Source organism: Diaphorina citri, unplaced genomic scaffold (assembly GCF_000475195.1).
Source record: "Diaphorina citri unplaced genomic scaffold, Diaci psyllid genome assembly version 1.1 scaffold1642, whole genome shotgun sequence".
Lineage (NCBI taxonomy): Eukaryota > Metazoa > Arthropoda > Insecta > Hemiptera > Psyllidae > Diaphorina > Diaphorina citri.
Window position 1 is genome coordinate 5,528 of NW_007379068.1, and position 51,071 is coordinate 56,598.

General features: G+C 41.0%; 3 protein-coding genes across 3 annotated transcripts; 1 reads left to right on the forward strand and 2 right to left on the reverse strand.

Annotated features, from left to right (window-relative positions):
* Positions 1-7,493: 7,493 nt before the first annotated feature.
* LOC103516682 (ankyrin repeat and SAM domain-containing protein 4B-like) lies at positions 7,494-11,068 on the forward strand. The gene is made up of 2 exons (XM_026829007.1): positions 7,494-7,624; positions 10,712-11,068. The coding sequence occupies exon 2, from the start codon at positions 10,747-10,749 to the stop codon at positions 10,957-10,959; it is 213 nt and encodes a 70-aa protein (XP_026684808.1). The 5' UTR covers positions 7,494-7,624; positions 10,712-10,746; the 3' UTR covers positions 10,960-11,068.
* Positions 11,069-11,128: 60 nt separating this feature from the next.
* Positions 11,129-33,718, reverse strand: LOC103516683 (myc box-dependent-interacting protein 1). Its single transcript, XM_026829008.1, has 6 exons — positions 33,538-33,718; positions 29,159-29,349; positions 15,261-15,539; positions 13,916-13,943; positions 12,532-12,674; positions 11,129-11,332 (listed from the first exon to the last, which is right to left on the reverse strand). The coding sequence occupies exons 1-6, from the start codon at positions 33,701-33,703 to the stop codon at positions 11,252-11,254; spliced, it is 888 nt and encodes a 295-aa protein (XP_026684809.1). The 5' UTR covers positions 33,704-33,718; the 3' UTR covers positions 11,129-11,251.
* Positions 33,719-43,166: 9,448 nt separating this feature from the next.
* On the reverse strand, positions 43,167-48,638 carry LOC103516684 (Usher syndrome type-1G protein homolog). The gene is made up of 9 exons (XM_008481665.3): positions 48,602-48,638; positions 48,277-48,406; positions 47,496-47,720; positions 46,953-47,126; positions 46,339-46,525; positions 45,664-45,739; positions 45,083-45,239; positions 44,506-44,642; positions 43,167-43,900 (listed from the first exon to the last, which is right to left on the reverse strand). The coding sequence occupies exons 1-9, from the start codon at positions 48,636-48,638 to the stop codon at positions 43,653-43,655; spliced, it is 1,371 nt and encodes a 456-aa protein (XP_008479887.1). The 3' UTR covers positions 43,167-43,652.
* Positions 48,639-51,071: the final 2,433 nt, after the last annotated feature.

Sequence of the window (51,071 nt, forward strand, 5' to 3'; positions counted from 1 at the left end):
TTTTTTTTGTAAATTTGGGGTTTTTTTTTTTTTTTTTTTTTTTTTTTTTTTTTTTTTTCACATTTTCTCACACAAAATAATGAGCTCTGATCTTGAAATTTGTCGCGACGACCTATGAACTCAAAGCGAGAAAGTTTTAGATAACACTTCAGTCGATCATTTAAGACCGGTTTTAGCGTTACCTATGTTAAGCTACGCCGAGCAAGGCCAATAAATGGATGGGTGACTTAAACATTTTATTGGGAATAAAGGGAGAACGGGCTCTAGTCTTGATTTTAAATCATTACGTGAAAGTAAAATCAAAAAATCAAATCAAGAATGATAATAAACTGAATATTAAACAAATTAGGTAGGTACAAAGGTAATCTTTAACCATGATCGAATAAACCACGGGCTAAAAAATTCCCGGAGGGACGGACCCAGCTTGTTTTCAGTGTACCTAGGTACATGTACAAAAAGCTTCATCTGATAATAGGTTGTTTATTCGTAGGTATTGTATTCATATCCAATGACTTTTCAAGATAGCTTTCTTGGGAAAATTCACTTCGATTTGTATCTATACTTACTATCTATCTATGATCTCTTTCAAATCGATCTTATTCGACAGAGAATCTAAATCTGATATCTGAAATCTGTGACGTTAACTTTAGATAACTTTCCTCTATTTTCAAGGTTCAAAGCACTTTGAAAGTAACCTATAACTTATCTTACACTAACCTTAGATACTTACCCTAACTTTGAAAGTAACTTATCAATACCTGGATAGAATTTAGCAGAAAAGAACCATTCATAATGGAAATCACCTCATGGTTCTTTTCTGCCTAACGCTGTCCAACTTACTAACCTTTGACCTTACTTACCGTTGCATTCACCTAATTAGGTTATCTGAAAATCTTATCTTTTGAGATCGAACACAAGCGTGTGAATTGATTATGGAGTGCTCGATCGATCGATTTATTAGACGTTTTGCATATCTATAGGTACATATTGTATTTTGCTTAATCTTTGACTTTTTGCTTATCGAGTTATATCTTAGATATTTACCTACCTTGCTAAGACATTGATTGGGGTGACGTACGAGTAGGTACCTAATACTTATCTATACTTAAGTTGCTTGTTAGTTCAATGGACATAAGCCTCGTAATCAGCAGGTCACGGTCTCAAATCCCAGTCAAGGCATAGATTTACTTTTTCGCTAAATCATTAGCTACTTACCTATACCAATTGGTACCTACTTATTCATTAGCTAACTATTTACCAAATTGGTCCATCTACAATCTAGGTATCTCTCATTACATGGTACAGCTACAGTTTCCATTGTAGCAATTTAGCCGAAAACAGACATTCTCTAATCATTAGAGTCTAATGTCTAATCTGTGTGTAGTGTACCTAACTTGGACAATCCCAAATAATCCCAATCTATTTATCTACCTACCTATACAAACATGTACAATTGAATCGTTCCCAAGAAGAACGGCCTATGTGAAAATTTTCGATTTTTTTTTTTATTTTTTAGTTGGGGCCTCTGTGATCTCCTTGTTAGTAGGACATTTAGTCAGCTCCCATGGCGTAGTGGTCACTGCACTCGCCTTGCACGCGGGAGACCCGGGTTCGATTCCCGGCGGGGCAACAAGTATGAACCTTGATGAGAGAGTCACGTTATTGCCACCCCTGTTCTATAGGATATGTACCTATACCTACTAAAACAATCGCTCTTTTCATTATGTAGGTATACATTGGCAATACTATCAATCAATAGGAATAGGTGTCGGTATTAGGTGCTATGTACATTGTACAGTATGATAGTAGGTACGCACGTAGTACCTACTTCGATAGCAGAAAACAATCACTTTGTAATATGCTTGACAAGTTAGCAATCAGAATTTCCGCGTTATCACACAAATCCCCCCCATACACCTCATCAGTTCTCTATTTTGTGTTTTAATTCTCTCACTTTCATTCTCGACCCATTGTTTTATAGATTCTGTACACCTCTTCGGAGTGCAGACTCCGAATCGGGTGAGGATGGATCGTTTTGAATCGGACAAACGAAACGGTTTGGGAATAAAGTAGGGCTAAAGTAGTCAGCCTAGTTAATAGCTTGGAGTGTAGCGCGTCTACTTATAGCCCCCAAATCCGAATACCTAGGGTAAGTGTACAAACGAAACGGTTTGGGAATAAAGTAGGGCTAAAGTAGTCAGCCTAGTTAGCTTGGAGTGTAGCGCGTCTACTTATAGCTCCCAAATCCGAATATCTATTAGGTACACTCTTTAGTGGAAGAGTTGAAGGTAACCACCCGGCGAGTTTAACACCGGAGGCGTTCTTTACCACGATCTGTAAGAACGGAGGTCTATAGAATAATCTCTGTCAAGTACCTACTTAGGTACCTATTTTTCTTGAGGTTTTCCCAGAGATCATTGCTCATAGGATCTTGTTAGATAGAGTTTGTATATATCTATAGAATAATCTCTGTCAAGTACCCACTTAGGTACCTATTTTTCTTGAGGTTTTCCCAGAGATCATTGCTCATAGGATCTTGTTAGATAGAGTTTTATCATTGAAATCAATACCGTACCTATTTGATCCGTAGATATATGAGTACCTTAGTTCTTAACTACCTACACCTAACAATGGATAAGCAGGTATACCTTACCCACGTTTCCCTGTAAAACCTCATAACACTTTCGCCAATTTGTGGGGAAATCAATCAACCACTTAACTAGTAAAAGTGTATACCTAATCTGTTTCTTCTTCTTCTTCTTCTTCTTCTTCTTCTTCTTCTTCTTCTTTTTCTTCACCTTTTCCCGTGTACAGACGGGGTCGGCAACTAGTATCTACCTACCTATAATCGCTTGTAGCTATAAATCTCGATAAAAAAAAGCCTAGAGCTGAGATCAGTTTAGACTTTTGCGGGTAGGTTTAGGTACCTACCTAAGTTATTTACCCAGTTGTGTAAATCTTAAAATTACTACGCACCCAAAGGTCCCGAACTCGCGACCCAATAGTTTTAATTCGCCCAAACACTATAAACTAATGAAAAAGTAGGCAAAAAGTACGCGAATGGTAAAAAAGATCTGGGTATTTCAGAGTTATGAGTGAACTTACGGCTTGAGTGGTTGTGAGGAATTTTTAGAACGGATCGTGATGTATTGCTATAAAGTGCTCAGATTCAGGGCCGGGATTAGGGACTTTCAAGGGGAAATAAAATAAATAATGGACTGCAAAAAGGAGATTTCGATGTAAAAAAATCTGGTGTGAACATCACACGACTTTCTATTACATTTGCGAATACCTACTAAAAGAAAGAAAACACAGGGAGTATCGAACCCGCAACTTCTCAATCGTAAGTCATACAGTTCTAGAAGTAGCACCATTCGATTCGGCGTGAAAAATCACATGGGTTTGACTATTCACATGCTTACTTGGTAACGATTCACGAATACCTTACCCACGTTTCCCTGTAAAACCTCATAGCACTTTCGCCAATTTGTGGGGAAATCAATCAACCACTTAACTAGTAAAAGTGTATACCTAATCTTCTTCTTCTTCTTCTTCTTCTTCTTCTTCTTCTTCTTCTTCTTTTTCACATTTTCCCGTGTACAGACGGGGTCGGCGTTTTTCGTCAGCCTCTCAATCAGCCCTAACCCAGGGTGATCGCTTTGGGCTGACATTTGGTTTTAGCTACAAATTTTACGAGTGGATGCCCTTCCCTTTTAATCTTTGCTATTTCTTTTGCAAGGAAATTCAGGCTGGTATACTCCCTGTTTATAGTCCCCCAGCGAGACTAAGCTGGTCTACTCCCTGTTTAACATCCCCCAGCCAGACAATGTGATTTATATGAATCTTCTTTGATAGAGGTTTAAAGTCACGGTATGACTGCTGAGGTGTTTAGTAATCGGGGTTTTACCTACCTACCTACCTACCTGCTACCTGCCCAACTAATTATAATCGCTTGTAGCTATAAATCTCGATAAAAAAAAAGCCTAGAGCTGAGGTCAGTTTAGACTTTTGCAGGTAGGTTTAGGTACCTACCTAAGTTATTTACCCAGTTGTGTAAATCTTAAAATTACTACGCTCCCAAAGGTCTCGAACTCGCGACCCAATAGTTTTAATTCGCCCAAACACTATAAACTAATGAAAAAGTAGGCAAAAAGTACGCGAATGGTAAAAAAGATCTGGGTATTTCAGAGTTATGAGTGAACTTACGGCTTGAGTGGTTGTGAGGAATTTTTAGAACGGATCGTGATGTATTGCTATGAAAAAGTGCTCAGATTCAGGGCCGGGATTAGGGACTTTCAAGGGGAAATATAATGAATAATGGCCTGTAAAAAGCAGATTTTGATGTAAAAAAAAAGCCAACCTACATAGCTTGGAAGGTAAAACACCTGTCCGGGCTGTATTCGAACCCGCGACCTAGTTCTTACAAGGCAGACGCGCTACCCTCCCAAGCTAACTAGGCTGGCAGATTCGAACTTTATCCTAAACAGATAAGGTTCGTTCTCGGAACGGCTTGTTTTCTCCTATCCTGTCTTCCTCTCTTCGATTTTGGGACGATAAAACCTCCGTTGTTTACGCTGTCAAACCTCCTTCAAAGCCAGCCTGGTTAGCTTAACGTTGGTAGTGCGCTGCCTTGTAACCGCTAGGTGGCGGTCGATTCCGCCCGGGGCGGATTTTATCCTGAATGGTATTATTTCCTTCTCGGAAGCGGCTTGGCTTTCTCCTTATCCTGTCTCCTTGTCCTCTTCGATTTCGGGACGATAAAAACAGCAAAAGAGAATGATTTTTCCTATATTTTTAAAAATAAAAAAAAACTGATAAAAAAAAAAAAAAAAAAAAAAAAAAAAAAAAAAAAAATGATCATAGACCTGGCTGTAAGTGGTTCATTCAGAACAGTAATGGAAAATATCGAAGTGGTACCTAATAGCGGACCTGTCTCCCTATACATCTCACTTGACTTCTGCTAACCTTCCACAATTATTACCCGATTCTTGCGTTCTTGTAACCGTTCTTATAACAGCAAACCAAGAGATGAAATATTGAACCCAGTTTTGTTACAGCAAGGGTATAATTAAGAAACAATTAATATACTGCCTGACTGCCCGTTTTCTGGGCAATATGGTGTACCAAACAATAGAATAGAATATAGAATTATAGATGAATAGAATGTAGGTTGTGTTATTGTTATTAAATCTTATTATTTAGAAACACCAATTATTTATTTCGTGGCTTTAAATCCAAAGATCATTTCAGGCATACAAGTACGGTAATATCCACCTAAGTCCAGCCACTATCAGCTGTTAATAGAATGTAGGTTGTGTTATTGTTATTAAATCTTATTATTTAGAAACACTAATTATTTATTTCGTGGCTTTAAATCCAAAGATCGTTTCAGGCATACAAGTACGGTAATATCCACCTAAGTCCAGCCACTATAAGGTAGACCTGACAGGCGGACCTTTTCAGCCGTACCCGTCAGTTCCACCTAATGAGCACACACACTACCAGGGTGACCTGACAGGGAATCCGAGTGAGCGATGGTAAGAAAACCCGAACAAACCCGATCATATCTTACGAGACAATTATTTTATTAATTATTATTATTTTACGAAGTTTGAAAGAGGGAACTGTATCAATGGAGGTCTTATCGTCCCGAAAGAGAAGAGAGAAGGAAGACAGGATAGGAGAAAGCCAGCCGGTCCGAGATCGAACAGTATCCGTTCAGGATAAAATCCGCCCCGGGCGGGAATCGAACCCGGGTAAGTAATTTGAGTGGCTAGGGCTAGAAGTATAAATTTAATTAAATTGTATTTTATACATATACCTATTTTTATTAAACTAGTAATTTGAGTGGCTAGGGCTAGAAGTATAAATTTAATTAAATTGTATTTTATACATATACCTATTTTTATTAAACTTGACTGGTAGACATAAAGGTTGTACCTATCTACTTATCTATCAATTTGAATCAAGATTAACTAGGTACCTAAGTATGACCTCTATATTATTTTGCTCATTTTAAAATCTCAGAGACCTTGCAAAATACTGACTTAGCTAAAGTATTTTGCAAGGTAAGTAGAGAAGACCTAGGTATTATCTATTTGTAGCTGATCAGAATCTATGTACTTGTAGCTACTTACATGGACACAAATCTTCTTTCAGGTTTTTTGTTGTAGTAAATAGCTAGGTAAGTAGTTTGAGATAATTGGAGATAATTTTCATAGTTAGGACATTTAAGCCAGCTCCCATGGCGTAGTGGTCACTGCACTCGCCTTGCACGCGGGAGACCCGGGTTCGATTCCCGGCGGGGTCAAGAATTGGCGTAGTGGTCACTGCACTCGCCTTGCACGCGGGAGACCCGGGTTCGATTCCCGGCGGGGTCAAGAAATTTGTATCGAGCAAATGATTGACTCCGTGATTGGATGTTGCGGGGCCCACTCAGCCTCGTGAGGAAAATGAGTAGCTATGACATATAAATGCGCATAGCGACCGGTGCCAGCATGGTAGGTAACTGAATCCTTACACCTGGTATCTATTCTATATTTCTGTACTACAGTGAGTCATTTCCAGTCATTTGATCACCTGCCTAGCCAGTAGGAAATGGTATACCTACAACCTACTCTGATACTAATACCTATTAACTATATGATATGTGGTATACGATTACCAGTATTTGAGGAAATGGCATGATATATTAACAATGTTTCGTACTTGGGGGTAAGTGGTACAATATTGCTGATACCTATTAACTATATGGTATGTGGTATACGATTACAAGTATTTGAGGAAATGGCATGATATATTAACAATGTTTCGTACTTGGGGGTAAGTGGTACAATATTGCTGTTACGGAAGGGTGGCATCAACAATGATAGGAAGGTAATTCACAGTAAATTGTTCATGGGTAAAGTGAGCACTGCAAGATCCTATATGCCATGGACTCAGGAGACCCTAAAACGGATACACATTTGCAGCTATTTCCCAATTTTGAACATTTGGACAGATTGCAATACTTTCTCATCAGAATCAGTTTTAATGAACTGCCTCTCACACATCCCAAAATTTTTTGATTTAGATTTATTATAGTACATCCCAAAATTATACCTACAGGAAAAATTTTCAAAAATCCATCGAGTTAAAACATAGCAAGCCAGCCTAGTTAGCTTGGTTGGTATTGGTGCTTAGGTCCTATTGATGCTCATATCCAAGCACTGGTCTGGGCAATTCCCCTTTGAAAATCTTACCACGCATCACTGATTAATTTAATAACTTTTTCATTGTTATTTCAGTGTGAATGCAACACTGAATGGTATTCCAGTATCTCGGACAGAGGAGGATAGTAGCATTGGTAGTGCGGGGAGTCTGGTCAAGAGAAACACACCTAGTCATTTGTCCTGGGAAAACGAGGAAATCCCGCCTGGGCAATTCCCCTTTGAAAATATTACCACGCACCACTGATTAATCTAATAACTTTTTCATTGTTATTTCAGTGTGAACGCAACGCTGAACGGTATTCCTGTGTCACGGACAGAGGAGGATAGTAGCATTGGTAGTGCGGGGAGTCTGGTTAAGAGGAACACACCTAGTCATTTGTCCTGGGAAAACGAGGATATCCGAGTGAGCGATGGTAAGAAAACCCGAACAAACCCGATGATAGGATAGTAGCATTGGTAAGAAAATCCGAACACACCCGATGATAGGATAGTAGCATTGGTAAGAAAATCCGAACACACCCGATGATAGGATAGTAGCATTGGTAAGAAAATCCGAACACACCCGATGATAGGATAGTAGCATTGGTAAGAAAATCCGAACACACCCGATGATAGGATAGTAGCATTGGTAAGAAAATCCGAACACACCCGATGATAGGATAGTAGCATTGGTAAGAAAATCCGAACACACCCGATGATAGGATAGTAGCATTGGTAAGAAAATCCGAACACACCCGATGATAGGATAGTAGCATTGGTAAGAAAATCCGAACACACCCGATGATAGGATAGTAGCATTGGTAAGAAAATCCGAACACACCCGATGATAGGATAGTAGCATCGGTAAGAAAATCCGAACACACCCGATCGTAGGATAATAGCATTGGTAGTACGGGGAGTCTGGTCAAGAGAAACACACCCAGTCATTTGTCCTGGGAAAACGAGGATATCCGAGTGAGCGATGGTAAGAAAACCCGAACACACCCGATGATAGGATAGTAGCATTGGTAAGAAAATCCGAACACACCCGATGATAGGATAGTAGCATCGGTAAGAAAATCCGAACACACCCGATCGTAGGATAATAGCATTGGTAGTACGGGGAGTCTGGTCAAGAGAAACACACCCAGTCATTTGTCCTGGGAAAACGAGGATATCCGAGTGAGCGATGGTAAGAAAACCCGAACACACCCGATGATAGGATAGTAGCATTGGTAAGAAAATCCGAACACACCCGATGATAGGATAGTAGAAGCAACCAATTCAGTATTAAACAAAAGTACGAGTAACTTCTCATATTGAGGAATCTCTTGTTATTTTAGGCTAGGACTGCGTTCCTGAAAAGAACTCTTCGCATTTCAGAATATTTTGTTGTCACTAATAGGAATAGTAGGTGTTATTTTGATGACATCGCGAGATGTCCAAGTTATGTAGGTATGTATTTTGATGACATCGCGAGATGTCTAAGTTATGTAGGTATGTATTTTGATGACATCGCGAGATGTCTAAGTTATGTATGTATTTTGATTTTGACATCGCGAGTAAGTATTAATTTCTTGTTGGTTATAATGTGGTTAGGGAATGTTCAAGTTCTTCTTGTATTCTAACGTCCTAATCCTAACTTCTGTAACTTGGTTCCTGGAACGCGAGTCTGTCTTTGTCTAGGTCCTAGGTTATTATTAATTATTATTTTAAGGTAATTAATCAATGTATACTTACTTCTTATGTTTTTGTATGTGCCTGTTTGGTTCAACCTTGTGAAAATAAATGATATGATGAACATTGTCAGTAAACTTCAACCGAAGCGACCCCCAGTGGACATTGCGTTCAGCGACCTCACCTATACCGTGAGCGAGGGAGGAGCGAAGAAACGTGAGTAGAACCTTTGATTTTCGTCTTCTTTTTCTGCCAGTCACTCACTATCAGGAAGACCTGACAGATACGGCTGATCAGGTCCGGCTGTCAGGTCTACCTCATATCTGATGAGCACACACACACACACATACTATCAGGTAGACCTGTTAGGTACGGCTGAATAGGTCCATCTGTCAAGTCTACCTGTTACGTGATGAGCACATTCACTATCAGGTAGACCTGACAGGTACACCTGATGAGGTCCGCCTCTTAAGTCTACCTGATACCTGATGAGCACACACACAATCAGGTAGACCTGACAGGTACGGCTGATCAGTTCCGTCTGTCAGGTCTACCTGGTACCTGATGAGCACACTCACTATCAGGTGTACCTGTCAGATCTACCTGATAGTGAGTGGCTGGCCTAAGCTTGAGCCAAGTGTCAGTGAGTGGCTGGCCTAAGCTTGAGCCAAGTGTCAATTGGTAAACAAAAAAAAAAAAAAAAAATGCTTTCCCGTGTCTTCTTTGAGTGCCTATCGGTTCCGAATGTTGGCGATCATCATGGCTATTCTGATCTTGTTGGTGACAATCCGTGCTTATGGTCCTCAGGCTAATTCTTCTTGTTTGCTTCTCCCCCCCAGGGCGGCCCAAGACGGCATGCTAGACATTCTACGTGAGGCCACCAAACGAGACTGCAATGCCAAAGATGAAGACGGGATGAGTGCTCTTCTTTGAGTGCCTATATCGGTTCCGAATGTTGGCGATCATCATGGCTATTCTGGTCTTGTTGGTGACAAACCGTGCTTATGGTCCTCAGGCTAATTCTTCTTATTTGCTTCTTCCCCCCAGGGCGGCCCAAGACGGCATGCTAGACATTCTACGTGAGGCCACCAAACGAGACTGCAATGCCAAAGATGAAGACGGGATGACTCCCACCTTGTGGGCAGCCTTCCAGGGCAACCTGGAAGCCCTGAGACTTCTTGTGGGGAGAGGGTAAGTCGAAAAATCACTTAGGCCAGCCACTCACTATCAGATAGACCTGACAGGTACACCTGAACAGGTCTGCCTGTCAGGTCATGGTGCCTGATACCTGATGAGCACAAACACTAAGCCCGAAGGCCTATCTACACACAGGCTGACAGGCTTATCTAAAAGGGGGAAGAACACATGTGGCTAAGTCAGACAATGCTTTTGACAACTGGGCTTTTTTGGCCCAGTTGTCATAGATACTTTTTTTTTCATCCAAGATTGTCAAGGTCCGGTAAAAGTGACTTGAGAGTTGACCCAAACTCCCTGACATATGTGATATCTTAAATGCTTAAATCTCAATATCTTTCTTAATGTCTGAGACCCCATTTTACCCTGTCCACCTAATCTTCCATTTTCAGAGGTGACCCCGAGAAGGCCCCAGAACCCAGTCAGTCGATTGGTCTTCCGACACTTCATTTTTCTCAGGCTATGAAACAGGCTTCTTTTACCTAATCAGGTCCGCCGGCCAGGTCTACCTGATAGTGTGTGCTCATCAGGTATCAGGTAAATCTGACAGGCGGACCTTTTTAGCCGTACCTGTCAGGTCTACCTGATAGTGAGTGGCTGGCCTTAGTGGGCCTATCACACCCCGTTCTCTCGTCCTCTCTCTGTTACAGAAGAGAACTCTCAGTTGGACACCAAGTGGCTCGCCATGAAGAGGTTCCTAGTTGTGGCAGGCGTGGAAGAGTACACTTCCCAATTCCTATGTCAACGTATAGACCTGGACGCGTTGCTTATCCTGAGTGATGAGGACTTCAAGGAGTTGGGCATCCCGATGGGGCCCCGCAAGAAGCTGAGGAGAGCCCTGGATGAGCGGCGCCGAGATTTGGCCTGCCCCGGGGACTTTGTGGATAGCAAACTGTAGGGGGGATTGAGGCGAAAGGTAACAGGTACCCCCTTTCAATCACCCACCAGGAATGGGGGCAAACTATTATTCTAGGTCTCGGTTTTGATGTTAGAACACTTCCTCTATTTTGTCAACGTTTTGTTTTCCAAAGAGGAAGCAAAACAAGCACATAATTTTATAATTAAGGGAAGCACATCGCTATGAGCACAACTCTTCCGCCTTTGTTCGCTTACACAATTATAAAAACAACAAACATAACAATGAAGGGGGCGTTGTTAGGGAGCAAGGGGCTGTTGGTGGCGCGGTGGTTTCACAAGGGCCGAGTGAAGTTGGCTGGGAACATGCCCTTCTCGCCCGTGCTTTCCTTGATGCCCATCAACCAGCCTTCCTCCTGTAGGGGAAGAAAAAGAGATGGGATCAGACTAATTAAAAAAAATATATAGAACAATTATAGCAAAAACAAACAAGAATCATAGAAAAAAATTGAAGATTTCTAATGACCATAAAAAAATTGACTTTGAAAAAGCATTTGATTCGGTTCCTGCAAAATTTGGTTCCAACGCTTTCAAAAATCAAACGCAGTAGTCGTTTTTAGTGAAACTTTCAGTGAAGGTGATATTGTAAATCCTAAAGGTTTTAATAAACTGGACACAACTAGTGATATAATTCAATATTGAAAGAGGGGTGCCACAAGGTGGACTCTTTTTTCCCTGGACTTTTCTTCAAACTCAAAAACGGTTTTTTTTTTTCCCCTAAACATGTCCAACACTATTTACTTATTTAGGGGCTTTTTCCCGAACCACGACTCATCTTGATGTGTGTCAAATTTGGGGATTCAAAGCCCTAAGTGTGAAGAGGTGCCGGACATGTCACATTCTGAATTTAATAGATCCATATCTGATTGATTGATTGACCGACCTACCGACTAATCGATTGATCAACTGACTGATTGAGCGATAGATTGATTGATTGATTTGTTTATTTATTTTAGTAGAAATATATATTATTTGATTCTATTCTAACTATTTTCCATCTCTATTCTATTACCTGTTCTTCTGGATCATCATATTCTACCACTCGAATGATCTCGCCCACGTCTTCTATTTATATTCTACTGTATTCTATTCTATTCATATTCTACTGTATTTAATTCATATTCTATTCTATTACCTGTTCCTCTGGATCATCATATTCTACTACTCGAATGATCTCGCCCACGTCAAATGAAAGCTCGTCCACGTCTGTTAATAGATCCATATCTGATTGATTGATTGATTGACCGACCTACCGACTAATCCATTGACCAACTGACTGATTGAGCGATAGATTGATTGATTTGTTTATTTATTTTAGTAGAAACATATATTATTTGATTCAATTCTAACTATTTTCTATCTCTATTCTATTACCTGTTCTTCTGGATCATCATATTCTACTACTCGAATGATCTCGCCCACGTCAAATGAAAGCTCGTCCACGTCTTCTATTAATATTCTACTGTATTCTATTCTATTCTATTCATATTCTACTGTATTTAATTCATATTCTATTCTATTCATATTCTATTCTATTCATATTTTATTCTATTACCTGTTCCTCTGGATCATCATATTCTACTACTCGAATGATCTCGCCCACGTCAAATGAAAGCTCGTCCACATCTTCCCGGGTGTACTTGTAAGTGGCCTTGACACGATAGAGAACTCCGGCCGGTAGATTGTCCGTGGTGGCACCTGGAGAGACGAGAATAATAAATGTCACTTTTTTCGATAAGGCACTTTAACATGTTAATAACTGTCGTTCGCACCGTGCCACTTTTTTATATAAAGACTGTGTAGCCTAGACCATTAGGATTTTGATATGAAAAGTATAGTGCATTTCCCTATCCAGTTTTATAAGCAAATGTCATAAGGTGGTATGAAGTATATTCGTAAAAACTATATTGAGATTTGAGGAACCTTCAAGGCTTACTCGCTGGAGGACCGAGGTTCAATTTTGCGGAGGGGTCGAAGTTTTATCGATTGTGTTGTGAAAAAGAAAAGTTGAAAAACAAATTTTTAGTGTTAAATGGTTAGATAAAACGGATTAATAAAAACCACTGATATGTAACGTGCATTACTTACCTGCATATTCAGGCCTTCAGCCTAGACCATTAGGATTTTGATATGAAAAGTATAGTGCATTTCCCTATCCAATTTTATAAGCAAATGTCATAAGGTGGTATGAAGTATATTCGTAAAAACTATATTAAGAAGATTTGAGGAACCTTCAAGGCTTACTCGCTGGAGGACCCAGGTTCAATTTTGCGGAGGGGTCGAAGTTTTATTGATTGTGTTGTAAAAAAAAAGTTGAAAAACAATTTTTTAGTGTTAAATGGTTAGATAAAACGGATTAATAAAAACCACTGATATGTAACGTGCATTACTTACCTGCATATTCAGGCCTTCATGACAAAATATTACCACTTGGTTAGAGATTAGAGTCCAAGATCAATCCAACTTTTCGTTCAGTCGAGCAAACTTATAGCCCATAGTTTCCAAACCTTTGAAATTTTTTGACCTCTAAAATTTGGCTAAATATTTTTCCCACTCTTATTCACCTCTTGTGAGGTGACTACTAACTATATTTTCCTTTCCTTGGTCATTCTTCTGAATACAAACCTGATGGTTACTTACAGCCCATAGTTTCCAATCCTTTGAAATTTTTTGACCTCTAAAATTTGGCTAATTATTTTTCCCACTCTTATTCACCTCCTCTTGTGAGGTGACAACTGAATATATTCTCCTTTTCTCGGTCATTCTTCTGAATACAAACCTTTTTTTTATTATTTATTTTTTTTTTTACATTTTCCCATTTCCCAATCATCCCACGACCTACATTTAAGACATTGTTGACAATGAACAGAGCATTCACTTTTTTTTTTCTTTTTTAAGGAAAGGGAACCAACTCTAGCCACCCACCCACAAATACCTACCGGACGGAATATCGTAAATCTGCTCAAATAGGAAGTAGGTAGCGTATTATTTTCCCGAGTTTATTTGATAAATCAACTTTTTAAGAAGTTTCTGAAATTGAAAAGAGGAGGCCAGGATAAGGGCGGCCACTTGCGCACCGACCGTCTGACATGTCTGTTCCATCTGGGCTCGAGTGGCCGACCTAAGAGAAAACAAGGCCTTTCCGAGGATACAATTCGCTTTGGGCGGGAATCGACCCCGCGACCTAGCGCTTACAAGACAGGTGCGCTGCCAACCAAGCTGACTAGGCTGTCCTGAAAATCTCGTAACTATACTTTACTTTGCCTAACCAATACTTACTTTCTCTTGGAGGGTTTCAGCAGTCATCTTATATATAAGTTCTGTGGGTCAACTTGATAAGGAGAACCAAAAGGCAGATATATTTTGAAGTTCTGCAAAATATATCTGCCTTTTTGGTTCTCCTTATCAAATACTTACTTTGCCCTACCAATACTTACTTTGCCTAACCAATACTTACTTTGCCTAACCAATACTTACTTTGCCTAACCAATACTTACTTTGCCTAACCAATACTTACTTTGCCTAACCAATACTTACTTTGGCGGTCTAATACTTACTTTGGCGGTCTAATACTTACTTTGTCTAACCTCTAACCAATACTTTACTTTGCCTAACCAATACTTACTTTGGCGGTCTCGGCATGGAACAGCTGCTCGGCGGAGCACAGTGGCGGTCTAATAGAAAGTTAGGACAAGAGAATCATAACTCATAAGTGGAATAAAATGACCCATACATTTTCGTCTTGATTTTGTAGTTCGATTGCCTATTCTATTTGCGGACACAAATCTATTGAAATGCTCCACACATGGTTTTCTTGATCTAAGCTCACAACGTTTTGTCCTTCATTTTCTACACTAGCTAGAAGTCATATTTGTTTCCACAATTTTTACCCCCACTCCGAACGTCGATGCCACATAGGAAAGAAAATCAGGCGTCTGACTAACGAAATTGGAAATCACTGAAGACAATAATCCGTTCAACGTATACCAATTAAAATACATAACTAGAGAAGTCATATAACGATCACAGCACCCTACCTTCTTTTTCCTTCCTAAAAGAAAACTGTTTAAAAGTCTCGAACTATCCGCTACCACCTCTTTCGTTTTACCAATCAAATACTTACTTTGCCCTACCAATACTTACTTTGCCTAACCAATACTTACTTTGGCGGTCTAATACTTACTTTGGCGGTCTAATACTTACTTTGTCTAACCAATACTTTACTTTGCCTAACCAATACTTACTTTGGCGGTCTAATACTTACTTTGTCTAACCAATACTTACTTTGGCGGTCTCGGCATGGAACAGCTGCTCGGCAGAACACAGTGTCTGCAGATTGTTCACCAGGAAGAGGACCCGAGACTCGTGCAGAGCGGGTAGCTCATCGTGCAACTCCGTGTTCAACTGGTCGTACGTCCGCTTGGCCTCGTCCAGCTGCTCTTTGGCGCGAATGATCTTCGCCTCGTCCTTCTTCTTGAGCGACGCGTTGCTCTGCAGGGCCTGCAGGTTGTGGCGACAGTTGTCGAAGTCGACCAGCTTCCGGCCGCGCTTGTCGATCTTTTTCTGCGGGGAGAGATGGAGAGGCGAGGGTTTAATAGGGAAATGAAATGTGACTAATGTGAGATAGATACCTAGAGTAGAAAAAAATTGTTTTTTTTTTTTTAATCAAAGACGAGAGGGATAAGGTTCTTTTCCATCAGGCGCTTTAACACTTGCGTGTCGTTCGCGCCGATCCCTCCCGGGTTAGATCTTTGTGTAAAGGCCTATGGTTTTTAGGTAAGACAAGCTATCATCAATGTTTAAAGAGTCATTGATTAGGGTCGGGACTATTGATAGGGATGAGCGGGATTGGTTGTATGATGGGCAAGAAAGGTTTGATTCCCTGAATGAACAAAAAAATTTACGTGTGCTTTTCGAGAGCAAAATGTTACTTTCAGGATCGCATTTTTCCAACGGGTTCCTTTCTGGTGTGGACCCAGCACCTAAATAGGAAGTTGTATCCCTTCTCGGCTAATAAAGTCGACGGTAAATTAACTTTCTACACACTCTTATTTAAGATTTAACAAATGTATTTGTTTAGCTTGTTTATTATACTATGCTTACAGCATTGAAAAGTCTTGCAACTACAGTCCGATTCACTTTTATTGGACCGATTGACTTGGAACTTGGTACACTTGTGTATCTTGGATGACAATAGGTTATTCAATCCTTTTTCACCCCCTTTCTACACACTCTTATTTAAGATTTAACACATGTATTTGTTTAGCTTGTTTATTATACTATGCTTACAGCATTGAAAAGTCTTGCAACTAAAGTTCGATTCACTTTTATTGGACCGATTGACTTGGAACTTGGTACACTTGTGTATCTTGGATGACAATAGGTTATTCAATCCTTTTTCACCCTTGTAAGTGGCCTTGACACGATAGAGAACTCCGGCCGGTAGATTGTCCGTGGTGGCACCTGGATAGACGAGAATAATAAATGTCACTTTTTTCGATAAGGCACTTTAACATGTTAATAAATGTCGTTCGCGCCGTGCCACTTTTTACTTTCTTTATCCTATAGGAAGGAAAGTAATGTAATCGGGTCAAAATTTCGATGGTCAGTTTTTAGTGCCAAAACACGTACGTTTTGAGGTCCCTAGAGCATAAATCCAAAGTTTCAGCCATTGGTCCGTGTGTCTGTCCTTCCGTTTGTCTGTAAACGAAATATCTCGAGAACGGTTAGAGCTATAGACTTGAAATTTGGTATGCAGCTGTCAAATGTGACAAGGATGCGACTCGAAACTGGTTGGTTAAGATCTGTGCAACGCTTGGCGGTATTTCGGCCGCTTTTTGGCGGTTTTCGGTGTAATTCAATGATATCTAAGGAACGGTATGAGCTAGATACTTGAAATTTAGTATGTAGTCCACAAATGTGACAAGCCTAGACCATTAGGATTTTGATATCAAAAGTATAGTGCATTTCCCTATCCAGTTTTATAAGCAAATGGAAAAAAAAAGTTGAAAAACAAATTTTTAGTGTTAAATGGTTAGATAAATCGGATTAATAAAAACCACTGATATGTAACGTGCATTACTTACCTGCATATTCGGGCCTTCATGACAAAATATTACCACTTGGTTAGAGATTAGAGTCCAAGATCAATCCAACTTTTCGTTTAGTCGAGCAAACTTATAGCCCATAGTTTCCAAACCTTTGAAATTTTTTGACCTCTAAAATTTGGCTAAATATATTTCCCACTCTTATTCACCTCTTGTGAGGTGACTACTAACTATATTTTCCTTTCCTTGGTCATTCTTCTGAATACAAACCTTTTTTTTTTACTTTTACATTTTCCCATTTCCCAATCATCCCACGACCTACATTTAAGACACTGTTGACAATGAACAGAGCATTCACATTTTTTTTTTCTTTTTTAAGGAAAGGGAACCAACTCTAGCCACCCACCCACAAATACCTACCGGACGGAATATCGTAAATCTGCTCAACTTTTTTTTACTTTTACATTTTCCCATTTCCCAATCATCCCACGACTTACATTTAAGACACTGTTGACAATGAACAGAGCATTCACATTTTTTTTTCTTTTTTAAGGAAAGGGAACCAACTCTAGCCACCCACCCACAAATACCTACCGGACGGAATATCGTAAATCTGCTCAACATGGCCGCTCTCTCGGCACCCTCCCATGCCGTTGACTATCACAGAGGTTATGTTAGTAGGCCCGTTTCCATTAGTAAGGCCGGCGGCCGAAGGGCCATTACCATTCATCAGGTTGGCCGTGTAGGGGGGCGGTGAGGACCCGGAGGGCTCGGGTTCGGGGGGCCCCGCGTGGCCGTTTTGTTCGGGTTCTACTACCCCGCTTGGGACGGTGTTGGAGACGGGTTTCGAGGGAGGTATTGAGACCGCCTCGGGCGCGGTTGGAGACGAGTGGTTGTTGACACTGGTGGAGAGGCTGTCTGAGGGGCCGAACGAAGGGACGAATGGTGACGAAGGTTGCCAAGTGGTGACGGAGGGCCGAAAGGTAGACGAAGGGCCGACGAATGGACATTGGGTGGTTGATGGACAGTTGATCCAATGGTGAACGGAGGGCCGAAGAATGGACATTGTGTAGTTGGTGGACGATTTGACGGATGGGTGTTAGTGGGTGGTAGACACACGAGGGAAGGAAGGCAGGTAAGAGGGGAAAAGTCCAAAGGTGACGAAGGTTGCCGAGTGGTGACGGAGGGCCGACGAATGGACATTGGGTGGTTGATGGACAGTTGATCCAATGGTGAACGGAGGGCCGAAGAGTGGACATTGTGTAGTTGGTGGACGATTTGACGGATGGGTGTTAGTGGGTGGTAGACACACGAGGGAAGGAAGGCAGGTAAGAGGGGACAATTTGACGGATGGGTGTTAGTGGGTGGTAGACACACGAGGGAAGGAAGGCAGGTAAGAGGGGGGAACAGAACAACATCACACACGGGTCGTTTTTTCTACCCGTTCCGGTAAGGCTAGAACTTCGGAATTTCGCAGGTATAATAAGGAAGTATAGGTTAACATATGGTCCAAATTTCGTGAGATTACATTGAAAATTGACGGAGTTATGATAGGGGTAAAAATGCGTCGAAATGCTTCGTGTAATATACACACTGGCGTGCTCAGGCCGGAACTTTTAAACCCCTAACGAACTAGTAACCATTTTTGGTCAGAGTATAACAGAACATGGCCGATATATAATTGGATGGGAGGCAAGGTGTATTACACACGGGTTAGACAAAACATGACGAGAAAAACACACGACACATGGCCTGTCTGTCTTTTAGAAAACACGTTCTACTAAAGCGAACCTCCAAACGGACGGTTTTAACCAAAATTCACTCAACTGGACTAACCAACCAAATTTTGTTGAAGATGTTGTTGAACGGAACAAATTAAACCCAAAATAACCAATCACCAATAAGACAATAATGGGACAAAGGACAAATATTTGTGACTTCATTTCCGCTGTAAATACAACACTCCCTTAGTTACCATGAATTTTTTTTCCCAGGGGAACTTAAGTCCCCCTGGGAAAAATTCAGTAGCGCAAAGTCCCAATATAAAACGATGTGTTTTAACTACAAAGCATTTACTCTTTGGTAGGAGTACATCACAAAGAATTGCCAAAAATTAGATCACAAAAACATTTGCCAAAAGTTAGGTCACACTATTAAAATACAAGTAGCTTTATTTATTTATTATTATTATTATTATTTTTTTTCGAGAGGGACCAATTTAACTAGTTAATAAAAGTCAAAGTTCTATTATAATAACTGAGCGGTTTTTACATAGAGGAAAGAAATGAGCAACCCCGTATATTTATAGAGGTCACACTAATAGGTGACGTAGATTAGAGACAGGTTTCACACCTCGATATGAAGAACAAGCCCACATCAGTTGAAACAACAGCAATTCAACTAAACACAACACAACAGTTCTCTATGTAACAAATTCATAGGTATAATAGTTCTCTATGTCAGCGGTTTCCAAACTTTTTCCGATGCGGCCCCTTATTTTAAATTGTGAGCGCTCCGCGGCCCCTTTACTGTATTTTATGTGATCTTCCCGGGGGTCTTGAAGTCCTTCACGGCCCCCTTGGGACCGTGAACCCAGTTTGGAAATCACTGCTCTATGTAATATGATCATAGGTGTATAACAACAGAACTAACATACGATTAGAACAATATTAATCAGTTCATTAGATATTTAATAGGCGCAACCTAGATGTTAGAATTGATAATCCCTACTGTGAATATTGATGGCTGGTGTGCCTCGTGAGGACAATTATTAGGCCTTAAAAACATATCTACAGGAATTAGCCCAGTGTAGCGCGGTTAGCCCAGCGGTAACGCCCTTGCCTGCCATGCAAAAGGTCCCTGGATCGATGTCCCTCCTTAACAAAAATTTGTACTCGTTTTCCGATTATAAATGACCGAATTAAAAAAAAAAAAAACTAAATTAACATGGCCAGCAGCGACTATTTGCCGTATTATTTTTTTCCGATTATAAATGACCGAATAAGAAAACTAAATTAACATGGCCAGCAGCGACTATTTGCTTATTTCCAAAGTGCCATCGCCCGAGGTCTACTAAATTAACATGGCCAGCAGCGACTATTTGCCGTATTATTTTTTTTTTCGATTATAAATGACCGAATAAGAAAACTAAATTAACATGGCCAGCAGCGACTATTTGCTTATTTCCAAAGTGCCATCGCCCGAGGTCTAACAGGATATGAAAAAGTCAATCGTTCCAAAGACGAACTTTATCTGTTTAGGATAAAATCCGCTTCGAGTGGGAATCGACCCCGCCGGCCTAGCGCTTTCAAGGCAGATGCCGCTAACTAGGGCTAGGGTGGCTAAAGGGACTCTTTACTTTAGTTTTATTCCAGCAGTATGAACACTACGATTATTCTATTACCTCGTATGTATTATTATTATTAAATTTATCAAGCGTGCCGGGAGGAGCGCGAACGTCAAGAGTTCAAAGCGCCGCCTGGTCTATATTACAGAAACGGAGTTTCGTGGTTTTTCGGCATTTTACCTCGAATACATCGAATGTAGTTGTTGAATTCTTTCTGAAGTCTGGCGGCTGCATTCTGCTGTTTGTTGAAGTTCTGTAGGTCATCGTCAAATATTTCATCCGCTGTCCGGTCTACCTTGCCGAGGTTTTGTAGTAACTGTGGACACAGAAGAGAAAACAATGCCATTAGACAACAGGACTTTTTGAATCAAGAGTGCCGGGAGACGTCGAAAATTCCAAGCGACACGATGCGATGACCGGCCTATAACACGAAATGAAGTTTTGATATCAAGGGTCCTTTTTAAAGATTTTAACAAGGGTCCCTTTTAATGGGTTTTGATATCAAGGGTCTTTTTTTAGAAAAGGGTTCTTTTTAAGAGCAGAAAATGAAAGAAAGTAGAGAAGTATTTTAAATTAACTCCCCTCCCGTGGCCCAAGCATTTGCTTTTATGGGTGTACCATTTATTATGTAAATTTTAAATTATGGTTTAGTAGTTGAATTAATAAAATGGAAAAATGGAAACTTTTTTAATTAAGAAAAAAATCGACTTCTACTTAAAATTTCAAGTTATTATTCTTATTGCTTTCTCCAGAAACTTCTACTGGAACCAGAACAAGACTGCATCAGAGTGCAGATATTTACTCAAACGAATTTAGCTTAAATTCTTTGCCTTCAGTTCAGTCGTCCGCTTCACCTTTGCTCCCATGAGCCTCATCAGTTTATTCTTCATTTTACTTTCAATTTTGATCACTGGTTAGAAATTTTCGGATACTGTCTTATTCAGTCCGAAAATTTCATCGATGTCTCTCTCTCAAAAAAAAAAACACTACCATCTTCCTGGCTTTCCTTATTTGGCAAACATCGTAAAAAAATCTCTCTACGTCACTTTTATAAGTTCATTGGTATCGGGCGACACAACTTGAAGAATTCTTCGAAGAAAAACCTACGCGCTGGAGCAAACCCACACAGAGTAGTTAGGTACGGGGCCATTTGCCTCGGATATTAGAGGATTGGTTAATTTGGCCTGTGTGCTTATCTGCCGTAGATCTACGCCGCGAGACCTTGAAATTTGGCTTATGCAATGAGAGGGTTTTGAAACATGACCATAATTATGAACAGGTAGAAATTTTGAGAACTTCAAGATTTTTTTTAAAAGAGGTTTCATAAAGGGAACTGTAAAGGTGTGTTCAAACATAGTGGACGGCGCGGCGTCGATCGATGTCCATTAAAACCTTGCACTGCCTCGACAACACAGATTCACCTCTTCACCTCGTCGATGGACGGGGTCGACTACGTGTGGAACTGTGGACATAGAGCCTAACATCGGAGGTCCTAACGTCCCGGAATGGAAGAGAAGGAAGACAGGATAGGAGGAAGCCAGCCGTTCCGAGAACGAACCTCATCAGTCACCTGGTTAGCAGCCGTCCGGCGCGGCGTCCGTGGAAATTCTGAATCCTACTAATAATCCCAACATGACCAATTCTCTTGGATCACCACTCATCTGCATGTTGGTTCGAAGCCAGGTGAGTCATTGACTCCTAATATCTAGTGGTACCTCACTAGTCCGTGTTGGATCAACAGGTAGAGATAGGGTCCCTATAACATGGGTCCATGTGTTGAATACGATGTAGATAGGGTCCCTATCTCCCTATACTTATTCGTATAAGTAGGGCTAAAACTTGCTAGAAGAGCCCTAGACTTTTTACGAAGGCCAGTGCCCTAAATCACCAAAGTATGGAAAAGTATCTTACAAGTGTAATAGCCAATGGAAAAGCAGAATTTTGAATTTGGACGAATCATATCGAAATATGGAATTGTAAATACTTTTCCATACTTTGGTGATGTTCTGCCGTTTCTAATGCCTCTTTGCATGGACGGCAGGTAGGTGTCTCAGCTATACCCATTTTATTTAGGTGGTAAATTGAGGCTGCAGGGACCTGTGTATAGGGTCCTTATAACATGGGTCCAATAAGGTCCATGTGCTGGATAAGTGGTAGATAGAGTCTTAAGAGGTAGATAGGGTCTTTATAACATAGGTCCATCACTGAATGTGTTGGATCAAGAGGCACCTATAAATAGATCGAATCTGCAGGACCGGTATTTCAGGAGCAGAAGACCAGCGATTAGCCTAAGAGAAGACCAAGCTATGTTAGAATAATACATATATTGAAAAAAAAAAATACAAGGTGGTGTTGGTCGTAATTAGAAGACGAACTCATAAAATGTCAACAACCTACAAGACCCAAAGGACAATCATAAGACTGCTGAGCCCATGGCCCATACTTTGGTCCCAGTAAGTAGAATTTATCAAAAGGATATAATAGAGAAAAAAGTGAACACACCTCGAGACCGTGTGGGCCTGTGGGCCCAAGACTTCCAAAACTGGGTGTCACGCATATGTCAAGGCACCCTGTATTTCAGAATGACCTTGAACGCACGGCTTTATCTTAATATTTATCGTAATAAGCATGCAGGTATGACAGACATGCTATAGTGTGGCCGATGCGCCGATGGCGCTGTACTCGAAAATCTCGAAAAAATGTACCATACCGTGTTGCTCTTTTTTTTTCTGAAAATAAAAAATAACGACCGACATTCAAAACGAAAATTTCTATTTTTAAAAGAGCGCCGAGAGAGAGATGGGGAAGGCGTATTTCAGACAGTTGGAACTTGTGTGGTGGATCACACTGCGGTATTTCAGACAGTTGGAACTTGTGTGGTGGATCACACTGCGGTATTTCAGACAGTTGGAACTTGTGTGGTGGATAAAGGTTGAGATCTAGGTCTGTCAAACGGTCTGAAGCTTTTCTCACCACACACATTCTGACGGCCTCAGACCAGCCACTAACCATCAGTTACACCTGATACCTCATAGTGAGCGGCTGGCCTTAGAATCCAGTGGAACAGTTATTATTATGTTCGCCAAGTGGTGGAGGAGTTGAAAAAGTCGTAGAGAGGAGGGGACGCTTCCCTTCCCTAGCTTCTGTTATGAAGGCTTCGCCACTGGCCCTGTGGCCGATGCGCCGATGGCGCTGTACTCGAAAATCTCGAAAAAATGTACCATACCGTGTTGCTCTTTTTTTTTCTGAAAATAAAAAATAACGACCGACATTCAAAACGAAAATTTCTATTTTTAAAAGAGCGCCGAGAGAGAGATGGGGAAGGTTCCGCGTAAGAGTCTAACCCTACCTACTTCCCACTCACAAGCACCCTACCTACACATAAGCACCTTGCCCTGTAGTGTACCTACTAGTCAGTAGTCATAAGCACTCTACCTGCTCCCTAATCACTCACTCTTGAGCAAGGAAAATTAATTGCACAATTTGAAGAGAAGCCATTAGACAAGCACAAATCGAAAGGAAGGGCAGACAGTTTTAAGTGAAGGGAAAAGCACTACCTTCGTTTTAGAGTCACTTAAGTTTCAATTCATTATTAAGAAGTGGGATGACACTCAAGTGAGAAGCATTACATTCTTGAAATATTCGGTACTCACTAGTGTATCTCTTCACTAAAATGAATTCCGCCCTTCTTGAGACAAGTCGAAAAATTCGTAGAAGGTTGGGAATTCGAGAGATTCAGACCGCTGCGTTGGGAAGGTTGGGAATCAGACCGTCCGTCTGACACATCGTGTCTGTGTGGCGGAAAAAGATTGAGGCCTAAGTCTGTCAGACCGTTTGAGAGACCTCGGTCTGAAGCTTCCACCACACACTTTCAGACCTGTCAAATGCTTTGAGCGTGAGTGGCTGGCCTAGAAGTGCTGAGAAAACTAAATTGAGTTAAAAAACTTGTGCACAGTAGACAAGTAGGCATGTATGAACCGTATAAATGTATACCTATGTACATTGTACACACCTATATTGCAAAAGCCTTTTCTTTGGAGACAAAACAAAGTGAAGATCCCTATGGATCACATTGTGCGTAGTTGGTATCCGAATAGGTACTAGCTTTTCCCGGTCCCACTCAGGCTGGATGGAGTTGTGAGGAGGCGGGTAGCTTGTTGCCGAACAGTGGGAAAACCCCCGAAACCAAAAACCCGTATACCTATGTACATTGTACACACCTATATTGCAAAAGCCTTTTCTTTGGAGACAAAACAAAAACACTCCTTTAGTTAATAGTAAATAGGATCATCAAATACAAATGTCTAAGCCATCTTACCAACAAGAACTGCTAAAAGCTACACAATATTCAGAGTTCCTTCTTGTCTCGTGTTCAGACGGGGTCGGCGTTTTTCGTCAGCCTTCAATCAAGCCCTAAGGTGATTGCTTTTGGGCTGAGATTTGCTTTTGGTAACAAAATTTTACATTTGGATGCCCTTCGTACTCAACCTTTGCTAATCAGGCTGGTACCCTCCCTGTTTAAAGTCCCCAAGCCAGACTATGCTGGTCTACTCCCTGTTTAAAGTCCCCCAGCCAGACTATGCTGCTTACCGAATCAAATTAAATGCTGAAAGCTAGACAGTATTCAGAGAATACTGAATCAAATTAAATGCTGAAAGCTACATGTGTACGTGTTCAATCCAATTACATCCCACATTTCCACTGTGGCTGTCCTCAGTGAAAAAATCTTGTCGACCTAAATATACGAAATGCAGTGGCGTAGCGTGGTCTAACTCCAAGTGTAGGGCGGACACTAATTTCCATCAGAACATCTATCTAATAAGAATACAATAATTATTTAAAGTCAATATTTAAGGGTATGTGTGTGGAATTTTTGAGTGTATGGCCGCCATACACGCCCTACATGGACGCTACGCCACTGACGAAATGGGGTAATGTAAACACACTGTGGGGAAGACATACACATCTCAAACGAAATAGTAAAATCACGTCACGTGAAGTTATATGGCGTCAAAAGATGTAGTTCAAAGTTGTCTCGTAATATTGTAGGTAACTTCGTTCAGGACGGCCACACTACTATCACGTGACGTGAAGTGATAGTACAGTGAGAAAGCCCACCAGTTCCGAGAAAGAGCCTTGTGAGGGCCACGCACGCAGTCTGTCAGACGGTCTGACCGTAGGTACTCCCGGCCTGTTTATATTAATTTAAACTTGAGGTCTTGGGTAGAAATATGTAGAGAAACTTCAAACCAGCAAAAACACCAAGTTGTTCAAATGCAAATCTTCATTTTCTCACGCGGTCTGAACGTAGGTACTCCCGGCCTGTTTATATTTGAACTTGAGGTCTTGGGTAGAAATATGTAGCGAAACTTCAAACCAGCAAAAACACCAAGTTGTTCAAATGCAAATCTTCATTTTCTCACACAGGTAACACAACTTGCTTGGTTCACTAACTGATTATTCTGCATTAAATCTCATGTTCACTCCAGGGTACCAAAAGAGAATACACATGGAACCAACAAAATTGCACACGAAAAGCGAATTAAAATTGTGACATAATAACACAAAGAAACTGCATTTACATTTTCTCACACAGGTAACACAACTTGCTTGGTTCACTAACTGATAATTCTGCATTAAATCTCATGTTCACTCCAGGGTACCAAAAGAGATTACACATGGAACCAACAAAATTGCACACGAAAAGCGAATTAAATTTGACAACCAAAACAAACTGGTTTGAGTGAACCAGATAATTATGAGTACCTACAGAAATCTGCACCAAAATTATAGTTGAGCCAAAGTTTGCAAGGAGTGTCTACTGAGCTGACCTGAACCAACCAATCAAAATTTGTTTTAGAAACTAGAAGAAAACTGGTCAAAGTCTAAAGAGTACGTAGTTACGTACAAAGAAAAATTTTTGGACCTTAGATCAATCAGAACTTTATTGGCTACTACTTTGAAGAGTTCTGTTAAGTGTAAACTTCAGTCTATTTACTCATCATCTACAATCATACAGGTGCACGTACCTACTCCCAAGTGTAACGAAATACCTTATGTGCAGTGTGCATTCAGCTTGCAAAAACATCATTAAGTCTCCGGTTGCAAAAACACCATTTCCATATGCACTTTACACTGTTATACTATGAATGATATAATACGGTTAAAATTGCACTCATCATTCACTCACTCATTGATTAACAAAAACTAGACTGTTTTTTCAAGACCGCTTAGAATTTGAAAGGATCAGGACTCAAGTCGTCGTATATCTCAGTTCATTTCACGTGGCTTAAGCCGACGAATATAATTCCCTCAGGTCACAGGTACGAAGGTAATAGGGAGCTCCTAATAGCGCGACCGTATTTTTTCGCTGCAAATCCCATAATGAAGCCTCTGCAGTTTACACAGTTATACTATGAATACGGTTAAAATTGCACTCATCATTCACTCACTCATTGATTAACAAAAACTAGACTGTTTTTTCAAGACCGCTTAGAGTTTGAAAGGATCAGGACTCAAGTCGTCGTATATCTCAGTTCATTTCACGTGGCTTAAGCCGACGATTATGATTCCCTCAGGTCACAGGTACGAAGGTAATAGGGAGCTCCTAATAGCGCGACCGTATTTTTTCGCTGCAAATCCCATAAAGCACTTTACACTGTAATACTATGAATGATATAATACGGATAAAATTGCACTCATCATTCACTCCCTCATTGATTAACAAAAACTAGACTGTTTTTTCAAGACCGCTTGGAGTTTGAAAGGATCAGGACTCAAGTCGTCGTATATCTCAGTTCATTTCACGTGGCTTAAGCCTACGATTATGATTCCCTCAGGTCACAGGTACGAAGGTAATAGGGAGCTCCTAATAGCGCGACCGTATTTTTTCGCTGCAAATCCCATAATGAAGCCTCGGCGCGACCTCTTCTTTCAAAGCCAGCATGGAAAAATGTAAATGCAATTTCTTTGTGTTATTATGTCACAACTTTGGTCCTCCAAAGCTAGCATGGAAAAATGTAAATGCAATTTCTTTGTGTTATTATGTCACAACTTTGGTCCTCACTGCAGCATTGTAGGATTTTTCCCAATATCTCAATAATCCTATCATCCAATGTTTACCTACCATGCACCGGTCGCTATGCGCATTTATATGTCATAGCTACTCATTTTCCTCACGAGGCTGAGTGGGCCCCGCAACAGCCAGCACGGAATCAATTATCTGCATGATACAATTTTCTTGACCCCGCCGGGAATCGAACCCGGGTCTCCCGCGTGCAAGGCGAGTGCAGTGACCACTACGCCATGGGAGCTGACTCCAGCATGGAAAAACAGGGGGTAAAGAAGTTTGTTTTATTTGATTAGCCCAGACTAAACCCCATACACACAAAGCCCTATCTGAGACTTAGGTGTAGGGGCAAACAGCCCTAAAGGATGGGTTCTTCTTCTTGTAGTGCACTATCCGGTTCGGATGTTGGCGACCAGCCTGGCTAGTTTGACTTTGTTCACAGCTATGCGGAAGAGTTGCAAAGCCCCATCTGAGGCTTAGGTGTAGGGGCAAACAGCCCTAAAGGATGGGTTAAGCTTCTACAAATCTACAGTGCAATAGTCCTAAACTAAAATGGACGCGGCACATTAGGGATCAGGAAGATACCGCCTTTATCTACAAATCTACGAAGGGAATCATTTCAAAAGAACAACTCCTAGGGAATAAGTGCATTTGTCATAAAGCCAGCACAGCCGGTAGAGAAGTTCTATTCACACGGTTACTCCGCAGCTAAATGAGGCTCAACTTTCACCCTACCAGATCGATAGCTATACATAACACCGTGCCGATGTTTTGCCTGTCCATTTCCTGAGATTGTGGAGCCAGGATATTGTTCTGGGATAAAGGATGGGTTAAGCGTCTATACAAATCTACGAAGGGAATCATTTCAAAAGAACAACTCCTAGGGAATAAGTCATTTGTCATAAAACCAGCACAGCCGCGGTAGAGAAGTTCTATTCACACGGTTACTCCGCAGCTAAATGAGGCTCAACTTTCACCCTACCAGATCGATAGCTATACATAACACCGGTTGTTTTATTATTGAACTTTTTGTTTCCTAACTACCGTGGCGATCCTAGCGACTTGCCTGACCTAGAGAGGTCACTTTCTCCTCCATTGAAGAATATGGCCAGGGCACCGCGAGTAGTGTAGGCGGGTGTACGCATGATAACATTTACATTACTGTAGGCGGGTATACGCATAACATTTACATAACACTACCCTAGGCGTTTCAGCGAAACAGCGCGCTCTACAGGAAAAGGGGAAGTACTTGGGCTCAGATTCACCGGCCGATTTTTACAGGAATCTCGATACTGGACTTAAATGGACGTTGACAGGTACTGCTGAAAAGGTCCGTCTGTCAGGTGTACCTGATAGTGAGTGGCCGGCCTGAGACTACTATTTAGAATATTTAGATACAACAAATTCCAACTTGATAAAGACTTTAACGTCCCTGCACAACTGTTAAGGTCTTTGATGACGGGGGCGACAAGCCACCTACATTACCCTCAGCCAGCTCGAGTGGGGCTGGGCAAAGCCAGCAGTGCGTGATTTCCCATATAGTCCCCCCATGCGGATACTAACCACGCGCAACTGGACGTCCGATTTTTACCAAGTCTACACTATGACGTTCGACGGAAAGGGTTTCACGTCACAGGATATTTTGTACCATTGCTAGGGGTCCCGAGGTCTGTAATGTTTGGAATCGAACCCACAACTCCCAGACTGGCGTGTGACTTACCCTCATTTCTGGGAACTGTGCCTGGTAGGTGTTGAGTGGAATAAGAACCTGGTCTCCCAGCTTGTGACTTAGATCGTTCCATAGCATCTCAATATTCTGAGTTTGGACGTAGAATAGATCATGGCCTGTCCATTGGGACTCGTACATCTCGTTGATCGAGTCCAACAGGGACTTGCTTGCTGTCTGCACGGCTGGAAATACAAACAAAAAAACTAAACATTAGTACTAGTCCTACATACAAACCTACATAGTATCATTATGTTAAGTATCATTATGAAGACCAATTGGTACTTATTATATTATGTACTTATATTGTATTGTAAACAAAATTATAAACAATAAAAATAAAGGTTTATCAAAAAATTGAAAATTGAAATTCGTAGATTCGTAGAAGCTTAACCTTTAGGACTGTCTGGTTGCTACACCTAAGCCTTACACTCGTATTTATGAACAAGAATGATCGTTCTTAGATCAGTCTCAAGTCAAAATTGACCAATCAAATGCCTTGAGACTATGGCTGTCTGCACGGCTGGAAATACAAACGGAGAAGAAAGCATTAATAATATTGCTTTAGTGATCTGTATAGTACATTTGGAGAAAGGGCCCCCACGAGGCTGTCGCAAGAAAACGGGCCAGGCGATTACTTTCTCCTCCAATAGGATAAGGAAAGTAAAAAGAAATTGAAATATTACTAGAATTGTAGATTTGTATGAGCTTAGCTCATCCCTTGGGGCAGTGGCCCCTACACCTAAGCTTCAGAGGGAGCTTTTTGTGTAGAATTGTAGACAGTATATTAATGTATGTACAATGTACATTGACAGTAAAGACATCAGAGAATTCACTGAGTACGATAAACTTCTGACATTGGATGCAGGTAGAATGTACGTTTATTAGTTCAAGCATTCAATTGTAAACTATACCTAGGTAGGTACCTATAAAGTTACAATACCGATAGTAAACCTATTCATAGGTACAATTCAAGTTACCTATTCATAGGTACGAGGAATGCAATTGCTTTCAAGGTGATCCGAATATTTCAAAGGTTACCTACCTACACTTTACATGTTGTTCAGGGAATAGCAGTATAGTAATTATGTATTTACTGCACTTTATATTGCACATACCTCCCAAGAGCTAGCAAAAAGGAGGGAGGGAGGGAGAGAGAGAGGAGAGAGAGATGGAGGAGGGAGGGAGACGTTTAATATATGCATGGATTGGCTACCCGCTGAGAGAGATTGCCTAACCAATACTTACTTTGTCCAACCAATACTTATTTTGCCTAACCAATACTTACTTTGCCCAACCAATACTTACTTTGCCTAACCAATACTTACTTTGTCCAACCAATACTTATTTTGCCTAACCAATACTTACTTTGCCCAACCAATACTTACTTTGCCTAACCAATACTTACTTTGTCCAACCAATACTTATTTTGCCTAACCAATACTTACTTTGCCCAACCAATACTTACTTTGCCTAACCAATACTTACTTTGTCCAACCAATACTTATTTTGCCTAACCAATACTTACTTTGCCCAACCAATACTTACTTTGCCTAACCAATACTTACTTTGTCCAACCAATACTTATTTTGCCTAACCAATACTTACTTTGCCCAACCAATACTTACTTTGCCTAACCAATACTTACTTTGTCCAACCAATACTTATTTTGCCTAACCAATACTTACTTTGCCCAACCAATACTTACTTTGCCTAACCAATACTTACTTTGTCCAACCAATACTTATTTTGCCTAACCAATACTTACTTTGCCCAACCAATACTTACTTTGCCTAACCAATACTTACTTTGTCCAACCAATACTTATTTTGCCTAACCAATACTTACTTTGCCCAACCAATACTTACTTTGCCTAACCAATACTTACTTTGTCCAACCAATACTTATTTTGCCTAACCAATACTTACTTTGCCCAACCAATACTTACTTTGCCTAACCAATACTTACTTTGTCCAACCAATACTTATTTTGCCTAACCAATACTTACTTTGCCCAACCAATACTTACTTTGCCTAACCAATACTTACTTTGTCCAACCAATACTTATTTTGCCTAACCAATACTTACTTTGCCCAACCAATACTTACTTTGCCTAACCAATACTTACTTTGTCCAACCAATACTTATTTTGCCTAACCAATACTTACTTTGCCCAACCAATACTTACTTTGCCTAACCAATACTTACTTTGTCCAACCAATACTTATTTTGCCTAACCAATACTTACTTTGCCCAACCAATACTTACTTTGCCTAACCAATACTTACTTTGTCCAACCAATACTTATTTTGCCTAACCAATACTTACTTTGCCCAACCAATACTTACTTTGCCTAACCAATACTTACTTTGTCCAACCAATACTTATTTTGCCTAACCAATACTTACTTTGCCCAACCAATACTTACTTTGCCTAACCAATACTTACTTTGTCCAACCAATACTTATTTTGCCTAACCAATACTTACTTTGCCCAACCAATACTTACTTTGCCTAACCAATACTTACTTTGTCCAACCAATACTTATTTTGCCTAACCAATACTTACTTTGCCCAACCAATACTTACTTTGCCTAACCAATACTTTGCCTAACCAATACTTACTTTGCCTAACCAATACTTACTTTGTCCAACCAATACTTATTTTGCCTAACCAATACTTACTTTGCCCAACCAATACTTACTTTGCCTAACCAATACTTTGCCTAACCAATACTTACTTTGCCTAACCAATACTTACTTTGTCCAACCAATACTTATTCGCCCAAACCATTACTTACTTTGCCTAACCAATACTTACTTTGCCTAACCAATACTTTACTTTGCCTAACCAATACTTACTTTGGCGGTCTCGGCATGGAACAGCTGCTCGGCGGAGCACAGTGTCTGCAGATTGTTCACCAGGAAGAGGACCCGAGACTCCTAACCAATACTTACTTTGCCTAACCAATACTTACTTTGTCCAACCAATACTTATTTTGCCTAACCAATACTTACTTTGCCCAACCAATACTTACTTTGCCTAACCAATACTTACTTTGCCTAACCAATACTTACTTTGCCTAACCAATACTTTGCCTAACCAATACTTACTTTGCCTAACCAATACTTACTTTGCCTAACCAATACTTTACTTTGCCTAACCAATACTTACTTTGGCGGTCCCATTACTTACCGAAGCGAATACAATAGTCCGTCCACTACACCTTTTGTTATTACTATCGTAATAATAAAGGAAGGACGGGCTAAAAAAGGGAAGAGCCTAAGGGAGGAATTACTGAAGGGGACGATAAAAGCAGTACATAGAGGGAGGAGACGATAAAAGTGGGAACGGATATTGGATAGAAAGAAGCGGTAATAAGAGGGGAAAACAGGTACGGACGGAAAAGTAAAGAGAAGAGAGGGGGAGGATGAAAAAAGAAGAGAGGAGTGTAGACAGGAAGGTAGGGGAAAAAAAGGGGTAGGTAGGAGAGAAAAGAGGGAGCGGATATTGGATAGGAAGAAGGGGGAATGAGAGGGGAGAAACAGATATGTAAAGAAAGAGAGGAAGAGGGAAGAGACAAAGTACTGAAGGGTGTGAGGTAAACAGTAGCACTTGTAGGGGTTTGAAAATTAAAACCCCAAACATATCAGCTTTGCCTGTCGTCTCATATGAAAATAGACAACAACACTCATGTTTCCAGAACAATACTTATGTTAAGCTACATCGAGCCTGGTGTATAACAGGATGAGTGACAAAACCCCAAACATATCAGCTTTGCCTGTCGTCTTATGTGAAAATAGACAACAACACTCATGTTTCCAGAACAATACTTATGTTAAGCTACATCGAGCCTGGTGTATAATGCTTCAGCAGAAACCGCATTATCAGACGACGGCCAACATGAACCAGCGGAGAAGAGTACCAATTACGAGTGACTATGGTCTCGAGAAGACTGATTCACGTCCGAATGACAGCCTGGAAGCAACCCAGCGCGGAGCTAGCCTGGTAATCAGGAGGGCGTAGGTTCAATCCCAGCCGAGGTATGAGAAGGAAAACAGGATATGAAAAAGTCAATCGTTCCAAAGACGAACTTTATCTGTTTAGGATAAAATCCGCTTCGAGTGGGAATCGACCCCGCCGGCCTAGCGCTTTCAAGGCAGATGCCGCTAACTAGGGCTAGGGTGGCTAAAGGGACTCTTTACTTTAGTTTTATTCCAGCAGTATGAACACTACGATTATTCTATTACCTCGTATGTATTATTATTATTAAATTTATCAAGCGTGCCGGGAGGAGCGCGAACGTCAAGAGTTCAAAGCGCCGCCTGGTCTATATTACAGAAACGGAGTTTCGTGGTTTTTCGGCATTTTACCTCGAATACATCGAATGTAGTTGTTGAATTCTTTCTGAAGTCTGGCGGCTGCATTCTGCTGTTTGTTGAAGTTCTGTAGGTCATCGTCAAATATTTCATCCGCTGTCCGGTCTACCTTGCCGAGGTTTTGTAGTAACTGTGGACACAGAAGAGAAAACAATGCCATTAGACAACAGGACTTTTTGAATCAAGAGTGCCGGGAGACGTCGAAAATTCCAAGCGACACGATGCGATGACCGGCCTATAACACGAAATGAAGTTTTGATATCAAGGGTCCTTTTTAAAGATTTTAACAAGTCTCTCCCTCTTTTCTCCCCTCTCTCTTACTCTCCCCCTCCGCTCCTTCCTTTTCCTCGCTCTTCCCCCTCCTTCCTCTCCCTCGCTCTTGGCTCTATCTATTCTCTCTTAGCTCCTTCTCCTACAATCCCTTATCCCTCCTCCTCTCTCTCCCTCCCCTCCCATTCTTCCTTGCCCTTCTCCCCCCCCCTTCCTCTCCCTCGCTCTTGGCTCTATCTATTTCCTCGTTTCCTTCTCTCCCTCCTTAGCTTTGTCTCCTTGTTCTCTTTTATTTTCACCCATCTCTCCCGCCCCTTTCCCTATTCCCTCATCCCTCCCATTCCCCCCCTCCTTTCTGCTCTCATTTACCTTCGGTTTTCACTTCCTTCCTCTTCTCTCTGTCCCTTTTCTTTCTTTCTCTTTATCTCCCTCCCTTTCTCTTTTTTCTCTCTCTCTCAGCGGGTAGCCAATCCATGCATATATTAAAGTCTCCCTCCCCCTTCCTCCTCTCTCTCTCCCCCTCCCTCTCTCTCTCTCCCTTTCTCTCTTTTTTCTCTCTCAGCGGGTAGCCAATCCATGCATATATTAAACGTCTCCCTCCCTCCTCCATCTCTCTCTCCTCTCTCTCTCCCTCCCTCCCTCCTTTTTGCTAGCTCTTGGGAGGTATGTGCAATATAAAGTGCAGTAAATACATAATTACTATACTGCTATTCCCTAGGCAAAGTAAGTATTGGTTAGGCAAAGTAAGCATTGGTAGGGCAAAGTAAGTATTGGTTAGGCAAAGTAAGTATTGGTTAAGCAAAGTAAGTATTTGTAGGCCAAAGTAAAGTACAGTTACGAGATTTTCAGGACAGCCTAGTCAGCTTGGTTGGCAGCTCACCTGTCTTGTAAGCGCTAGGTCGCTGGGTCGATTCCCGCCCGGAGCGAACTGTATCTTCGGAAAGGGCCTTGCTTTCTCTTAGGTCGGCCACTCAAGCCCAGTTCGAACAGACCTGTCTGACAGTCGTAATCGGAGCGTAACTGGCCGGCCTTATCCCTGCCCTCCTCTTTTTGATCTCAGAAACTTCTTGAAAAGTTGATTTATCAAATGAACTCGGGGAAAGTAAGCGATGTACCCAGTTTCAAGTATCGTACATTGGCTTTCTATCAAGTATCGTACATTGGTATTTGAACATTTCCCCCATTCCCATGGCATTACATTAACATAACTTCCCCTTGTTTTGTACAGGTATATGCAGAGATGGAAGCCATAGTAGATAAATAAATGACTTTATTTAGAGTTTAGAGTTTTTGGAGTTGAAACTTTAGTGAGTCTTTGGTGTTAACATACATACCCATTAGTTTGAAGAGTGTTAAAACTGTAAGTTATAGAACTTTGAAGTTCGAAGAGATTTAGAACTGTTTGTTATAGAACTTGTTGTGTTCAAACCTGTGTGTCAGATGAACGAAAACTTGTGTATACGTAAAACTGTAAGTTATAGAACTATGAAGTTCGAAGAGATTTAGAACTGTTTGTTATAGAACTTGTTGTGCTCAAACCTGTGTGTCAGATGAACGAAAACTTGTGTATACGTTTGTAGTTTTGTAGAAGTACGTAAAATAATAATTGAATCATAGACCTAAGAGGTTAACAAAACAAAGATATTTTCCTGGGAAAAACATGCATTTGTTTTTATTTTATTTTCAAAAGATGCCATATTAAAGATGTGCTCTCAGTAATTTTCTTCACTGAGCGGGCACCCTAAATTAACTGGAAAAGACCAGAATGTTTTTGTCTAATTTGGGGAATGTCTTTTACCTACTTTCTACTTTTTTCCTGTTCATTTGTCAAATATTTTACCTCTTTTAATATATTGACTCTTTTTTTCATTAGGGAATTTTAATTGTGTTTAGCCTAAATGCTTGTCACAAATGTCGTTCCCCAAATAATACCTACACCTCGCTAATTTTTATGACTTGACTTGGACTCGAACTAATAACCTCCAGATCCGAAGTCCACCGTGTTAACCACTTCAAAGAAATTCTTACACGCTCAAGAAACAGCTGCAACCAAATTCACCGCCAAAAACCCTCTCCAATTCTACCACCAAGTGAGTACCGAAATTTTTTCACTGCTGGGAATCGAACTGCGATCCCTCGGTTTCAAACCGAGAGTACTCTTTGACCATTTAGGTACTCTATCAGACTACCCTTTAGATATGATTGAAAATTGGCAGTGAACTGGTAATTTCTCTCGAAAAATTGGCCTTTTGCTTCGAAAACCCCACTCGCCAATTCAGCAATTCACGAGTGTTAGCGTGTCTGCCTTGTAAGCGCTAGACCGCGGGTTCGATTCCCGCTCGAGGCGGATTGTATCCTGAAGGGATAATATTCGTTCTCGGAATGGCTGGCTTTATCCTATCCTGTATTTCTTCTCTCTTCGATTTCGGGACGATAAAAACTGTAACCTTAGCAGTTACAGTTCCCTCTGTCAAACCTCCTTAAAAAAAATCAACGGAAGAACCTTTTTATTTATTTATTTTTCTAAATATTTCTCAACCTGTTTGATTATTCCAATGCATTTTTCCCTTTTCTTTCTGCTTTCAGCGTTAGTGCTCCCAGTTCTCCCATGTCAAATGGTAAGTTACCTGTTTCACAAGTACTATCTACTTACCAATCGCTCAGTTATTATAATAGAACTTTGACTTTTATTAACTAGTTAAATTGGTCCCTCTCGAAAAAAAAACGCCGCTTCTGGAATTCGACTGAAAACGTCAATTTGGAGAGCTATGTACAAAAGTTCCGTAATATGCTCAAGTTATTTCAATATTCGAGTAAAATCAAGACGAAAATGTATGGGTCATTTTATTCCACTTATGATTCTCTTGTCCTAACTTTCTATGCCGCTTCTGGAATTCGACTGAAAACGTCAATTTGGAGAGGTATGTACAAAAGTTCCGTAATATGCTCAAGTTATTTCAATATTCGAGTAGGTTTTTATTATTTATGGAATAAATTTATTTAGAGTTGAAAGTTTTTGGAGTTGAAACTTTTACATACCTATTAGTTTGAAGAGTGTTAAAACTGTAAGAATAAATTTATTTAGAGTTGAAAGTTTTTGGAGTTGAAACTTTTACATACCTATTAGTTTGAAGAGTGTTAAAACTGTAAGCCTAGCGTTTACAAGGCAGACGCTCTACCAAATAAGCTAACTAGGCTGGCAATCTTTTTATAAGGTCGAAATCATCCCTAAAAAGGGATTAAGCTAAAAATTCACAATTTATCGGTAGAATAGAAAAATACCCAGATTCAATTTTTCTCGGCCCCGTACTTGATTGTAGGAATGGTCGAGTGGGTATCACACTAGGCTCGCACGGGGAAGGTCCCGGGTTCGAAGTTTTTAAGCCTAATTTTCACTTCCCATTTCTCCTCACACCGTCACCCATCCAAGTTTTAACCACGCTCGTTGTTTCAGGTACGGTAACAGCAAGCAGGTTTGGCGGCTGGTATACCGGGCTTCAAGTCACGGGTATTCGGCAGAGGCATTCCATCGACATTGCGACGGCGTGGCTCCCACCTATGTTATAGTAACCGTGAGTATGCCTACTGCCTACCCTATTCGTTTCTTTTCATAAGAAGAAGAAAAAGAAAGAAAGACAGAAAGAAAAAAGAAAGAAAGAAAGGAAGACAGAAAGAAAAAAGAAAGAAAGAAAAAAAAGAAAGAAAGGTAGACAGAAAGAAAAAAGAAAGAAAGGAAGACAGAAAGAAAAAAAAAAGAAAGAAAGGAAGACAGAAGGAAAAAAAGAAAGGAAGACAGAAAGAAAAAAAGAAAGAAAGAAAGGAAGACAGAAAGAAAAAAGAAAGAAAGAAAAAAAAGAAAGAAAGGTAGACAGAAAGAAAAAAGAAAGAAAGGAAGACAGAAAGAAAAAAAAAAGAAAGAAAGGAAGACAGAAGGAAAAAAAGAAAGGAAGACAGAAAGAAAAAAAGAAAGAAAGACAGAAAGAAAGAAAGGAAGACAGAAAAAAAGAAAGAAAGACAGAAAGAAGAAGAAGAAAGAGAGAGAGAGAGAGAGAGAGAGAGAGAGAGAGAGAGAGAGAGAGAGAGAGAGAGAGAGAGAGAACTAACATCAATGGCCGAGTGGGTATCACACTAGGCTTGCACGCCGGAGGTCCCGGGTTCGATTCCCGTAGGTGGAAGTTTTTTCGGATCTGTGCTTGGATTTCGTGGTGCATTCAGCCTCGTGAGTACAATTGAGTACCTATACTTTAATCGAGTAGCGAGCAGTGGCGGCATTACCAGTGTAAAAAGATAATTGAAATATGGGCATTGATTGCAAAGGACTCAAAGGAGGCACCTAGTAAAAGGAGATACCCACAAAGGTTGTGAAAAGACTCTGGTTTAACACAAATAAATTCACGATTTGATTTTTTTATATATATTTGTTTTCTTCCCGCCAGAATGATCGAGAACCGCGCGAGATCTGTGGCGGTTTCAGCGATGTACCCTGGGGGACTCACATCAATAGCAAAGGCCACTATATCCCCTCTGAGAAGGCCTTCCTGTTTACCCTCTGCAATGGCCAGGGGCAGGCCCCCACCAAGTTTGAGATCATCAAGAAACCATTCGCCATTTGCTATCATCCTGAGTAAGTAACTAAAGTCGGCCACTCCTAATCAGGTTGATCTGACAGGTACACCTGGTCAGGTCCACCTGATAGTGAGTGGCCTAAGTACCTAATACTGTCGTAGCCAGCAGAGCAACGATAGCATGTTGAATGCACCAGTTTCTGAAGGATCACTGAAGTTGAGCCAGCCTAGTTAGCTTAGTTGGTAGTGCGTCTGCCTTGTAAGCGCTAGGCCGCGGGCTCGATTCCCGCCCGAGGCGGATTTTATCCTGATGGGATAATGTTCGTTCTCGGAACGGCTGGCTTTCTCCTATCCTGTCTTTTTTCTCTCTCTCTCAGCGGGTAGCCAATCCATGCATATATTAAAAATCTCCTCCCCTCTTCCTCTTACAATCCTTCTCCCCTTTCTCTATTCCCTTATCCCTCCTACTCTCCCCTTATTGAGTCCCCTCCTCTCAACCTTCGGTTTCACTTCTTTCGTTCCCTTTTATGTCTCTCTTTCCCTCCCTCCCTTCCTCTCCTCTCCTTCCTCCTCCCTCCCTTTTGCTAGCTCTTGGTAGGTATGTGCAATATAAAGTGCAGTAAATACATAATTACTATACTGCTATTCACAGAACAACATGTAAAGTAACCTTTGAAATTTTCGCATTACCTAGAAAGCAATTGCATTCCTCGAACCTATGAATAGGTAACTTGAATAGATCAGTTGCGCTTACTTGGGTGATGTTTCAAAGTCATAGAGCAGGAAAAATGAGGACCAACGGAAGTTTTCTTTTTCTTCTACACCTTTTGCCTCGGAAACCCCACTCGCCAATTCAGCAATTCACGAGTTAATTTTTGTCCTTGATTGTTAGCGTGTCTGCCTTGTAAGCGCTAGGCCGCGGGTTCAATTCCCGCTCGAGGCGGATTGTATCCTGAAGGGATAATGTTCGTTCTCTGGACAGCTGGTTTTCTCCTATCCTGTCTTCCTTCTCTCTTCGATTTCGGGACGATAAGACCTTTAGCAGTTACAGTTCCCTCTGTCAAACCTCCTTAAAAAAATCAACGGAAGAGCCTTTTTATTTATTTATTTCTCTAAATACCTCTCAACCTGTTTGATTATTCTAATGCATTTTTCCCTCTTCTTTCTGTTTTCAGCGTTAGTGCTCCCAGTTCTCCCATGTCAAATGGTAAGATACCTGTTTCACAAGTACTACCTACTTACCAATCGCTCAGTTATTATAATAGAACTTTGACTTTTATTAACTAGTTAAATTGGTCCCTCTCGAAAAAAAAAATAATAATAAATAAATAAATAATAAAGCTACTTGTATTTTAATAGTGTGACCTAACTTTTGGCAAATCACCCTTTTTGGTGCTTCACATGAATTAGGTCGTAGTTATGTACTGGGTTGGGTTGGATTCGGACTAGTTAAGACAGGATATTGTTTCTACAGTTTGTCAAGGGAGGAGTGGTAACTTCAAAACAAGGTTAGTTTACCAACCTTGCCTAACCCAAGCCGGTACGTAACCACGACTTTAAGGGATTTTCTGTAAAAGGCCTTTGAAATAGTAGTCAATTTATTACCCTGGATGATTTGATTTTCCCCCTCGTAAGGACAGCAGTCTTTTCTACAGAAAACCCCTCAATTTTATGTTGATTGTTCCGATAGGGTATCTCTGTCAATTTTTAGCCCTTTTTTACTTAGCCCTTCTTCCCTATTTTATTAACTACAGTCAAAATAGGGTAAGTGTACCATTTATTCGCCCACCTAAAAAACGTACCATTTATTGGCCCACCTGTACCATACGCCACATAAGTCTGACAGGCAGACCTGTTCAGGTGTACCTGTCAGGTCTACCTGATAGTGAGTGGCTGGCCTAAGTGATTTTTCGACTTACCCTCTCCCCACAAGAAGTCTCAGGGCTTCCAGGTTGCCCTGGAATGCTGTTAACCACTGCACCACTGAGGTTGGTTCTTTACTACTCTTTTCCTTGTCTTTCCCGCTCCTTTTCTTTTCATTGGTTCTAATGAATAAGATCCAAAGCAGCTTTATGATCCTAGGGTCCTTTTTTCTTTAGGGACACTTTTTCTGCGAGGCCTCGGTGTGCTAAGAAAAGGCCTCTAAAGATGACTCTGCTGTTTAAATAGAGAAAGTCATAAGGTTTTGACTAATAAAAAATCGTTCCAGGGCCAAATGTAAACGTTTTGCCAACGAAAAGCTATTTTATAGTCATATCAATATCCATATTGTATTCTCACTTGCACCACTGAGGTTGGTTCTTTACTACTCTTTTCCTTGTCTTTCCCCCTCCTTTTCTTTTCATTGGTTCTAATGAATAAGATCCAAAGCAGCTTTATGATCCTAGGGTCCTTTTTTCTTTAGGGACACTTTTTCTGCGAGGCCTCGGTGTGCTAAGAAAAGGCCTCTAAAGATGACTCTGCTGTCTAAATAGAGAAAGTCATTTAAAGGTTTTGACCAATAAAAAATCGTTCCAGGGCCAAATGTAAACGTTTTGCCAACGAAAAGCTATTTTATAGTCATATCAATATCCATATTGTATTCTCAGATTATCTTCCCACCCTTATTGGTGCTTCACATGAATTAGGTCGTAGTTATGTACCGGGTTGGGTTGGGTTGGGTTGGATTCGGACTAGTTAAGACAGGATATTGTTTCTACAGTTTGTCAAGGGAGTGGTAACTTAAAAACAAGGTTAGTTTACCAACCTTGCCTAACCCAACCCGGTACATAACCACGACTTTAAGGGATTTTCTGTAAAAGGCCTTTGAAATAGTAGTCAATTTATTACCCAGGATGGTTTGATTTTCCCCCTCGTAAGGACAGCAGTCTTTTCTACAGAAAACCCCTCAATTTTATGTTGATTGTTCCGATAGGGTATCTCTGTCAATTTTTAGCCCTTTTTTACTTAGCCCTTCTTCCCTATTTTATTAACTACAGTCAAAATAGGGTAAGTGTACCATTTATTCGCCCACCTAAAAAACGTACCATTTATTGGCCCACCTGTACCATACGCCACATAAGTCTGAACTCGACGAACTTTTTCAAGATCCAATTTCATCAAAAGAAAGGGCTTAAAGACTACTATCGAACCAGTGCTATTCAAAAATTGTAGTCATAAAAACAAAAATTAGAAAAATAAATGTGGGCAGGTGGGCCAATAAATGGTACGTTTTTTAGGTGGGCGAATAAATGGTACACTTACCCTACCTGCGACCGAAACAATCACCCAATATTATTGCACTAGAGGTCAAGATAGACAGTGTTCCGAAAGTTGATACTGTTATGTCCAAACATCCGAGGTTCCGCCCGGGGCGGATTTTATCCTGATGGGATAATGTTCGTTCTCGGAACGGCTGGCTTTTTCCTATCCTGTCTTCCTTCTCTCTTCGATTTCGGGACGATAAGACCATAGCAGTTACAGTTCCCTTTGTCAAACCTCTTTAAAAAAAAAGTGACGACAGTTTTCCTCTATCTGGCGACAAGCTACTATCTGAGCGGGGCGGGAAAAACCAGCAACACCCTATTACCCAGGAGGTCACCCATTCGGTTACCAACCACTCGTAACGTTGCTTAACTTCAGTGAGCCATTGGCAAGTGACGCATTCAAAGTGCTATTGCCGCATGCGCAAAGATTGAATCCAAAGTGAAAAAAATGCTTCCATTTAAACCCCGATTAAGGCCCTTCCGCCTTTGGACGCTATTCTTTGCGGGTTAAGTTAAACGTTAAACCACTTTTGGTCAGAGTATAACAAAACATCTCTATTTTATAAGATTTATCTATATTTATTTATTAATATTTTTATTTTTTTCGCGTTTATTCTATGATTTATATTGTTTTACTTTCTCTCTATCTGTCGTAAACATCTTCGAACTCCGTTCAAAATTTATAAAAAGAAAAAAAGAATCTGTATAAAGTTTTTAAATAAGTATTAAAATCCTATTTATGTAACATTTTAAAACAAAAAGATGAAATTAAAAAAAGAAATAAAATACCTAACTAGTATTTAACAACATTTATAAAATTTCTTAGATATTTTTATTTGATTTCTCTTTTTCTTTTTCCTTTTAGCAGTTGAAAGATGGACCTTCTGCTTCTGGTAAGGAAAAGCTATTAAGATAATTCTTAGGTAGGTACTTGATTTATTATAGCTAGTGCTACCTGCAAGAACTAAAGACTAAGAGAAAACACCATGATTTAATTTTTCAACACACTATTGTATTTACAAAAATCACTTTCTTTTTCCTTTTAGCAGTTGAAAGATGGACCTTCTGGTAACGAAAAGCCATTAAGATAATTCTTAGGTACCTACTTGATTTATTATGTAGCTAGTGCTACCTGCAAGAACTAAAGACTAAGAGAAAACACCATGATTTAATTTTTCAACACACTATTGTATTTACAAAAATCACTCCAAAATATTTTGAGATTGAGTAAGAAGTGTAAGAACACCAAATTTTATCAGGCCCTAGCAACCAGCAATTTTTTTTTCTTTTTAGGAGGTTTGACAGAGGGAACTGTAACTGCTATGGTCTTATCGTCCCGAAATCGAAGAGAGAAGGAAGACAGGATAGGAAAAAGCCAGCCGTTCCGAGAACGAACATTATCCCATCAGGATAAAATCCACCCCGGGCGGGAATCGAACCCGCGGCCTAGCGCTCACAAGGCAGACGCACTACCAACTAAGCTAACCAGGCTGGCAAGTAGATAATTTGATTAGTTAGTTTGCTTTCTATTTGACAACTAAGCTAACTAGGCTGGCAACTAGCAATTTTACTGTTTTTAAAGGGGACTTACTTTGCTTTCCGTGTCCGCTTTAAAGGAGACCAACACCTTAAGTCATTTGCGCCAACTAATTATTTCCTGACAAATGGGTGTCCGGACTATTGCCACATCAAAACCTCGGGCCTAGCATTTATTTTTCCCTGTCCGTTTTAAAGAGGACTAACACCTTCAGGTGTATCAACACATAGTCGACCGGCCGTCAATCGATGTCGACTGAACCGTCCACACTGCCTCGACAACATAGTTTCACCTCGTCGATCCACGGCCGGTCGACTATGTCTGGAAACACCTCTAGGACACTCTAGGTCTTCTCGCCAACTACTTATGTATTTCCTGACAGAATAGAGGAAGTGTTCTAACATCAAAACCGAAACCTATAATAATAGTTTGCCTCCATTCCTGGTGGGTGATTGAAAGGGAGTACCTGTTACCTTTCGCCTCAATCCCCCCCTACAGTTTGCTATCCACAAAGTCCCCGGGGCAGGCCAAATCTCGGCGCCGCTCATCCAGGGCTCTCCTCAGCTTCTTGCGGGGCCCCATCGGGATGCCCAACTCCTTGAAGTCCTCATCACTCAGGATAAGCAACGCGTCCAGGTCTATACGTTGACATAGGAATTGGGAAGTGTACTCTTCCACGCCTGCCACAACTAGGAACCTCTTCATGGCGAGCCACTTGGTGTCCAACTGAGAGTTCTCTTCTGTAACAGAGAGAGGACGAGAGAATGGAGTGAGATAGGCCCACTAAGGCCAGCCACTCACTATCAGGTAGACCTGACAGGTACGGCTAAGAAGGTCCGCTTGTCAGATTTACCTGATACCTGATGAGCACACACACTATTAGGTAGACCTGACCGGCGGACCTGATTAGGTCTACTTCATAGCCTGAGAAAAATGGAGTGTCGGAAGACCAATCGACTGACTGGGTTCTGGAGGTAGGTAATATTTCAGGAAGCTCGACACTTCGAGAGTAGAGAGAATAGAAGAAGAATAGAAATGTATTTTAACCTACTGTTCTGATACAAAGTTGCCATTACTAGTCTAGTTAGCTTGGTTGGTAGCGCGTCTGCCTTGTAAACGCTAGGCCACGGGTTCGATTCCCGCCCGGGGCGGATTTTATCCTGAACGGATACTGTTCGATCTCGGACCGGCTGGCTTTCTCCTATCCTGTCTTCCGTCTCTCTTCTCTTTCGGGACGATAAGACCTCCATTGATACAGTTCCCTCTTTCAAACTTCGTAAAATAATAATAATAAATAAAATAATTGTCTCGTAAGATATGATCGGGTTTGTTCGGGTTTTCTTACCATCGCTCACTCGGATATCCTCGTTTTCCCAGGACAAATGACTAGGTGTGTTTCTCTTGACCAGACTCCCCGCACTACCAATGCTACTATCCTCCTCTGTTCGAGATACTGGAATACCATTCAGTGTTGCATTCACACTAAAATAACAATGAAAAAGTTATTAGATTAATCAGTGATGCGTGGTAAGATTTTCAAAGGGGAATTGCCCAGGCCAGTGCTTGGATATGAGCATCAATAGGACCTAAGCACCAGTATGTACTTTAAAACCTCAGCCATGTAAAGCTGATTTTATGTGGTCAAATTATCTGTAAGGAAAATGTTCTGCCAGCCTCGTTAGCTTGAAAGGTAGCGCGTGTAGGTCCCGCCCGGGGCGGATTTTATCCTGAAGGGATAACGTTCGTTCTCGGAACGGCTGGCTTTCTCCTATCCTGTCTTCCTTCTCTCTTCGATTTCGGGACGATTGTTCGTTCTCGGAACGGCTGGCTTTCTCCTGTCTTCCTTCTCTCTTCGATTTCGGGACGATAAGACTTTAGCAATTACAGTTCCCTCTATCAAATCTCTTGAAAAAGGAACTCACTTCTGTCGGAAGGCCACACTTCCAAACCCGGGTCTGTCGAATATGCTGCCGTACTCAAAGTGGTCCTGCTGATGGGACATCTGGAGAATATCCGACTGAGATTTGGACCGCGACAGTTCCCGGGTGTCGAACACGTCCGTTATTCGGCCCCGCTTCCCTAAAATGGAAGAAAGATCTAGTTAAGTGCATCAGAGTTGGCAATACTAAGTAGGTACATTAATATGTACCTACTTAAATACCGCCTTCAAGTACCCAACTTGCTTGAAAAGGAAACTCTTGAATCAAGAAAATAGTGGAACACTAGCCCAGTTAAAGTATTAACTTTATTTGTTAAATAAAATTAGCTTGGAGGGTGGTGTGCCTGTCTTTAAAGCGCTGGGTCGCGAATTCGATTTCCGCTCGGTGCGAGCTTTATGCTAAACAGATAAGGTTCGTTCTCGGAACGGCTGGTTTTCTCCTATCCTATTCCACTTCTCTCTTCGATTTCCGGACGATAAGTCCCAAGTCCCAAGACCTTCGTTGTTACAGATAGCTAGGTAGTAGGTACCTCTATCAAACCTCATTGAAACGTGAAAGATTACCTCCGTTTTGAGTCTCATAAGAATTGACGTAGATGATTTGAGAATCTTTTGATTTGGTCACGCCATTGCTATCCACCTGCAACAGAAATCAGAATAAAATTCACAACTCGGTGTTCGGTGAACTGTGGACTATAGGTAGACCAACCTTATTGAGATAGAATATGTAGGTACGTTTGTACGTAGCGTAGGTATACCCTTCTTAGAATGAGACTGAAAAGTCCCTTCACTCCCGCAGTGTAAACAAGAGGGCCCCCAAAAGTCCAATGGGACCCAAAAGAAGCAAATTTGTTTACCGGTTTGTCAAATTTTATCAAAATCCCACAGTGTTATAAGGATTGGGGTTTTAAAACCCTTTGGACGCCCACCCTGAGGAAAAAAATGGTGACAGGGTGCCACAAGTTTAGGGTGGAACAGCTCTATTATTGGGTTACTTCCCCTGATTTAGGGTGTTGGAATGCTATATTATAGTGTCGAGCTTCCCGATATAGAGGTCAATATTAGAGTGCCGGAACCCAGTCACCCGATTAGACTGCCGGCACCCTAGTTTTTTTCTCAGTGCATAATTAATATCTGGGCTCCTTTCTTGTGGTAGTATCAGCCTCGTTTATTTTAAATTACCTAATAAAACAATTCTCTCCCCTCTAACGGGATTCAAACCCGCGGTCTTTCACTCACCCTAACGTCCCCACCCGTGGACTTGCCATGACTTCCACCATTCTTCAGTTTCCTGTCTATGATCTTCTTTACCCCTACTGACACGCCGCTGTTAGGTTTCCTCTGCATTGTACCGCCCACCAGTTGAGTGAAGGTTTGATTCTGAGGTTCATGCTGGTGATGGTGATAGCCGTTCTTTTTGGAGCCGCTGAAATGAAAATCAATCAAATTAATGTCAATTAAGCGGGTTCGATTCCCGCCCAGAGCGGATTTTATCCTGAACGGAAAATGTTTACTCTCGCGCGGAACGGCTGGCTTTCTCCTGTCCTATCCTCCTTCACTCTTCGTGTTCGGGACGAGAAGACGGCAGTTACTTTTCCTTCTATCAAACCTCTTTGATCTAAGATTTAGTTCTAATACTTATCAAGTGCCAATTTTATAGTCAGGGAAGCACGATCCCTCCTTAGGCGAAGCGAACCTTATCCCCGATGGGAAGTCCCAAGGCCAGAAACTCGGGAAGACCTGACAGGTATGCCTGATCAGGTCCGCCTGTCAGGTCTACCTATCTGATAGTAAGTGGCTGGCCTAAGAGGGGCCCACATAACGGGCAGATTCCACCGTGAAGAGGTACTCACTTGATGGTAGGTATAGGAGTGTCCTCATTGATTTTATGTCCCAGATATTCCTTCTCAACTTTCTTAATCTGCTTCTTCTCCCTCTCCCTTTCCTTCTTCAATCGTTCCTCGTATTTCTTCCGGTGTTTCTCAGCATCTTTGATGGCCTTCTCCTTCTTCATATCCACTTTTTTCCTGCGAAGAACATTTTAAAAATGGGAGCGTTATTTTTGAACGAACACGAACAAAGTTGTCTTAGTTGTTTTGATCCCTTTTAAATATTTACAATCTAAATATAATATAAGTGCCAATTTTTGCTGATGGTGGGGATCGAACGCGGGACCTTCTGGATGGCAAGCAAGCGCGTTACCACTGGACTAACCGTGCCCTCTAGAATCTCTAGATTAGCGCAAGAGTTTTGCACATTCTTATTTTCGGCCCTTCAGGTGTGTCCCCACATAGTCGACCGGCCGTTGATCGATGTCGATTAGTCCATCGATGGCTAGTGGACTATGTTTGGACTTAGCACACACACATTTACGATAAGTCTTATTAGGTACTTACTTATTTACAAGCTCCTGTTTGGTGCAAGCCTTGTCCAGGTATTCAATAATCTCTTTCCGGCCAGCCAGGGCAGCTAGATCCATAGGGGTATGCAAATCATGGTCCAGGGCCCAAAGATTGGCCTCAAACCCAACTAGGAACGTAACGCAGTTCATATGGCCTCGAGCGGCCGCTACATGGAGGGCCGTTTGGCCGAAATGATAGTTGGCCTTCTCTGGGTCACCTCTGAAAATGGAAGATTAGGCAGACAGGGTAAAATGGGGTCTCAGACATTAAGAAAGATATTGATATTTAATCATTTAAGATATCACATATGTATGTTAGGGATTTTGGGTCAACTCTTAAGTCACTTTTACCGGACCTTGACAATCTTGGATGGAAAAAAAAGTATCTATGACAACTGGGCCAAAAAAGCCCAGTTGTCAAAAGCATTGTCTGACTTAGCCACATGTGTTCTTCCCCCCTTTTAGATAAGCCTGTGTGTAGATAGGCCCTCGGACTTAGTGTTTGTGCTCATCAGGTATCAGGTACCATGACCTGACAGAAAAAAAAAGTCTCTATGACAACTGGGCTAAAAAAGCCCAGTTGTCAAAAGCATTGTCTGACCCAGCCATGTGTTTTTCCCCCCTTTTAGATAAGCCTGTGTGTAGATAGGCCCTCGGACTTAGTGTTTGTGCTCATCAGGTATCAGGTACCATGACCTGAGAGGCAGACCTGTTCAGGTGTACCTGTCAGGTCTACCTGATAGTGAGTGGCTGGTCTAAGTGATTTTTCGACTTACCCTCTCCCCACAAGAAGTCTCAGGGCTTCAAGGTTGCCCTGGAAGGCTGCCCACAAGGTGGGAGTCATCCCGTCTTCATCTTTGGCATTGCAGTCTCGTTTGGTGGCCTCACGTAGAAGGGTGTGTTTCTCTTGACCAGACTCCCCGTACTACCAATGCTATTATCCTACGATCGGGTGTGTTCGGATTTTCTTACCGATGCTACTATCCTATCATCGGGTGTGTTCGGATTTTCTTACCAATGCTACTATCCTATCATCGGGTGTGTTCGGATTTTCTTACCAATGCTACTATCCTATCATCGGGTGTGTTCGGGTTTTCTTACCATCGCTCACTCGGATATCCTCGTTTTCCCAGGACATTGCTGGAGTATAAGCTGTAGCACTTATTGAGAAAATAGAGTCCTTGTAAAGCCTAAGTGGGCCAATAAATCAAAATAAATTAAGCAAATTTCGTCTGTGTTTGTCAAATTCTGCGACGCGTTTGAGAGTTATTGTAGAACAAACAATGCAGAATCACCGAGTTAAAACTCAAACATAAGAACGGTAGGTTTGACATCTCCACTAATTTCTAAATTAAAATGTCCAATCCTAACTCAGCTTTTTGCCAGTCTAGTTAGTTTGGAGGATCTGCCATATAATCCCGGGCGGGTTCAATTCCCCCCCAGGGCGAACTTTATCCTAAGCCGACTCAATTTTATGTTGTTTGTACCATTAGGGTATCTCTGTCAATTTTTAGCCCTTTTTTACTTAGTCCTTCTTTCCTATTTTATTTATTGAACTACAGTCAAAATAATTGTCATTAATTTTGCTCTGATTTGAATTCTCATTCAAGCTAGATGATGGGAGAGGGAAACCTTTTTGAATGGACTTCAGGGATGAAAATACACCTTGCCTCCCATCCAATTATATATCGGCCATGTTCTGTTATACTCTGACCAAAAATGGTTACTAGTAGGGAATCCTTTTTTGAAAGGACTTCAGGGATGAAAATACACCTTGCCTCCCATCCAATTATATATTGGCCATGTTCTGTTATACTCTGACCAAATATGGTTACTAGTTCGTTAGGGGTTTAAAAGTTCCGGCCTGAGCACGCCAGTGTGTATATTACACGAAGCATTTCGACGCATTTTTACCCCTATCATAACTCCGTCATTTTACAGTATAGGCAATAGAAAAACAGTTGATGACTTGATGAGTGCGTTAAGTGATAAGGTTGTGGATTACCTATTTTAAGTACCGTAAACTGAGGTGACTTTGCACCACTATTTTTTTACTTCCTCCAGAAGCATTCAGTCAGCATTCAAAACATTTTACTGAGTTGGTGCAAAGTCACCTGGGCAGGTGCAAAGTCACCTCAGATGACGGTATCTAATGTACCTACCTAGAATATCTGTACCTATAAATACCTAGGTATAAATCATACTGATTATTACCTATCTAACGTATCTTATACTAGTTAAGAATCCAGATTCGATTTCCAAGAAACACAATCCACCTAATTTAATATCTCCGTACATTACCACGATAGAATAATGAGTGAATAGTGCCTAGATAGGTATGATTTGATGAAATGAAAGCACTTTTTTGATTGATATTTTCCCACAATTAAGGATTCCCGGAGTGAAAACATCGTAAAACAATCGGTGAGTTATAAGCAACCCATCTTTCAGCAATCAACATGCAACTGAGACTAGGTAAGTACTGAGAGCTGAGAGATCTATCATGCAACTAGAATTACTAGAGGCTTACTACCCAGAACTTTGTAACAATTTGGTTAAAATCCGATAGTCACTCATCCAGATTTTAACCAAAGTCAATGTTTCTTCAGTGGGCAAAGGTGGTATACAAAATATCTCAAGAACGGTTTGTCGTAGAGCAATGGAATTTGGTATGCTATACCGGTATAGTCCAAGGACGCGACTGTAACAATTTGGTAAAAATTGGATAGTCACCCATCCAGATATTAACCAAAGTCATTGTTACTTAACAATTGTTTCGTGAGAAAAAGGTGGTATACAAAATATCTCAAGAACGGTTTGTCGCAGAGCGATGAAATTTGGCATGCTATACCGGTGTGGTCCAAGGACGCGACTGTAACAATTTGGTTAAAATCGGATAGTCACCCATCCAGATATTAACCAAAGTCATTGTTGCTTAACTCTATTTTCGTAAACGGTAAGAGACAACGAAAACATTTGGTCATTTGGATGTGAATATTCTAATCTATGTGATTTTTCACGCCGAATCGAATGGTGCTACTTCTAGAACTGTCCGATCGGATTTACGGTTTGAGAAAGTTGCGGGATTCGATACTCCCCCTGTGTCACATGACGAATTTCCCTTTATTTCGTGAATCGTTACTATAGTTACGAGTGAAGCATGTGAGATAGTTACAACCGGCCCCATGTATTTTTCACGCCGAATCGAATGGTACTTCCACTTCTGACACTGCCGAGCTTACGACTTGCAGAAGTTGCGGGTTCATCTACTGGCCCCTGTGTTTTCTTTCTTTTAGTACGTATATTCCGGCAATGTAATAGAACAGTCGTGTGATGTTGCACACCAGATTTTTTTAGTAAAAAGACCGCCGCCACATAACTGGCGATAGGCCCGCAGCCGGCTGAGCGGCCAAATCTTTAGATATACCTTCGAACCTGTGAGGACATGAACATACCTAACAAAATCACAAATAATCTAACTAATTAATGTAATTAATAAGGTCTTTCCATTTGATTCATTTGTTCAACATAATCTCAGAACATATCTGAAATTTTTATAAATGGTATATCC

Excerpts from the sequence above, each read along its gene's own strand:
- LOC103516682 (XM_026829007.1), top strand. The coding sequence starts at position 10,747 with ATGAAGAGGTTCCTAGTTGTGGCAGGCGTGGAAGAGTACACTTCCCAA.
- LOC103516683 (XM_026829008.1), bottom strand. The coding sequence starts at position 33,703 with ATGGCATTGTTTTCTCTTCTGTGTCCACAGTTACTACAAAACCTCGGC. Across the intron at positions 13,944-15,260 it reads TCCATGCCGAGACCGCCAAA|TTTGAGCAGATTTACGATAT; the intron begins GTAAGTATTGGT and ends ACCTACTTCCTA. Across the intron at positions 12,675-13,915 it reads GATTTACGATATTCCGTCCG|GTGCCACCACGGACAATCTA; the intron begins GTAGGTATTTGT and ends TCGTCTCTCCAG.
- LOC103516684 (XM_008481665.3), bottom strand. The coding sequence starts at position 48,638 with ATGTCCTGGGAAAACGAGGATATCCGAGTGAGCGATG. Across the intron at positions 45,240-45,663 it reads TTATGAGACTCAAAACGGAG|GGAAGCGGGGCCGAATAACG; the intron begins GTAATCTTTCAC and ends CTTCCATTTTAG. Across the intron at positions 43,901-44,505 it reads GGATATCCGAGTGAGCGATG|AAGAGAACTCTCAGTTGGAC; the intron begins GTAAGAAAACCC and ends TCTCTGTTACAG.